Raw genomic sequence first — 72,089 nt, 5'->3', positions numbered from 1 at the left:
CAAACTCCCACTCACACAATATACACACGAGCAATTCCATGGCTACTCTTTTAAGATCTCATATTTTTTTATTGCATGATCTAACAGAGCTATTCCACTCTTTTTGAGTCTGAATCACTCACTGCGAATTTGTGGTGTGTTATCGATTGTTTAGATCACTAATATCTCTGTATCCATTTTTTTACATTTGCACCATGAGAATGTTCTTATTTATACCACAGTATAGGTCTAGAAGAAGAAATGCTGGAGATACTAGGAGGAGGAAGCAAGCCATGTTTCTATTCCCAAAGGAAACTCAACTAAGTTTTCAATCGCTACCATATTTCTTTGAATCTGTCACCGTTGATTTTTAGCCTAGCAGTATTTATGTACCACTAAGAAAGAACAAAAAATGCTGTCAATTGAACTTACCACTAAGAAAGAACAAAAGATGCTGTCAATTGAACTATGACACATGATTTCTCAAAACATCAATTTTAAGATACGTATCAACTTTGGAGATGTTAAAGTGTGAAAAAAAAAATCAACAAAACATGTATGTTCAACTTATATCATTAGAGCTAGTGGTGTGTCATGCCCAACCCAAGCTACATTTCCAAATTATAAAGTAGGCATTATCAGTTATGTGTGTTATTATTTTAGAAGCGTTTTTGTTTGTTTGTTTGTTTTACTACGATTATTGTCATGTGAATCCCGAAAGCACTGAAAGCACAGAACCTGTGAGAGCTGTTTTCATGAGTAGTGGATGGACGCGGTCTAATGCTCAGCATTTGACTTACATTACAGTTTTATTCAGCTTCCATCAGCCCATTTATTTATTTTAAATCCAACATTCTTTCTATGAGAATTTCTTTTAAAATAATAGCCACTCTTTCGTGCCTCCCACAAATAACCATCCTTGCACACTTGCTGCTGACTCGGCATTGGCAGTTAAACACAGTCTGTTTCCCAGGGCTGTCCTGGCTCTCCCATCCAGCAGGGGGGATGCTAAGGCAGCGTGGGCCACAACACTGTAACTCCAACTGGCCTTGGTTGTACAAGCTCATCAATCAGACTGTTGTCAGTCTGATTTAAAAGTACAGTGAGGTTTATACTTTCTGAGAGAAAAATCTAAACGTATGGCCTGCTTCCTTTTTCATTTTATAATAGGAAATTTTGCTCAGTAAATAATATATACATTCAAAGCTGTGAAAGGTGACTTAGGAACCACTGTGACCACCTTCATAATGAACTGTCATGGAATTTTGATGGTTTGCTTACACATCAATCAGTCCAACTTTCCTTTGAAAGCAAGGCATGAGTGATCAAGACAGATGGTCAGGGTTAGAGAACATTCTATATTCCTTTGTTAATTTGTGTAAGATCAAGACAGATGGTCAGGGTTAGAGAACATTCTATATTCCTTTGTTAATTTGTGTAAGATCAAGACAGATGGTCAGGGTTAGAGAACATTCTATATTCCTTTGTTAATTTGTGTAACACTAGCTATTATTTTCTAAGTACTTACTATGTGTCAAGCACTGCTAAAAGGAAATTAATAAGCTCTAGTGACATATTTCTCATAACACATATAAGAGGTAGGTAACACTACCAGGGACATCTCACAAAGAAGGGAACAATGATATGTACTGAGTTGCATCCCCTCAGAATTCATATGTTGAAGTCCTAACCCTCAGTGTGACCATATTTAGAGATAGAGTCTTTAAAGAGGTAATCAAGTTAAAATGAGACCACTAGGGTGGCGCCTAGTCCAATAAACTGGTGTCCTCGTGAGAAAGGATAATTTGGGCCAAGACACAGTCATAAAGGGAGAGCCCTGTGTGAACATGAAGAGAGCCATCTACAACCCAAGGAGAGAGGCCTGGGACAGATGCTTCCCTCACCACCTTCAGAAGGAACCAACCCTGCAGACACCTGGATCCTGGACTTCTAGCCTCCCCAACTGTAAAACAATAAACGTCTATTGTTTAAGCCAAGTTTGTGGTACTTTGTTATGGCAGCCCTAGCGAACTAATCAAACCAAGCTAATGGAGGTTATGCAGTTTGCCAAAGGTCACCCAGAGAATAGGGTCTGTAGCTCACACTTGAACTTCTGTATCTGAGTCTGGAGCCTGGGATCCCCTTAACACCACTCACTACAACCTCTGCTGAGTCAGAATGGACTCTCTTCCCTGGGCTTCATGCTCCACCAAAAAGGATGAGCCCATCAGTGTAAGGCTGGTGGTTCCTATAAAAATTTTAATAATCACACAGCAATTGTTTACCTGCCATGCCATACTACTGGTGAAATACTGGTTACATTATTATTCCCCAGGGAAAAGTGAGGGCCAAATCGACACCTTCCATCTGTCCTACAGTGTGTAGGCCAACACTGGAGCCAGAAACACTTCAGGGACACTGTTTCCAAGTCATCCTCTGGGTCTGATGATTAGGGTCACCATGATCTGCAGCTCAGGTGTACTTCCTGAGGACACTTTAAATCTTCTTAAAGTCCTGATCATGTCATTGAACTGCTCGGAAACTTGGATGACCACCTACTGCCACACGTGCAGAATAAAGTCGCTAATCCTCCAGCTCGTAGGGCGTTGCCCTGGCCTGTGTTTCCAGATCTCATTAGAGTACCCACCCCTTTTGTACCCACACGCAGGCACATCACGGCCCACAGTCATGCCGGCCCACCCCCTTCGTCCAGGACTCCCCGTGCAATCTCTCACACTGGGCTTTTACTCCAGGTATTTCCTTGAGCTGAAATTCCCTTCTTTTCCTTTATTCATCTTTTGACATCCTAGTCACTTGCAGAATCCAGTTCGTACCTCACATTCCCCAAAGACATTTCTTTCATCCCCTCAAATAGAATTATTTCCCCTCTAATTCAAAGTCCCAGGCCTATTTCCCAGTCTTCCTTCAAATGGAGATCGTTATGACTCTGTTATCCCCATGAACTCTTAGGAGACAGAGCCCTTGCCTTTTCCATTTTTGTGTGTCCGCCACAATATCTAGAATGGTCTTCTTTATACGGTAGGTACTCAAGAAGTTTTTGCTGGATTTCATGTAGTCTTCTGGATCATCTCAATGAAGACTTCTAAACGAGCTCCAGAAACTTCACCAACCTTCAGGAACAAAAAGCAAAGCCCTGGAGCCTTGCCCTTGGCTTTCATTTTAAACAGAGCCAGCCCATAAGGGCACAGAAACTTTCTCATGTTTTTCCTGGAAGACTAAGTATGGGCCTATGATCACCAAGTATGCTTTGTGGTCTCAAGTTCATTGTCTACCAACTTAGAAAATTTATTTTGTTCCTAGACTTAACCACTTTGAACTCCAGGAGTCGATAATTCCCAACAATTCTTTCGATTTAGGTCAGGTGACAAAATGACAGCTCAGATAACATGGTGGCCCCAAACAGAAATGACATTCGGTGTCACATTGGAAGCTGCATATGGTCAACGTCTATTTTATTTCTCTAGGTTGCTTTCTACTTAAGACATGTGAAGGGAGCACAAGATAAATCTGCTTCCCAGCTCATAGGCCTCACTGAGGGTGACTGTCCAGTTTAAAACCACTCCAATTACAATTGCAACAACTTCATTAGCAGCATGATCAAAAACTTCAGTTCCTTTTCCCTGGGATATGTTGTTTTTAAACCTGACGGCAATTGTTCAGTTCTCAATGGCAGCTGGGTGTAACTGTTACTTGCATGGAACCTGGAGCCATCTGCCCTCAAACAAATCCTGGCTGTACCACTAACTAGACCGTTGGGATATTTGATAGGACTTAACTTTCTGGCCCTCAGTTTCATTATCTGTAAAATGGGGGCAGAGGACTGTTTTAAAGGAGTGTTGTGACAAACTAACTGAGTCAATAAAGAGAAAGTGCGTTGACTAGTAACCAGGACGTAATCAGTGTTGGATTTAATGTTAACTGTTATGATTTCAAAACGTTCCCTTCACCAAGGAAAGGAAAGAGCAGAGGATATTATTGGCTTCTGTTATGGACGCCATCTCAAACTTCTTTCCTGCTGCTTTTTTTTTTTGTCTTTTCAGAACATGTTGGAAATTATAAGCAAACATGCAAGTGATGCATGTATATTTAGTTTCACATACAACCTCATTCCTGGCATCCTTCCAAGATATCTTACAAGTTATCAATCTCGCCAAGACAGAGTGTGTTTTCTGACCACTTCCCCTTTGCAATTAAGGACTGTGACCACTCGCTTACGCAGACTGAGACCAGCATCCTTAACCCCAAAGGAGGTCAGAAACTCCCAGCTCTTCCCACCGCCGAGGGGGCTAGCTGAGAACCCGACACCGTGTGTTTCAAGGCTGTGGCTACAACTGTGACCATAGGAACTGAGAACACCCACCAACACCCTGTTTCCCCCAGCCCCACTTCCTTCGCTTCAATGCCATTAAGCATGGTTGCAGTGCATTTGTGAATGTTTTGAGTGGAGTTAGGTTTCTGGTGTTTATTATTGAATTGCTAAAGATTTGGAGAGAAGACAAACAGACAAGCAAAGCAAGAGACAGAAACACCCTTGACAGACTAGCACTCTGAGCCGGCCTGGGGTCCACGAAGGTCTGGGCTCTCACCAGAGCCCCAGGATTTGGTCAGTTGCTCTACAAACAAAACCCACCCTAGACACACAGCGAAGATGCTGTATTTGCATAGGAAACCTGCCAGTCTGGCTCTGCAGATAAAAGATCATAGTCAGTGTGGTGGTGAGTTTTCCTGTTTACCATCTACCTTCATGGAAGCACTGAATGCAGGGCCCGCAACGGGTCTGGGAGGGCCACCTCTTCTCCTCTGTGCAGATTGAAAATTGAATCCGGGGTGTTGCCTCTTTGCTCTCTGTATCACCTCTCCTCGATAGCATGTTGACCTAGAGAAGATAAACTCACAGAGACTCCTCTTCTGAGCGTGTGGGAAGGCTTGGGAGTGGGGCTGGCAACTGAAAGGTCAGACTGCACTGTGTTGTCCGCAGGCTTTCCTAGCTGGGCAGGAAGGCTTCCCCATCTGACTTCTTGTCACCTCTTACACATATACTCACTCACCCACATAAACTAAATCCATGTAGGTGGAGGCTGTGTCTATGCTGTTTGCCATCTGTAAGCCCAACATCTACCACATGTGTGCCTGGGTCACATCAGACTCTTAGTGCATATTTGCTGAATAATAAATAAGTGCCTATTAATAGACAAATACATAGCCATCGATATGGTCTGAATTTAAAATATTCAGTCCCACTGTCTTTGTATGTAGGTTTATGTACAGTCATGCTAGTTTTTGGTTCACTGTGTCTGTTTTCTCTTTTTTATTGTTGAAATAGGCATGGCAACCTTCCAAGGACTGGGGAGAGAATACATTTGAGAGCAGCCTGTGATTTCCTGGGAGAATGGACTCCAAAGGCTCTTCCATCATAGCCGAAGAGTCTTGAAGTTTGCAAGCTTCTCCATCTGAGATACATTATATATTCCTTGGGAGTCTAGAATCTTATCACTCCTTTGAGAGGAGCTTAATGTTTAGAGAAACTGAAGTCCCTGGATCCAGTGAGGGGGAAGCTGAATGGCACATTTTAAGATTATGAAAGATTATGCTCTTTAAAGATGATGTTGGCTGCAAGAGTATAATTTATAGCTTAAAAGGCCTTAAAATTTTACCTTTTTGTCTAATAATTCCTCTAGGAATATAGCCTAAAGATACGATGTGGAAATCAGCAAAGGATCCATACCCGGAAGTTCATCACATCATCATTTATGACAGCCAAAAGGTGGAAACAATTTTAAAGTCCAGCAATGGGCAATGGCTAAGTAAATTACGGAATGTAGTCATTAAAGTGGAAAATAGGACACTTAGTTATGGCTGTTTTGATACCATGGATATTTTCTGTCCCCAAAGAACAAACTACTCAATTCGTAAGTTGGAAAAAAAGTGATGTATTTAACATGTGCTCCAACTCCGGAACCCTATTTCTTCCTACTTTGACCCTAACCCCAGGACTTTAGTGATTGGGTGGACTTTAGAGATAGGATAAGTCTATCTGATATACAAATAATTTAAAATCAAAAGCTTAACGAGGGCTTCCCTGGTGGCACAGTGGTTGAGAGTCTGCCTCCCGATTCAAGGGACGCGGGTTCGTAACCCCGGTCCGGGAAGACCCCACATGCCGCGGAGCAGCTGGGCCCGAGAGCCATCGCCGCTGAGCCTGCGCGTCCGGAGCCTGTGCTCCACAACGGGAGAGTCCACAACAATGAGAGGCTCGCGTATCGCAAAAACAAACAAACAAAAAAAAGCTTAACGATTTGTTTTTAGTGTCACCAGATAACTGTAGATGTTAAACATGACAACCAAAAAAAAAGGGTCATACTTTTACTTATTGAGGGTGATATTTATAAAGTGTATTTATTCATGAAGAGGAATACTTATAACAATATCAAGAAAAAAATCAGGACACACATGTGCATGTACAATGCAATTTAAATAATATAAACATATTTATATGAATATATAGGATAGTCACATGCTAAATTATTTACATGGATTTCACCAGTGAGAGATGATGAGTGATTACTTTCTTCTCAATATTTTAATGTATTTTTTCATATAGGTGCATATTGCTTTTTCAATTAAAATTTTATAATAAAAATATTAAAGTGACGGTGTATTGGATTGGGTTAACGACAAAGGAGAACATATTGATAGAAAATGTTTTTAAATACTTGAAATGAGATCCTCCAGGAAAATGTGTGGCTACTTTCTCCTTGAGAGTTATGGAGAAAGGATGACCACTCTTCTTCCGGAAGGGTTAGTGAATCTGAGGGGTGGGCAATCTAGACCACTGATACCTCTTGCGTTCTAAATATCTGTTAAATTATGGAGGCAAAGCAAGGATAGTTTAGTGCTGCAGCATGAAATGAGCATGTTTTTTCTCTTGACCATGGTCTTCTGGCAAGTGCTTTACCAGTGAGATGGCCCGAATATTTGTTCCAAGGGCCCAGTGCTGTTAATAAGTTCCTTATTGTTCACATTCAAGTCCCCTTTCAGTATAAGCCCCTATTACAGATGGTGGAACCCTTGAGGGCTGGAGTTCTTCTACTTCTCCCAAGGCCTCCTATACATTGTGCAGTACTAGGTGCTGGATTAGGTGATGGATTAGATGACAGCTTTAGATGACAAAGCCAGAGCACCCTAAGCTGAAATTTTCTCACCCCGAATTGCCATAACTTATTCGCTACATTTTGGATAAAGGTATCCAGGGGAGGAAAAATAGCTCCCATCTGGGGAGAAGAGTGCCTTGGTGTTTCTTCTGGCTGTGTGTTCAAGATAGTAAAGGAAGATAGAAGGTAACGAGATCATATCCGTACTAAGAAGTTTATGGCCCTATATAGAGCTGGAAGAGGTCCGTATTTATTTTCTGGGGCTGCCATAACAAGGTACCATAGACTAGGTGGCTTAAACAACAGAAATCCATTTTCTCACAGTTCCGGAGGCTAGAAGTCTGAGAGCAAGGTGTCAGTAGGGTTGCTTCCTTCTGAGGGCTGTGAGGGAAGGATCTGTTCCAGGCCTCTCTCCTTGGCTTATAGATGGCCACCTTCTCCCTGTGTCTTCACACCATCTTCCCTTTGTATGTATTTGTATCTAAACTTCCTCTTCCTATAAGGACCCCAGTCATATCAGATTAGGGCCCACCCTAACGATTTCATTTTAACTTAATTACCTCTTTAAAGACCTTATCTCCAAATATGATATTTTGAGATACTGGGGGTTAGGACTTCAAAAAAATATGAATTTTGTGGGGTATACAATTCAACCATAACAAAGCCTGTTCGTTTCTGGCTATGGTAGCCTCTGGCATAGGAGTATTTCTCAATCTTTAGTGTCTATAGGTCTGGGGTCCTCCACTCTTTATACCAGTGGGAGAGGGGTGGAGAAAACCAACGAGGAAACACACTGCATGCAAGGCTCCAGTCTTACAGCAGGTACTGTGTGAACCTCCCACTCAATCCTGGCCTAGATTGGACCTGCTCTCCTTCTAAATGGAGCAGATGCGGAAAAAGCAAAGTTGTATGGTGAATTCAAAATAGTCTGAAACTCTGAAGCTGGGCAGTTTGGCTGTGTGGTGGAGCCATTAATTATAGTGTGTCCTGATCCTGTTTATTTGTCTAAACTCTTCTTGGTGCTGCAGAACTGCCCGCTTGGACATTAAACAGCAAGAAATTGAGAGCCCATGTAGCGAGCGATAATCACCCGCCCTGTGGCTGCAGGTCTGTGGTAGGGAGGTGCAGGAAGGCACACTGCATCTCACTGGTCTGGGGCCCTGCATGACGTGAGTTCACCTGGGTCCCATGGAGAGAGATGTTCCTGAGCACAGCTGTGGGATACCTGGCATGGCCTCCAGGACCAGCTGCCATCTTGTTTATCATCAGCCAAAGGCTTTGCAAGTTAAAGTGATGGGTTGTGAGCAAGGGGGTTGGGTGATGAGGTGAAAGAAATACAAATCCTTTCCTAAATGCCTTTTGTCCCTGTCCCAGACTGTGGTAAAAGAGAGCAAGGACCAGCTGGCCAGCCTTGTTTGTTTAAGCTGTTGACTAATCTCTGAGTTCATGTGCTGAGCTGGCTCATGAAGTTCTTGAACTTTTATTATCTTTGGACTTTTGGCACAGTAAAAATGAAATAAGAAACTGGTGCTTTCTTTTTGAAGCCTATGGGATGGGGTGAATTTAATGTTTGAATTAAGAGATTCAAGGAATTAAAAGAAAATGTGCATAATATTTTTGACAGATACTCTGTGCCAGGCACTGTGCTGGGATGTGGAATTGGAGTCAAGTTGAATTTTCTTCTCAGTCCCATCAAGAAGTCTACTCACTTGGGCTGGCTCTAGAATCATTGGGGCCTAGTGAACCTGAGTTTCTGTGAAATGATGTTTTAAATGCTAAATACTAATAAGCATTTGTAAATCAGAGATAAAGAAAAGTGAATATAGATCTGTGCTTTCCCATATGGTAGCCACCTGTCTCAGTGGCTGGTGAGGGGCTGAAGAAACTCATTTCCTCAGTTGCACTAGCTGCGTTTCAAAGGCTCCATAGCTACACACGCCCAATGGCTACAGTACTGGACAGCACAAACCTAGAACATTCTCACTGTGGCAGAAGACTCTATTGGGCAGCACTGATGTAGATAATGAACAATGAAATATGGGCTCATATGGAATATTTTTCATTTCAAAACATTCTACAAACTGCAGCCTATGACATCTGGAAGGGCCAGTTAAGATTTTGAATTTATATCTCAGGATTGGAAATAACCTTAAAGATTACCTAGATTAACTACCCATCTGATGATTAATCCACTCTATAACATCTCTACCAATTCTCTGTCTATTTTGGGCTCGAAAATTCTGAGAAATAGACATTCACTTTTTAAGGCAGTGGATTTTGCCAGTGAATTCCCCCTAGTCCAAAATGGTTGGTGTAATTCAGTACAAGGCTCTTAGAATGCTAATTTTTTCTTTGAAAACCTTATGGAAGTCCATATTGTTATCAATCCCTTTACAGATGAGTCACAATTTCATTACAAATGTGTATAGGAAGAATAAATGTCAAATATGCAAATGTCAAAAATAAAATGAGGTTATGCAGTTGTCTGCCCTGTGTCTTGTGGTATGCTAATAATAATTTAAAAATTAGGTTTGGATGTATTAACACAGCCAAACAGATGACTTACTACTAATAGTGATCTTACACATTTCTAATGATCTTCTTTCTCAAATACATTTCACCATTGAAAAATGAGTGAATTTTCCAGATAAAAAATTAAGTTTGGGCTTCCCTGGTGGCGCAGTGGTTGAGAGTCTGCCTGCTGATGCAGGGGACATGGGTTCGTTCCCCGGTCCGGGAAGATCCCACATGCCGCGGAGCGGCTGGGCCCGTGAGCCATGGCCGCTGAGCCTGTGCGTCCGGAGCCTGTGCCCCGCAACGGGAGAGGCCACAACAGTGAGAGGCCTGCGTACCGCAAAAAAAAAACCACAAAGTTTACCTTTTACAACACCCACATCATGAGAATGAAAAAAATCAAGCATGATGGAAATATTTCCATAGAATGTCTCTGATTGAGTTAACAGGGCATATTGACACACCCAAATTTTTCTGAAGGTCTTGTACTCAGCCCTGGAGCACTGAGGCTGGTCACCGCACCACCAAGGCTCACTGGCTGTTGAACTCTGCAGTCACTCTGCTGTGCGTTCCTTACTTGTGAGTAATTCTTCCAAATCTTCCACTGCTCTCACCAATCATTTCTAACTGTGGTTGGCTATCCTTTACTATAGGGGAGGTCTTATTGCTTCCATTCTTCTGTTTCTTTTCATGCACACTGGATTTATGTTTAAAGATAAGAACCTGAAACAACTATTCTTCTAAGATTGCTAATTACTGCCACTAAATAAAGTGCATAGTATTTGGGACAGCTCTTTTTCTCAGTGCCCTTCCTCTCACTTCCAGTCCTGACTGATGATGACAGAAAATCTCACTGGCTGATAAATGATGCTGTGTAGTAGTCATAGTAATAATAACAAAAAGAAGATGAAGATGAGGAGGAGGGGGAGGGGGAAGAGGGGGGAGGGGAAAGAGGAGGAGAAGAAGAAGAATGTACACATAGAGCTGATTCACTTCACTGTACAGCAGAAACTAACACAACATTGTAAAGCAACTATACTCCAATTAAAAAATTAAAAAAAAAAGAAAAACAGTAACCTGCATGTATTAAGCTCTCTTCTGAGGACTTTGGATAAGTTGACTCATATTGTATTCATAGCAACTCCATAATGTAAATTTTGCATTCTATATTTTTCAAATAAGTTGACCAAGGCATAGAAACATAGGCTACCCTCCAGTAAGAGTCAGAGCCTGGATTTCATCACTGGACATATGGCCCCGGTGTTCCTGTTTTCAACCATTTAGTTTTAAGATAGATTTTTAAAGTTTTCACTCTGTAATAAAGTATGAATATATGTATATTAAGCAATCAGTTACTTTCATCCTCTATTTTTTTTGAATTTTATTTTATTTTATTTTTATACGGCAGGTTCTTATTAGTTATCTATTTTATACATTAGTGTATATATGTCAATCCCAATCTCCCAATTCATCACACCACCACCCCGCCACTTTCCCCGCTTAGTGTCCATACGTTTGTTCTCTACATCTGTGTCTCTGTTTCTGCTCTGCAAATCGGTTCATCTGTACCATTTTTCTAGGTTCCACATATATGCGTTAATATATATGTTTTTCTCTTTCTGACTTACTTCACTCTGTATGACAGTCTCTAGATCCATCCATGTCTCTACAAATGACCCAGTTTCATTCCTTTTTATGGCTGAGTAATATTCCATCTTCTTTATCCATTCATCTGTCAATGGGCATTTAGGTTGCTTTTATGACCTGGCTATTGTAAATAGTGCTGCAGTGAACATTGGGGTGCATGTGTCTTTTTGAATTATGGTTTTCTCAGGGTATATGCCCAGTAGTGGGATTGCTGGGTCATATGGTAGTTCTATTTTTAGTTCTTTAAGGAACCTCCATACTGTTCTTCATAGTGGCTGTATCAATTTACATTCCCACCAACAGTGCAAGAGGGTCCCCTATTCTCCACACCCTCTCCAGCATTTGTTGTTTGTAGATTTTCTGATGATGCCCATTCTAACTGGTGTGAGGTGATACCTCATTGTAGTTTTGACTTGCGTTTCTCTAATAATGAGTGATGTTGAGCAGCTTTTCAGGTGCTTCTTGGCCACCTGTATGTTTTCTTTGGAGAAATGTCGATTTAGGTCTTCTGCCCATTTTTGGATTGGGCTGTTTGTTTTTTAATATTGAGCTGTGTGAACTGTTTGTATATTATGGAGATAAATCCTTTGTCCATTGATTCATTTGCAAATATTTTCTCCCATTCTGAGGGTTGTCTTTTCGTCTTGTTTGTAGTTTCCTTTGCCTTGCAAAAGTTTTTAAGTTCATTAGGCCCCATTTGTTTATTTTTGCTTTTATTTCCATGACTCTAGGAGGTGGATCAAAAAAGATCTTGCTGTGATTTATGTCAAAGAGTGTTCTTCCTATGTTTTCCTCTAAGAGTTTTATAGTGTCCGGTCTTACATTTATGTCTCTAATCCATTTTGAGTTTATTTTTGTATATGGTGTTAGGGAGTGTTCTAAAATCATTCTTTTACATGTAGCTGTCCAGTTTTCCCAGCACCACTTATTGAAGAGACTGTCTTTTCTCCATTGTATATCCTTGCCTCCTTTGTCGTAACTAATTTGTCCTCTATTTAGCATGAGGACCTTTGGTAAAACCCGTGTACTGTCTTACGAGAGGCAGCTTGGTATAAAAGAAAGAACATAAGATGTATAGCCCAACAGAAATGAGAGGACATTTGTTCAGGCATTCAGTACACAGTAGTTTGAACAAAGTCTCTTCAGTTTTTAGTCTTTTCTTCTACCTTTCCTAGAAGACTAACAGTGCCTTCTTTGCATATGAGTGTGTAATACATGTTTGTTGTGGTGGTTATGATATCTGCCATACTGGTTATTTCTGAAGCGTATTTGCTCAGAAACATCTTATCATACATATTTTTGCATATGCATTTCTGTTTCAATATTTTAAGATTCAGGAGGACTCACTTTATTCAACAACCTTAATTAAGTGCCTGCTGTGTGCCATGCATTTTGCTGGGTGATGAGGCTAAATAATGAATAATACAGATTCCGTGTCCTCAAGGTTCCTATAGTCTATGGGGGAAGTCACTCATATGGAGAAAGTCACTGTAATGAAGAAAGTGATAGGATAAGTGTGAGTAAGGGACAAGAGAGGAAGGGCTCTTAGAAAAATCTACTGTTTAAATTAGGTGGAAAAGCCTAGGAGGAGTTATCACCTGCTCTGAGACTTAAAGGTTGAAGAGTCAACCAAATAAACAGAATTGGCAGGAAACGTCACAGGTGCACCTCAGCCCTTTAAGTGTAAGGTGGAGTGCATCCAACCCGGCCTTCTGCCAGGGTTCCTTCAGTGGATGGCAACACTCACTTGCAGAAGACAGAAACCTGTGGGTATCTTTGACTTAATCTTCTTCCTCTCCATCCACAGCCAGTCAGTCACCAAACCCAAGGCATTCCACTTCCTAAACGGCTCTGGAACCCATCACTTCTCTCTACCACTTTTGCCACCACTGTGGTCATTTCTTGCCTGTAGTTGGCAATGGTCTGGTAACAAGCTCCCAGCCACCAGGCTTGCCCTACCCATCTTTTTCTACTACCCTCCCTCAAACTCATTCTCCACACTGTAGTCAAAGCACATTCTAAATATTATTCTAAATATTTCCTTGAGGGGAAAATAAAAATCTTTCAATTATTCTCCACTGCTCTTGGAATGAAATTCAAATTTTTACCATGACTGACAAAGGCTTGATGATTCAATGTTGCTTATTTTTCTAGTCTCTTTGTTTTATGGTATTGTATCATATACACATGCAACTTACTTTTTTCTTTAACATTACCTTTTAAAAAATATTTTAAATTTATTTTTGGCTGTGTTGGGTCTTCATTGCTGCGCGTGGGCTTTCTCTAGTTGCGGTGAGCGGTGGCTACTCTTCATTGAGGTGTGTGGGCTTCTCATTGTGGTGGCTTCTCTTGTTGCAGAGCAGGGGCTCTAGGCATGCAGGCTTTAGTAGTTGTGGCACGCGGGCTCAGTAGTTGTGGTGCGCGGGCTCAGTAGCTGCAGCACGCGGGCTCAGTCGTTGTATCACCTTTGCCTAACTCTTTCTCACACTCTGATCAAGCTATACTGAACTTCTTAAGTTCTTTGAATACATCTTATTTTGCTTCTAGGCCTCTACATGTGTGTTTTCCCAATAGTTTGGGATAACAATTACTCGTCCCAAAAGTCTCATTTTAAATATGGCTTCCTCCAAAAAGTGTTTTCTGAACTCCCAGATCTAGGTGAGGAACTACTTATGTTCTCCCAGAACACATTTTACTAATTACACTATATGATAAGTGGTTATTTCCTTGTGTAACAGAATGATAAGGTGGGAATAAGATGCTAGGTGGCAAAAATTCCCATATTTTAAAAAAAGTTACTTGCGGAAAAGGAATCTGGAAACCAGGTTAAGGATGTAAATGATTGAAGTTGAAGTAATCAAGAGGTACAATCTTCCAGTTACAAAATTAATAAGTCATGGGGGGACTTCCCTGGTGGCACAGTGGTTAAGAATCCACCTGTCAATGCAGGGGACATGGGTTCAATCCCTGATCCAGGAAGATCCCACATGCAATGGAGCAACTAAGCCCATGTGCCACAACTACTGAGCCTGAGCTCTAGAGCCCATGAGCCACAACTACTGACCCCGCAGGCCACAACTACTGAAGCCCGTGCGCCTAGAGCCCGTGCTCCACAACAAGAGAAGCCACCGCAATGAGAAGCCCGTGCACCACAATGAAGAGTAGCCCCTGCTCGCCACAACTAGGGAAAGCCCGTGGGCAGCAACAAAGACCCAATGCAGCCAAAAATAAATAAATAAATAAATAAATTTATAAAAGAAAATAAGTCATGGAAGTGAAATATACAGTATGGTGACTATAGTTGACAATACTGTATTAAACATTTAAAACTTGCTAAGACAGTAGATCTTAAAAGTTCTCATCACAAGAAAAACTTTTTTGTAACTACATTTGGTGATAGATTTCAACTAGACTTATCGTGGTGATCATTTTGCAATATCTACAAATATTGAATCATTGTGTTGTACACCTGAAACTAATATCAGGTTATATGTCAATTATACTTCAATTAAAATTAAAATAAATAAATTAAGGAGATAGTTTGTTTAGAGAAACTACAAGAAGGGCTTTGAAAGAACCAGTTAGGATGCTTGCTATTTGTTCTGAAGCTTGAGATGACAAAGAGACCAGGATTTGGCCTATGTCTAAGAAGACCAAAGGGAAGTGGTATGTCTAAAGCTGCCTGTCTGGTGGCAGGGCTAAGATGAAGCTGCACTGGGAGCAAAATATGCTTTCATGGACAAAAGGGCAGAACTGTGTACCCAGGGACATGATGTGGGCAACCAAGGGGGAGACAATCTGAGGATAATATTTAACGGGACTCCAACCAAAAGGGCTTGTAGCCAGAGACAGGTTACAGAAACCGAGGCGGGAATTATAAATAATTAGCCAGAGGACAGGGCACTTCAGTCAGACGTTTTGGGTGGGAAAGTCTTCATGGGAACATGAAAATGCCCCAGGAAAAGATTAGCTCTGACCATTGACCCACCAAGCGCAAAGAGCACCAATCCAGGCTATAACTGTGCCCCTTCCTTGGCCACTCTTTACTCCACCCAACCCACAGCTGCACCCCTGCTGTAAATTTTCCAGACTCATTTTTCTAAACTGTGGGCGGAAAGAGAATTTAACTTTAAATGAATCAACGTTGTTATTATTAAACTGAATTCCTCCTTTTAATGACTAAACCAAGGGTATTCTCATGACTAAAAGTGTCCAGAAGACATTTTATTATTTAAGTGTGAACAAAAAAATTATGAGACTTGCCTGAGATTTCCAACTAAAAGGAAAAGAAAAAATATGAGTTACTGTTTCTAAGAATATAGATGTTAGCAGTGTGATTATGGTGTGTCTAGGTGTGAATTTCTTTGTATCTGCCTGTTTGGGGGTTCCTGGCTTTCTGAATCCATGGGTTAATGTTTTTAATCAGTTTGGAAAATTCTCACAATAATCTCATTATATGTTGCTCCTTCCCTATCCTTTCTTTCCTTTCTGGAACTCTAATTACACATATGTTAGATCATTTGATAATGTTCCACATATTTCTAATGATATATTCTGTTATTTTCTAATTAGTTTCCTCTGTGTGCCTCAGTTTGGAACTTTTCTGTTGAACTGCCTTTGAATTCATTGATCTCATTTTGTATTCAGTCTGCTATTACAAAAATCTAATGAATTCTTAATTTCAGGTGTCTTATTTTTATTTTATCTTCTAGAATATCCATTTGATTATTTTTAAACCATTCCATTTCTCTGCTGAAATAGTCTATCTTTTCATTTATTTTCCTTATCTTTTCCTCTATGTTCCTTATTATACTTATAATAGTTTTTTTTTTTTTCCTGTAGGCCGGCCTCTCACTGCTGTGGCCTCTCCCGTTGCGGAGCACAGGCTCTGGACGCGCAGGCTCAGCAGCCATGGCCCACGGGCCCAGCCGCTCCGCGGCATGTGGGATCTTCCCGGACCGGGGCACGAACCCATGTCCCCTGCATCGGCAGGTGGACTCTCAACCACTGCGCCACCAGGGAAGCCCTATAATAGTTATTTTTAAATCCTTGCCTACTATTTCCAATATTTGGGTCATCTGCTGATCTGCCTCTATTGGATGTATTTTTTCCTCATGATTATGAACCACACATTTAACTTCTATCATGTCATGTGATTTTAAAATCTGCACACCAGACACTGTGTACTAAAGAACTGACATAGATATTATTTTGCAGCTAAGGTGAGGAAGACTACAATCCAATCAGAAATTGGGCTAGGCTGTAGCTTTAATTAGTTTCAGCACAACTCTTGTTTCAAATATCTTGGAGGCTATATTTGCTTAGTGCTTATTGTAAACCTTTCTCTCCAGTAATATTCTCTCACATACACTGTGAGACTTTTGGGAGGTCCCTCTCTACCGTCTCAATCTAGTCCCCCAGGCTTGTAAGCTGCCCAGTACTCAGAAAAAGTCCTGTGAAGGAGAAAACAAGTAGTTGGAGAAAACTACCTAGGCATTTGGAGTTCCTCCAGATTTTAATGTGTCATGTCTTTTCCGGTAGAATCTCTCTGCCTGTAGCAAACTTGACCCTACACTTGCATGTGTTTGCTTGGAAAATGTTCTCGGGGAGGAAAGTGGCTAGTGATATTTTCTCCCCTAGGAAAGATTTTTCATATAGAATTCAGTCCCTTTAAGTTTCCCTGCATCATTTTCATCTCTGCAGCTTGTTGATAACTTTTTTAAAGATAATTTTTATAAAGTTTATCTGGCTTTGTCTAGTTGGTTATGGTTATGATGCCAGCAATGGCCTGAGATCTTCTACCTAATAAATAAATAAAAGCAGAGTTTACTGAATGGTTTTAAAGTCCCATTGCAGGGACAGGAAATAGTGCACATCGTTTTCTTTTTGCATTTATTAGGTTTTTGTTCTTTCAGTGTAAGTGCAACATTCGTCTTAGAGTGTAAGCTCTGTGGTGACAACTATGTACCTTACTCGCATCATACCTCCTATGCTCACCACGGTGCCAGACTCATGGCTGGTGTTCAGTCACTGTTTGTTGCATGAATAAGTGTCAACATGAACAAAGACATAGGGGTTTGAAATAAATAGCACAGAGTATAGGGAAATTATAAATTATTCTTTATGTTCTAAAATTAGAACTTTAAGTACAAGGAGCGAGTGATGGAAGATGAGGCTAAAGATACAGATGGGAAAAAATTAAGAAGGGGTTTGCAGCTCGGATTTTATCTTAAGTAATCACAGGCCACTGATCAGTTTCAAATGGGAAAATGATACAGCCAGTTGCACATGATACATAGATTCTTCTAGAAACAGGTTTAAGTAGGAGGAGGTTGGTGGCAAAAAGGACAAGAGGGAAGCTGTTTCAGTACTATAGGCAAGAAATGATGAAAGGCTGATTTAGAGGCAAAGAGGAGGGAACAAGCATTTTGGGAAGCTGGCATCAAATACCTTTGTCACCCTCTCACTCCCATCTCAAAGAATAAAGTATGTAGTATGTGGGGATGGGAGGTTTACCTGAGGCTTCATGTCCTGAGGATTCAGTAGAGAAATAGAAAAGCACAGGCTAATTTCTGGACAAAATTACTGATAGCAACGAGTAGACCTAAGCATTAACAGACTCTGGAAAATCTGAAAAAACAATCCCATAGCTTCCTGAGAGGCTCTGGACAGGTGATCCGCATGCATCCTGAGAGACACTGGGAATTACTTGAAATTCCCAGGCCTGGGAGAATCCCACTGGCCCTCCTTAAGCCAGCCGCCTGGTAAGGTGAGGAAACACCTTCCTTACCGGTCACTTCCTGTGTGTCCACCATTGCCGAAGACACCTCCAGTAACCTGATATACACAGGTCAAAAGGTCAAATGTCACTGAAAGGATCTCAGAAGCTTGAAAGAGGAACCTAGCCCAAGTAAACAAAACAGCTGCCTGTCAGAGGAGGTTGAGTAAAGGAGTAGAGGTGAATTTAAAAATGATGGTAAGGAGAATTCTTAAGGAGACACCAGAAAGTATTGCAAAAGATCAATCGGAGAGGAAAAAAACAGATTTCTTAAAAGAAAATTTAATTCTGCATTTAAAAATCCAACAGATGGGGCTTCCCTGGTGGCGCAGTGGTTGAGAGTCCCCCTGCCAATGCGGGGAACGCGGGTTCGTGCCCCGGTCCCGGAAGATCCCACATGCCGCGGAGCGGCTGGGCCCGTGAGCCATGGCCGCTGAGACTGCGCGTCCGGAGCCTGTGCTCTGCAGCGGGAGAGGCCACAACAGTGAGAGGCCCACGTATCGCAAAAAAAAAAAAAAAAAATCCAACAGATGACTTGAAGAATGGAATTGAAACTGCTGAAAAAGGAAATAAAGATCTAGAATATCAAATAAAAGAATATATTCGTGATGAAAAGCAAAAATAAAATAGATGGAAATTACAAGTTAAACTGTAGGGATCATGAGAGACACATTGGAGAGACCCAATATAATGAAAACAGGAATTTCAAAGCAGGGGAAAGAAGAAGAAAGAAGAAATAATAATTATTTCCTGAGCAAAAGTGAAGAGGAAAAAGATTCAGAAAACATTTAGGAGATAAATACAGTAAGGCCCTTTAATATCATGAATCCCATTTGATTATGTTTTTAGAAACAACTACAATCTCTCTGATTAATTTCTGTATTTCCCAAAAGTTTATTTAAAAGGTCTAATACTTCAGATGATTTCATTTTAAGAATAACTCTGAGATAAGGTTAATGAATTAAAAAAACCTATCAAACACAAACAACAAAGTCCTACTGTATAGCACAGGGAACTATACTCAATATTTTGTGATAAGCCATAATGGAAAAGAATATGAAAAAGAATATATATATATAAAAAACTCAGTCACTTTGATGTACAGAAGAAATTAACACATTATAAATCAACTATACTTCAATTAAAAAAAAAACCTATCAAACACAGTTGCTTCCTAGAAAGCTGGAGGTTAAAATTACTTTAGATAGTTCCAGCATTGCGCACAGAAGAGACATACAGCTGTGGACTTCCTTCAAACATGATCAAGATTTTTTTTCACCTCCACCTCCCATTCAGGATTCCCTGGAGTCTCAGGGAACAGAGACTCCTTTAGGGATAAGGCAGTATATTTCATGATGACTGCAAACATAAAGCCTTAATTCAACTGTCTATTGACACAGGTCAATGTTAAGTTGATTAGTTAATTTGTTAGCACAAGGGAATGTGATGAGAACAGGTTGCTTATAAAAGGTAATGGAAATGGTGGGTTAGACTTTTAGGGAGCTCAGACCCAGATGGGAGATTTCAATGGGTTCTCAGTGAACATAAACAGCTTGGACCTGAGATCAGAAGAGGCAGGGACACCCAGGGTAGGAAGAGCATGTCCAAAATAAAACTCATTGTTCTTTGCCCCCAATCTACCTACACCTGATTTCTCTCTTGTGTTCTCCCTCTATAAGATCCACAATGACTTGGGAGTTCCCTGGTTGCCTAGTGGTTAGGATTCTGGGCTTTCACCACCATGGCCCAGGTTTAATCCCTGGTCCATGCGGCACAGCAAACAACAACAACAACAAAAAGATTCACAATGACTTCATCCTCTGAAGCATCACTAAAACTTTGTGTATTCTTTATCTAGATTCACAGCACCATCATCTACCCTGTCATCCAAGCCAATACTCCTGCGAGCCACCTCTCATGTCCAGTCATCAAGTTCTATCTGTTTTATCTCTTAACCTATTTAAAAATGTCTCCAAGACCTTTTGACCAAGTGTTTGCCACATCTAACAGAACTAGGCTGGACTATGCAGAGTGTGCCAATGTATGTCTCCGTCCAACAGATCAGTGGTTCTCAAAGTGTGGTCCTCAGACCTCTGAGGTCCCTGAGACCCATTCAGGGGATCCTCAAGATCTGAGCTACCTTTATAGTAATACTAAGATCATAACTTGCTTTTCTACTTTGTAGGCATTTGCACTAATGTATAAAATGCTGGAGCCATAGCGTAAATCAGTACAGTTGACGTGAAAACTGTGTTAGTAGTCATGTATTCTTCACTGCTACGCACTTCAGAGTTCTTTTTAAAAAAATATCTTTGATGGAGTAAAAACTATTACTTTTATTAAGTCTTAATACTTGAATATACATTTTTTTATATTACATGGGACAAAATGGGATGTATGCATTGAAGCACTTCTGCTACATAACTAAGAAGGATTGTCATGAGAAAAAGCATTCAAGTCGTTCAAGTTGCAAAGATGAATTAATGACAAACATTTATGCTTTTCAGACTTGGGTATTTGTTCATTTGAAAAATGAACAAAGTGAGTCTGTCAGTTCAAGAAAAGCAATTGGCAGTATTTGTTGCCAATACAATTCAAGTTTTCAAGGACAAATTAGAACTTTGAAAAACTCCTATTTGCCTCTGTGAACTTAACAGCTTCCCAATACTAAAGACTTTCCTGATAAAATCAGTGGTGATATTAGTGAATGCAGGTTTTTGATATTGTATAATGAAATATGTCAACACTTAGAAAATCTGTGGAACTCAGTGAATGAATATTTTCCAAATGACCAGTGCTACAAATCATCCTTGGGTAAGAGAACCATTCAAATAAAAATATAGATCGATGGATATTATTGTAACAGAGGAGGAAAACTCCACGGATGGTTTTAGATTCCACAGTGCAAATAATGGCTAAGAAGTGACCACTTGTTGAGTTCTGGTGTAGTAGAAAAGGAAAACACCACAATTATCAGAAAAGGCAATTAAAATATTCTTCCTTTTTCTAACTATATGTTGGTGTGAGGCTGTATTTTCTTCATACACTTTGAGAAAAATAATGTATCACATCAGAGTGAGTACAGAAGCAGACAGAAGAATACAGCTGTCTTTTATTAAAGAGATTTGCAAACATAAACAATGCAATCCTATTCACTTATATTTTTATTTTTAAAATGATCTATGTTTCATAAATAATGTTAATGTTGTTACCGCAAATGAGCAAACGTTTCTCTGTTTGAATTTTTAATATGGTAAGTCTTGACAGCTACAACTCACATTAAAAAAAAGCTTTTGGAAGTTTCCATTGTAAGAGAGTAAACAGATTCTGAGGCTAAAAAGTTTCAGAGCTGCTAGGGTTCAGATAATTACATAAAATCTGAAAGTCACTCAGGTTCAAATTTTCTTAAGTTCTATAAGCTTGATAATAAAATTCTACAATATTAGCCTTAAAAAATACATATATCTATTTCTCCTTATTGTCTGGGCATGTTATGCCCTTAAGTTTGCTGTAAGTTTTCCTAGTCAGATTAGGTTATCAGTATAATTAGAGAGTGATGTTATTTGGGGTAATTTTCTATTTAACACTCAGTGTTCTCCCCAGTTCAGCCCTCTGTTATTGGAATGTCAGAGATGTTTATTTTCTTTTTCTTTTTACTTACTCATTCATTTTACAGAGCTTCATGAAGCACTGTGTTAAGGCAGTAGGAATACAAAGGTCATGACTTCCCTCAGGGAGCTTACAGTCTAGTAGGTGAGACACAGAAGCAAAGTAAAGATCATAAAAAGAAGTTTCAGAACTATGGTGAACATGTGCACATCATGTAATAAAGAATCAGATAGAAATAGTAGGGCGTGACAGACAGCCTGGGGGTGGTGGGCTATCAGGAAAAGCTTCCTAAGGACAAGGGACCTTAACTGAATGTTTGAAGATAAGGCAATCATCAGGTGAAAAAGTCAGGGTGATCAATCCTGGTAGAAGACACTGAATGACCAAAGGTATAAAGGCAAGAAATGGGAGGGTGCAAACAGTCCTGTGTTGCTGGGGCATAAAGTGTAAGGCTGCAGGGGGAAAAAGCGAGGCAATGAAGCAATAGGAACCAGAAGTTGATCTGAAACATGGTAAGGAGCTTGAGAGTCACCTGCTGGGCCAGTGGTGTTTAAGAGGGCCTCCATGAAGCCCTGGTGAGGACAGAAAACTGCAGTCTGTGGAAATGCTTTGGATGGCCAGCATGATGCTTTAGAATGGCTCTGTACTGTATAGCACAGGGAACCCTGCTCAGTACTCTGTGATAACCTAAATGGCAAAAGAATTTGAAAAAGAATAGATACACGGATATGTGTAACAGAATCACTCTGCTGTGCACCTGAAACTAACACAACATGGTTAATCAACGATACTCCAATATAAGATAAAAATTAAAAAAATAAAAATTAAATAAAATGGATCTGAGTGCTTTTTTCCAATCTGACAGTCTTCAGTATCCTCTATGGTCCTGTTCTGGTCTCTGCTCTTCCTGTTCATTCAGTCCTTGTAGGTTCCCCGGGCTACTGACTATTTTCTGACATTCAGGCCATTTGTACTGCACTGTCCATTCGTGTTCTACAGATGTTTCTCATCTGGTTTTTACCAAATTTTGTTTCTTAAACCCTTGATATGTGAACCTCCCATCCTGTCAAAAAAAAAAAAAAAGATGAAAACTTTTTGAAAAACAGAGAATACCAAACCCCTTTTCTGGAGATTTACAAAATACATTTGTACATTCATGTCACTGATACGATCCGCATTCAACAAAAAACAACTAATTTTGTTTAACGCAGGATTTTCCAAGCGAAGCCGACCACGGGACCACCCCTTTTATTAAGCGAATGTCGAGTTACTTAGGGAGTGAAATGTTGACAAATTAATTAATTAATTAATAGGCCAGAAAGTTTCATTACCTTTGAAGAAGCAACAAGTGGACTGACAGTGGAGTTTCCAATCCAGCCTGTGGATGCGGGAACACAGAGGGATGACACCTTTAGGATAGGAAAGGAAAATAACTGCCTTGCAGGAGGAATGTCGCATGAAGAACTCTGTAGGAATGTAATAGACGGTCCTATCCATGAAGCGACTAGGTCAAACACAACTGAACAGATTCATTGATTTGAGGCAACTTCTTCTAAAGGAATAAGTTGCCAAGGAATAAAAGACATGTATAAAACATTGAAAAAGAATGGAAAGGGCTATACAGTAAAGTAACTGTGGGTTTAGTTGTTATAACACATTTTTAAAAATCTTTGATCCTAGTAGAGGTTTATAAAAAGGATGAAATATAGAATTGTTTCCCAAAAGAAGAAAAAGGAGAAGGAAGAGAAAGAGAGGGAAAACCACCATTACTTCCCTAAGTTAACCAACAAAAAGGAAGAAGAGGCCCAGACTGCATGGAATAGAAGATCAACATTTGTTGTTTCTCTATTGGAGTTTGAAAATTGTTTTTTTCCCTCTTTCCTCATCAGACTTGAGATACACACACAAATGAATGCTAAAAGCATCTTTGAATTTGAACAAATCATTTCATTTGGGTGTTTAGTTTTTACCCATCCTAGTTGCCCTTCCTCAACACGTGCTGAGTTCTAAGTGTTTAATTGCGAACACGAGTTTTAGTAACTCAGAGATGTACCATTTGTGAAAAAATCTTCCCTAGGAAATGCCCTTTCGAGAACTATGCAGAAAGAGGACACAAAATTCAAACGTAGTAACAAAAAGTGAAAACATCCTAAGTTTTTATAGGTGTTTCAATTGGCCAGTACCTCTGCTCTTTCCTGCTGAAGCTGTATCAGAATCTGTGAGCAATCTTCGTATTCTCATTTTCTTACCAAGGGGCACAATTCTGAAGACAGACTTTTAAAAAAAGTTGTCCTTAGCGAGGAAACCAACATTTAATTACACCTCAGCTTTGTGTAACATCTTTCTTTCCTGACTGACAGCTGGATGAGTGCTCCTGGGTGGCCCGTCCCTGGGTGTGTACCTCTCTTATTTTTAGGACACTGAAGGAGAGGAACTACCAAGCAGTAGGAATGGCATGTGACTCAACTCTCTTCATATATATGGTTCTATACGTAAAGTTACTGGGTCCTACCCCTCTCTCTGTACCAAATTTCTTTTTTTAAGTCACAGTTGGTGCCTATCGGCTCTCTGCTGCCACATTCAAAATCTGCCTCATTTAAAGCCACTTTGAGGGTGCAGAAACAGGGGTTTGGGAAGTGGGTTCTGGTTTCCTAAGCCTGCCAAAATACATATTTCGGAACCTATATTTGGAAACATGCTAGAGGCTGCACCCTCAGGATCTCTGAGGGTGTTCCTTGCTAAAAAAAAAAAAAAATGTGAGGCGGGTGGTGGGAGGAGGAGAGGCAAATAGGAAGGGCCTTCAGACATCACCAAGTCCAATTTTCTAAATCCTATAGGGGAAACTGAGGCTCGGGGATGCCAACTGCCCCAGGAATGTCTGCGATGTCACCTTTGTCCTTGACCAAGGCATTCATCTGCATCTCCCCCAGCCCACCTCTTGGACCTCCAGAAAGGCCGCTGAGGATGGGCAAGTGGCCTCTGGAACCGCTAGAACAACCCACAGCCTCCTCCTCCGAGGGCCCCGATGGGGAGGGAGGAGGCCTTTCAGGGAGAGAGTAAGGGAGGGAGGGCGAAAGGAAGGAAGGGGAGCCAGGGGTGGGAGTGGAAGAGGCAGGCTCGGCCGGGGCTGATTGGCTCCCGGGGCCAGCCCTCCCGAAGCGGTTTATAAGAGTTGGGGCGGCCGGCACCCTCCTCGCTCGCCCGCGCGCCCCAGGAGCAGCGCCCGGCTCTGAGCGCCCCTACGTCGAGGCCCGCCTGGCCGCGCGCCGGCTCTGCGCTGCCTTTGCACTTGGCCGCCGGCAGAACAGCCCCGGAGGGAGGCGAGCGCCGGAGCGAGGCGGGCCGAGCGCCATGCGCCGCGCCAGCCGAGACTACACCAAGTACCTGCGCGCCTCCGAGGAGATGGGCAGCGGCGGCTCCGGCGCCCCGCACGAGGGCGCCCTGCACGCCCCGCCGCCGCCGCCCGCGCAGCCCGCCCCGCACCATTCCGCCGCCGCCTCCCGCTCCACGTTCGTGGCCCTGCTGGGGCTGGGGCTGGGCCAGGTCGCGTGCAGCGTCGCCCTGTTCCTTTACTTCCGAGCGCAGGTGAGTGCTCGCCTCCCAGGGGCGCGCGGGCGGGGCGCACCCGCCTTCATCCTCCAGCACTTTGCAGGCGATGGAGTCTAGTCCCCCGGCTTGACTCCCCAGAGTTTGCATATCTGGGGAAGGGAAAGTGACCCTAAAAAGGGAGCGTCCGGCTGGGGGACAGCCAGGCGCGGGGCCCGGCGCGCCGGCCTCTGGTCCTCGCGCACGCACCCGGCCCCCTGCGCGCCGAAGCTGAGCTCGCCCGGCCTGGTGCGTTTGAATTTCCCCCGGCGAGACCGCATTGGCCGCTCACCTCTTCGGGAAACGACTGCACACTTTTCTCTGCTTCCACCTCCCACTTGAAGCAAAGAATGAACTTAGGTCCACTCAGGAAAAACAATTGAGCGCCTACCGTTGGGAATCGACCCTTTCCTTCCCACCCACCCCCGGGAGGATTTGGGGTCCTGGGGTTGGTTTGTTTTGCACCGCGCAGTGCGTGCGCTGCCGGCAGCCGCTGGAGCCCCGGGGGGCGATGCCAAAGTCGCCAGATGGACCGAAAGACTTAGCGCGGCCAGAGAAGCCTGGTCTTAGGACCCGGGCTCCGCTCGCGCGGAGTGAGAGAAGAAAGAAGGGCCCTCGTGCCTTCCCACTAAGTGGGTGGAGGAAGGAAGCAAAGTGTGTGTGGAGGTGTTCTGTCCCCCGGCACAGCCTAGCGACAATCTAGCAAGTAACCACATTTTCAAAGGTGAGGAAGCCGGTTAGGAACGGCAGAGAGATAGTAGAAAGGAAGGGGTAAATCTGTAACCTTATGCTTACTGGTGGTTTATGCTCTTGTGTTTTCTTGGAAATTGCAGTGCATTTGGTTGGATTCATTCAAGTATTCTTGTCTGGTGCTGTGAACTCTTTCTCAAAGGAAGTGGGGGGCTGACTGTGCATTTTTTTTTTTTTTTTTTATGGGAAAAGAGACTTGGGTTTGGACTTCATTGGGTTTCAGATTCAAAGGTGATTACTAAACCAAATTGAACGCATCAGAACAAGGCATTGCCTGGGCTGTATGGGATTTGGACGTGTGCCAGGGTCTTGAACTCCATTACTTGTAATCATAGGCTTTTTGTTAAATATTCAGTATCCACTAATTTGCATTTTATAGAACTAGTTTATCTACTAAAAGGTAGACATACTATGTGCAGTGCTTTAGAAAATTTGTATTTGTATGTTAATAAAAATAATCTTTTCCTATTGAGAGGAAGTTTTTCTAAAAATACAACTTTCAAGTGGTTTACTTGCAATATAGATTACACAAATCTATATGAAAGTGATGAAACATTTTTCGTTCATTGGAGTGCTGCAGCCAAGAATGAGTGATTTATCCATTTTCTCATCCAGCATGTGGTCCTGTCCCCCTCCTCCCCCTGCCCCGCCCCACCATTTAATGTCTGTATATTGAGTGCCCGCACTGCACATGACACTCTTAAATGGTACGGAATATGAATTAAGAATCGTTTATTCAACATACGATGTCCACATACTGTGTGCATTGCATGATGCCAGGTAATGAAGGGACCTATAAACAAAAGACTTTAAATTCCTAGTCCAATAAGAGAGAAGCATTCAGAAAAGGGACAGAAGATTCAGTCGTTCTCTTTTATCTTTTCTAACAATTTGGGGTTACGGCATCTTCGTAGCAGTGGTAGTGAAGTGAGTATTCAGCACTGAAAGAGCAGTAGGGAATGAATGAGTTCTAGGGACCAGAAACAGCTTAGATTGGCAGGAACCATGGAAATCGGCGTGACCATTTAGGAAAGAATGACCTGTTGGGCTGTTGAAGAAAGTGTTCAGCTTCTTTGTAGGGATTCTCAATATTCATGGCCTGGTGGGCTGAGGATTCTAGCTTTCTGATGATCATCTAGCAATCTTGATGTCACATGGATAGAAAATTTTCAGATGGAGAATTTAATGTCATCGAATTTCTGGGTACAGTTTTCCTAAATGCCGTGAAGATTGGGCTTCTCCAAGACTTATGCAAATATATATTAACCATTACTCTGAACCCAACTGTGTATTACATTTTTAAAAGGTCATCTCCTTCAGTTAAGAAGTAATATTAGGAGGAATGTTTTCATAGGAGGATACTCCACTAGATGTGGTTACGTTTTGCTGAGTACAGTATCTACAGTTAATACTGAAAGGGGCCCTAATCATTTAGAGATACATTCGGAAGTAGTTACAAATGAAATAAGATGTTTGGAATTCGTTGCAAAATAATAGGTGGGGAGCCTGGGGAACAGGGAAGTGGTTGCTTATAGATGAAACAAGATTGGCCATGCACTGGTAATTGCTGAAGCTCGGTGATGGGTACCTGGAGGTTCTACAAGTCTACAATTCTTTCCACTTTTACATATGCTGGAAGCCTTCTTTCAAAGTTCTAGTTGAGAGAGTAGATTCAGTTTGACCTGACACTGATTTAACATTTTCACTTATATCAGCTTCCTTGGATTAGAACTTGGTACCAAATAGATAGTTTTTTGATTTCCACTAAATTTGTGGGGCAACTACTTGGGGCTTCTGAATGTGTTTGAACTAGAATGAAATCATCTAATATCAGGTAATACGTTTGCAGTTAACAGTTAAAAAAAAAAAAGAAAAGAAAAGGAGCCAGTTTTATTGTTTTTGTTTAAAGATGGGAGGGGAGAGCCACGCAAATCCTCAAGAAAAAACAATTCAATTTAGTCTTAAATGCATTTAGAAAAATGCCCCCAAATAATGTAAAAATTATAGTGACAAAAAATTTTCCCCTGCTCCACTCATGTGTGAATAGCTGAATGTGAATCAGCCTCCTGAATGTTTGTAGATTGCTTGTGCCTAGATTAAGAAGAAAAAAAAAAAGTACTAGATCCAGTGTAGATTAGCTTTTCCCCTACCAACCTTGCCAAAGAAAAAATAGCATATGGCTTGTGCTATATATTTACCACATAGTATTCATACTTTGGTTTACAAAGAAAAAAAAAAACCCTTACAAAAAGTTGCTTTTAAAATTTATGTGCCCTTTTTTTTTTAAGCATCCATATAACCATATTCAAAGTTTAGAGCTTCGCTACAAGATAAGCTTTTCAGGAAACTCAATCTCTGTCCCCTTTTAACCCCTTCCGCCAAACCCCCAAAATGCACACCAACCTCCCTGGGCTGTTTGTTACCCAAACAGGAGAACCGGAAATCTGATGTGGAGGTGTGTAGGCTGCCTGCTTGAAAAAAAACAGAAAACAAAGTAGCACAAATGTCTAGCATCCTGCCTCATTTAACCCTACAGATGATTAAGTTTCAAGGAAGTTTTTTTTTTTTTTAAAGACTGAGTTCCTTTCACATGAACTACATTGTCTGATCACTGTATTTTTGAAGTCCAGTTTAAATCAGATATTCAAGATTCACTTAATATTTTTAGTCATTTCTAGGTACAATGAATTCATTTACTGTTTACTGTGATTTTTTTTTTTTTTTTTACTGTGAATTTTGGATGAGTTTCTTCGTTCCTCTGTCGAGTGTAAGTTCCTTGAAGGTCAGGACTGCCCATTTCGCTCACTACCTTCTTTACAGCATCCAGCCTAGGGCTTTGCATGTTGAATTTACTGAAAACGCTTTTCAAATGATTTGCAGCACTAGAAATATACCTTCTTCTAATTTTTAATGTGTAAATGATCTCGTTAGTAGCTAAAATAGACTAAAAAGTGCAATTTTTCCATCATATAAATTTTCTATCCAGACTGCTGTGTCAGGGGATGGGTTGTTAGGGGAGAGGTTACATTTGTCCAGCCGCTCGGTGAGTAATGTGGACGGTCCACTCAGTCCGACGCCCTGCCCTGCAGCTCCTGCAGTGCTGAGACCACAGGAGCAGAGGCCATCATTTGCCTGTGTGTGTTGCTGGCCCTGCACCCCTGCACCTCTACGCCACCCTTTCTCCTGGTCTCCATCTTCAGGAAAGGAGAGCTGCAAGGGCACTGGAATAAGAAAGACATTTGCTTGCAGGTTAAAAATAAATTTCTAAGACACATGCAACCCTATGTTCATAGCAGCACTATTCACATTAGCCAAGACATGGAAACAACCTAAATGTCCATTGACAGATGAATGGATAAAGAAGATGTGGTACATATACACAGTGGAATATTACTCAGCCATAAAAAAGAATGAAATAATGCTATTTGCAGTAACATGGATGGACCTAGAGATTATCATACTAAGTGAAGTGAGTCAGAGAAAAAAATACCATATGATATCACTTATATGTGGAATCTAAAATATGACACAGATGAACTTATTTACGAAACAGAAATAGACTCAGACATAGAGAACAGACTTGTGGTTGCCAAGAGGGTGGGCAGAGTTGGAGAGGGATGGAGTGGGAGTTTGGGATTAGCAGATGCAAACTGTTATATATATGTATAACTGAATCACTTTTCTGTACACCAGAAACTAATACAACATTGTAAATCAACTATACTTCAATAAAATAAATTTTTAAAAATAATAAAAATAAAATTCTAACATATGACCCTTAAATAAACAAAATAAGTGAGTATATCAAAATTAATTATTCCATACTTTCATTTTGGAAAACAATTGGTGACATTTTATATATGTTTTAGCGCTAATGTGACTTTCTGAAACAGTGGTTCTCACCTGCACATTAGAAACACTTGGGAAGAGGGACTCAGTTGACCCCTCCCCTTAGGGATATTGATTAAATTGGCCAAGGGTGGGACCTGGGCATGGACATATTTTTAAGAGAGAAGAGACAAAAATCTTTGCATTATATTTCTTTGCATTAAACCCTTAGCCATTATTGACCATTTCAGTAATTTTGTATTAATACTAATTGGTATTACTTGTGAAAAAATTTTAAGATTGGTGTGAAAGAAATTTGGAGACATTTTAATAGCAGACAATCGATATTTGTATCTTTGGTATTTGAAAGCATTACTTCTCAAACTTTAACGTGCATCAGAATCACCTGGGATCCAGTTAGAATGCAGATTCACAGGCACTGCCTGGGGTGGCGCCTGAGCGTCTGCATTTCTAACAAATTCTGGGTGAGCCTGTAACGCTGCAAGTGATTGGACTCTAGTTTCCATAGCAAGGGTCGCCAGTACTGCTGCTTCTGTTGATGACACTTAGCTTGTCAGCGGGACTGGAGCTTAACCAATGTTAGGGTACCCAGGCATTTCCCCACTAACATCACACTGTTCCTTTAGCTCAGCGGCTTTCTGGTGGTGAGCCAGCTGAGGCCTTTTGCAGGATTCTTCTTCCTTGAGGTCTGAACCCAACGACTCTTCATATCAGTTGTCCAGGCGTCTCTGTTTTTTTGTGAAACTTACTGGTATAAGTGAGCTTTTTAAAAAAAGTATGGAATTGAACACTTGCCTTATATAAAATCTCAGGTATTCTGATTCATACTAATTATTTTAAAGAAATAAAAAGTAAACTTGGATTGCAAATAGTTTTGCTTCCCGAGTCACACCGTGCAAAAGTGGAATGATAAAATTTGTATTAGCAGGTGCACGTTTGTTGAAAGGCTGTTATTTCATTTTGAGAATCTCAGGTATGGATAGGGTACCTTCTTAGCTTCCTTCTGACAGCTGGTTAATAAACCTGCACATCTTGCTGATGACTTTCAAAAAGATGATTAAACCAGCGAACGAGAGACTTGATATTAATTGACTGGGCTTTGGATATTGGAAACTTACATAATTTTCCCTGTTTTTCATCTAGCCTGTACCTAGTCATAAGCAAATGCACATGAAGCACCTTGAATTTTTTGAAAGAAGAGGACAATAAATTAAACCACTTAAAAATTAAACCAATTAAAACAGGTAGCTAATTACCTCTACTATGTACTTGGCAGTTGAAACCACTACAAAGGCTTGTAGGAGCCCCAGGAGGAGCTGGCAGACAATTTTAAGAAAAGAGTAATACTTGAAGAAATGCTTACGTTGGCACCTGTTTTAACCAGGGGACCAGCTAATAACGTAATGGGGATATTTTGGGTGGGACTATCTAGTACACTACAAGAATTTTAGCATCCCCTCAGCATGGGTCCATAGAGCTTGCTCACACCATGAGCCCTCCTCATCCCAGCTCACTCAAATACCACCACACACATTCTCAGGCCCCCTCTGACAGACATACCACTCCAGGTTAAGAAAACTGATGAGAGGTTCAACGAAAAGGGAAATAATGCTTCTGGCTTCAGATTTTCTTTGGGGCTAGGAAGTGGATTTCTCCCTCCCTTCTTCAGCTGATTAAAACACACATTGGGGCTTCCCTGGTGGCGCAGTGGTTGGGAGTCCGCCTGCCGATGCAGGGGACACGGGTTCGTGCCCCGGTCCGGGAAGATCCCATATGCTGCGGAGCGGCTGGGCCCGTGAGCCATGGCCGCTGAGCCTGCGCGTCCGGAGCCTGTGCTCCGCAACGGGAGAGGCCACAGCAGTGAGAGGCCCGCGTACCACAAAACAAACCCCAAAAAACCCACACATTGATTAAGGGAAAAGGCCAGGCAAACATGGCAGCTGAACATGATGTTAATTTCATGTGATTTATATAGGTTTCATGCTTTGAACATCCAAGTGGGCTTCATAATCCCACATAGCGTGCTGCATGGGGTGGGGGGGGACTTAAAGATAAAAGGCTGTCTCTCCCTGTACTGAACACATGTAATTTCTTTGATTCCCCTCCCCTCAGTGAGCACTTTTACAATGTCAGACGATTTTGATAATTTCCCCATGAATCACATGTGTACAGGTGTGTTGTGGATGGTAGTCAGCTACTCATAAAAATGAATTAGAAGTCAATTTTTTCACCAACTCGATGGTAATTGTATTAACTATTAGTTGTTGGGGACATAATGACTCTTGCAAGAATGAATTCTTTTGTCCTTAAGTCACACTTTATTAAATAACAGAATGATCAGTGATAACCACGCTGACGTCCTCACATTTTTCCCCCCTCAGATGGATCCTAATAGAATATCAGAAGATGACACTCACTGCATTAATAGAATTTTCAAACTCCATGAAAACACGGATTTGCAAGACACAACTCTGGAGAGCCAAGACTCAAAATTAGTACCTGATTCGTGTAAGAGAATTAAACAGGCCTTTCAAGCAGCTGTGCAAAAGGTGAGTCCACATTGAGATAAGTCAAGGGCCCTCACTGACTCTCCTAATATTGAAAATTAAAACTGGCTAAATGCTGTTGACTTTGTTGTTTTTTATTTTAATAATCTGTAAAAGAGCTAAAGAGAATTTTTTGCGGGATTAGCAGAATTCTTTTGAAGTTGGTAGTGGTTAGTTTTGGTGACCAGCAACATTCATGCAAATATTCTTTTCTTTCCTTCCTTTCTCTCTCTTTCTTTCTTCCTTCCTTCCTTTTCTTCCTTTCCTTCTTTCTTTTTCTTTCTTCCTTCCTTCCTTCCTCCCTCCCTCCCTCTCTCTCCCTTTCTTTCTTTGTTTCTTTCTTCCTTCCTTCCTTTCTTTCTTTCTTTCTTTCTTTCTTACTTTCTTTTCTTTCTTTCTTTCTTTTCTTTCTTTCTTTCTTTTCTTCTCTTATTTTGGAGGAGGGATTTACATTCACACTTGGAAAGAGGACAAACATGGTTTGTGGTAGTCATTGGGTCAGTTTGCTAGTTTGAATTCCCAGCCTTAGAAGACATTCCTTTAGCTCACAGGATTCTCTGTTGGCTACTTCCTTTATATCTGGTTTTGCAATGGTAGGAACCTCTATTCCACATCTGTGGATCCAGGTCTCTGTTGAGAATAACTATAGCTGGTCCACTGTTGTCATCCGAAGTGAGAGGGTAAAGCGCATAGAGCAAGAATTGGTGTGGTGGGTGAGATGGAAATTCTCTGTCCATTTTTCATTCTCCGGGAGAGCTGGGTGAGAAGGGAGGAGATGGGGACAGAGAAGACGGAGGACTTCTCTACACCGACAGCCTCAATTGAGAAACCCTGTAATAACTGCCTGTTTTACTTTCCTGGATAAAGTCACTTGAGAATTCTGCAGCCTCACAATTATTTTACTTCTCCCCAAGAACCGGGTAGAATCCCGTGACTCCAGTGCATGCACATCTGTATACATTGCATACTTGCGGGCACATCTGCATGGATTCTTGCATCCACTCATACATCCCAACGTCTAGTTTGCAACTCCCTGGGCTATCTCTGATCATCTTAGAGTAAATACCAAAGTTCGCAAATGCCTTAAATCTAAACTAAAATTGAATTAGTTTCTTTTTTAAAGTTTCACAAATAGTAATAGCATTTTTTAAAAACAGGCTATGTATTGGACATAGAAGTAGGGCGATAAAGCTGTCTTGTATAACCCTTAAAACTGATATTTGGGGGGCTTCCCTGGTGGCGCAGTGGTTGAGAGTCCGCCTGCCGATGCAGGGGACACGGGTTTGTGCCCCGGTCCGGGAAGATCCCACATGCCGCGGAGCGGCTGGGCCCGTGAGCCATGGCCGATGAGCCTGTGCGTCCGGAGCCTGTGCTCCACAACGGCAGAGGCCACAACAGTGAGAGGCCCGCGTACAGCAAAAAAAAAAAAAAAAAAAAACTGATATTTGCTATATTTCAAGAAATCTAAGATACCACGAATTTTCAGCTTACTTTATCTCGTGCATCACAAAGAAAGAAAAAAACTTTAACTGGAGAATTAAACATGATCATTATAGATTCTTGTTGCATCAGTTTCAGAGATTCTGAAATATAAAAAAAATACATCATAGAATCAAAGAAGTACATATCGTTCTAATATCTATAAGAGCTATTGCTTAAAAATATTACATTTTCGTTATAGTGTGTAGGTGCTTAGCTTTACGCAGTAGATGCATATTTTAAAATATGCATTTAAATTTGATCTTTTTATCTTACTTTGTAACTTTTGAGCTATAGCAACAGCAATTCCACTAGTCTAATTCATTTTTTAAAGTTCTATAACATTTTCTTTTTTTGCAAAAAATTAAACTACTAAAAATAAGAGAAAAATGAGTAACTTCTGATTTTTTACTATGGAAAGAAATTGGAAATTGAATGGCTACTATACTGTATTTACCTCTGCTCACATCATCTTAATTCATATATATTTTGTGGGAAAAATCGTGGCATGTGAAGTCAGATAGACTTATGATTAAATAAATGTGATCTTGGAAAATACTTAACATTTCTTCGCTTTGGCTTCCTTATCTTTAAAAAGTGGAGCTCACAGTCCCTCTGTAGCAGGACTGTGGCTCATTTGAAATAAAAGATATAAAGGACCTAAGCACAGTACTGGAAATATAGTATGCACTCATTAAATGTTTGTATATTACTTTTATCACCATTATGACTAATTCATTGTCATTGTTGATGATTTAATCAAAGACATATTTTAAAAGTTTAGATAGAGCAGGTTTGATCATTTTTCTGAACATGCAATAGGACAAAACAATAGAACACTGAAGCAAGTTGCAGAAAACCACTGGGACATTTTTATCACCATCAGCAATAAACATGTTGATTATATACTATCCTTAGGAAACTTCTAGGTCTATTTAAGATGTATAATTAATTAATTTAATGCATACAGTAAGAAATTAAACAGCCTATTCTTAAGGCATTTTAAGCTGTATGTTGAAGGATCGTGTATTAGTGGAGGAGAGAAAGACATAACATTTGCAAGACCCTCAATTTAAAATTATCGTCAAAAATCCTGACCTACCTTGGGAAAAAGAGGATCTACTGAGCTATATATTGTGAAATCTAATACTCAATTTGCTATTCTTTTCTTATTGAAGTATACTTGATTTACAATATTGTGTTAGTTTCAGGTATACAGCAAAGTGATTCAGTTTTTTTTCAGATTATATTCCATTATAGGTTATTACAAAATGTTGGATATAATTCCCTGGGCTGTACAGTAAATCCTTGTTGCTTATTCTATTTTATGTATAGTAGTTTGTATCTGTTAATCCCATACTCCTAATTTGTCCCTCCTTCCCTCCCTCTCTCCCTCTGGTAACCACAAGTTTGTTTTCTGTCTGTGAGTCTGTTTCTGTTTTTGCATATATACATTCTTCTGTATTGTTTTTTACATTTCACATGTAAGTGACCTATTAAAAAAAAGAATGAAATATTGCCATTTGCAGCAACGCGGATGGACCTAAAGAATATTATACTTAGTGAAGTTAAGTCAGACAGAGAAAGACAAATTCTAATTCATTTTTTATTGTTTTTGTTTTATGTTTCATTTTCAGTAGTCAGTTTTTTATCTCACCTCCTAAATACTGAGTGGTCTATCTATAAACATTGACATGTACCAGAGGTAATCTCTTAGTTCAAAGCTGAACCTCTAATTAAGGTAATTCTGGTTAGGCAAATGATTGTCTCCTAATTTTCTGTTTAAATCAACCCATATTGTATATCCTTACAATGAAAAAGAGATAAACTTTTAATTTCAATGGTGTTCTGGTTCTTAAAAATTATACTTTGGGTTTCCTCTGGAAGAATAAGTATGCAAGATTAGCCAAGATAATTTGGAAAATAAGTAATATTAAGAAGAACAGGGGCTTCCCTGGTGGCGTAGTGGTTGAGAGTCCGCCCGCCAATGCCGGGGACACGGTTTCGTGCCCTTGTCCGGGAAGATCCCACGTGCTGCGGAGCAGCTGGGCCCGTGAGCCATGGCCGCTGAGCCTGCGCGTCCGGAGCCTGTGCTCCGCAACGGGAGAGGCCACAACAGTGAGAGGCCTGCGTACCGCAAAAAAAAAAAACAACAAAAAAGAAGAACAGATACCATTAACATTTACCTATGAGAATGCAAGGATGGTTCATCTTCACAGGTCAAAGGAGAAAAATGTTATCATCTCATAGACACTGAGAAGTGATTGACAAAATTTTGCACTTATTTCTGATGTTTAAAATCCATTAGAAAACAGAACGGGATGGATTCTTGATGTTATCCTAAAAAGCTCAAACTAAAAGTTAGCTAATGATGAAAAACGGGAGCATTTCTCTTAATATCGGGAATACACCAAAGATGCCCACTGTCCCCATGTCATTTAACATTGTTCAGAATGTGCCAGCAAGTGTAATTACACATGAGAATGAAATAAAATATATAGAAGGTAGAATCTGCATGTGATATGACTGTGTACTTGGGAAAATTCAAAAGAACTGAAAAGCTACAAGCAAAGTAAATCAGTTTGTAAAAGTTAATAGGTAGGGACTTCCCTAGTGGCACGGTGGTTAAGAACCCGCCTGCCAGTGTAGGGGACACAGGTCCGGGAAGGTCCCTCATGCCGCAGAGCAACTAAGCCTGTGCTCCACAACTACTGAGCCCGCGAGCCACAACTACTGAAGCCCGCGCACCTAGAGCCCGTGCTCCGCAACAAGAGAAGCCACTGCAATGAGACGCCCATGCACAGCAACGAAGAGTAGCCCCAGCTTGCCGCAACTAGAGGAAGCCCGCGCGCAGCAACAAAGACCCAACGCAGCCAAAAATAAATAAATAAATTTATTTATTTATTTAAAAAAATAGTTAATAGGTAATAATCACTAGCTGCCCCCATTTCAAACAATAATTAGAAAACATGAATGAAAGATTTCATTCATAATTTTTTAAAAGCCTGAAAAATTAGCTTAACAAGGAACATACAAAGCTGGAAAACTCTATAGAGGCATTTAAAATAGGATTGGGTAATGTAAAGACGGAACTATGCAAAGCCGTACTCCATGAACGAGAACATACACCTTGGAGTAGACCTCATTTTATGTGTGTGAATGTATGTGTGTGTATAATTTAATATAATAGGAAATTATTTTGAATGAGTGAGTGTAATTTGGGTTATTCAAAAATGGGACTAGGACAGTTTGTTTGCTGTTTTTTTTTAAAGTGATAGCCTTATCTCACGTCCTAAGTGAAAACAAATGCCAGATGGAGAGACATGGCCAATAGCTGCTCCCTGGCAGTCCTACACTTCTGTTCCCTCGGTGAACTTTCTGCTGCTAACTCCCCCATCAGAACTTACTTGTTCATTGTCCCATTTCCTTTGAGCTTTCTGACTGTCTAGAGGGTACGATAAGCCAATTTGTACTTAAAGATGTTGATGAACAATAATGAAAGAATTTTCACTATTTTAGGAGCTTGTGGACAGGGTGCCTCATTCCACATGAGTAACACTAATTATGAGAGATTCAGTGCCTGGGAAGCCAGAAGGAGAAAGACTTGTGGGCAGACAAGAATAGTCAACTGCTCTTATTAAAGACACACAGTTGGTTTTTTTTTTTTTAGATTTTTTTGATGTGGACCATTTTTCAAGTTTTTACTGAGTTTGTTACAATGTTGTTCTGTTTTATGTTTTGGTTTTTTGGCCGTGAGGCATGTGGGATCTTAGCTCCCCGACCAGGGAATGAACCCGCACTATCTGCACTGGAAGGCGAAGTCTTAATCACTGGACCACCAGGGAATTCCCAAGACACACAGCTTTAATTATACTAACAGACTAGTGTGACTCACAGAATGAGTAGAACTTTATTTCATTAATTTAATATTTGCTTTTGTTGTGCTATACGATTGTTACTCATGGGTAACAATATTACACACAGGTAATTCTTTTTAAGGAATAAGAAGTTGTCATAATATACCATTGTGTGTTTGGAGGTAGAAGATGCCATTTCTTCCCCCAGACAAGAGACTCTTTAGGAAGGAGACACACGTTATTCATCTTATCATTAGACTCAAGCAGTTTTATTCAGTGCACACACTGTGCTAGGCACTTTGCTATAACTTGTCCTTTAACCAAGGACTTACCCTTCTCTTACCTTGGCCAAATAATGATTTGCCAAATGTGTTATCCTTTGATGAGGCTTATTGGTTAAGGTGACAGTCTACACATCTTGTCAAAATAATCAAATTTGTCATTTCTCTTGCTGATGCTAAAAATAGGATGGATGTATCAGACATTCATAAGTAGGTTTGTATCTTAGCTTCAGTTCTAATATAGATATTGGGTGAACCCTTAAAACACAATCACTTTTGTGGCTGCAATCATTACTGAGAGATCTCCACATCCCATGGTAACAAATGCTAGACATAAGCACAGTATCACATTCTATGTGTGCAAAAAGTGCTGTTTACCCAGCCCGTCTTTGGTCAGACAAGTAATGCTGTTCTTTCTGCCTTTTTTGTTTGTGGCTGGGTTTTCTTGGCTCTTTTTCCCTTCAGCACAGAACTCTGAAAGCCTCTTAGTGATCCAACCCTACCAACCACAATTTACAAAGTCTCTCATAACAGTCTATGACAATAAAGAAAACACTAGTACAAATACGGTGTCCGATTTATAAAGCAATTCTTGCTCCAGCTTTGGCCGCCTCTCTGGCCTCTGCCAGCCTGAGGAGCAGTGCGGGGGGCTCAGGCCTGAGTAGCACTTGGTCTTCAGACCTCCCGACCAGGCTCAGTGGAAAGCCATCTGTTTATACATATTTATACATCCTGAGCCCTGGGATGTGACTCTACTGGATGTTAGGATGCCTGCTTGTTGATTTCACATTGGGTACCTGTTTGTGAAAGACTTCCTGAAACTTACTTTGAAATGTATCTGAAAGGGTGATAGGGAGGAGAGAGATCAATATACAAATCACACCAATCCCCTTGCTCTCCAACGTGGGGTGTTCAGTGCCTTCAAGGGGACCTCCCTAGGATGCTGGAAGGAAGCAAGGTGATTTACATGTATCTGTATATTTGAATATTGGCTTCAAAATATTTTTGTGAATATTTTATAAGGTAGCTACTATACAGGAACGTTTTTATTTAATACTTAGATAAATAAATATGTGCGTTTGGGAGCATTAAAAATTCTTCCCTGAAGAAGCTGCACAATCAGAAATGCCTAGAGATCTTGGAACGAACCTGCAGTTAGTTCCATCAGGACGAGAACTGCAGCCACTTTGCTCACATCTGAATATATCACAGCTAATTTAGACCCAAGATTGAAGGAAAAGAACAAGTAAATGACTGATGACTTCTTGAACTCTGTAAACTCATATTTTTAAATAAACATGAGTCATTGACCAACTCACAAAGCCACTCAGAATGTTATAAGCCCGGTTCACATCTACTGGATGTCTCACCAATGTTATAATTGATAATTATTAATATTAGAGCCTGAAGCAATAATGCCTCCATATAATCATACTACAGGTTAATTTTTGTTGAAATTTCTGTTCATCTGGACTTCTTGCTTTAATCATGTTTTCCCCCAGGTCTATTTGCCTCTTCATAGCTTATAAACTATATAGAGGCAGGTTTACAATGTGAACCAAAAACACAGCTCTGGCTTCTTATATGTTTTTGTAAAACTCTCTTATTTCATCCCAGACTATGAAAAGCCAATGGTGATGATGACTACCAGGAAGCTATGTTGTTAGCATATTCTTGACTAACCATTTCCTGGAGTCAGTAAGTCTCTGAGCCTCCAAAGATTTACTGGAAAATGGGGAGTAAGACCAGAGCCATAATCACTGAACCATTAATTCTTACCTGGAATTCTTATTTTATTCCCTGGGAATCAGTGCCTAGTTGGCCTTATCTCCTGCAGGATTCCCAATACAAATGAAACTATCTCCTGGTACTAAGAATGATGTACCCAAGATTCACAGCCCTTTGATCCTCAGTCATATATTCACTGTTATTTCATGTAGTCTGTGCTGCCCTAACAAAGAGACTCATCACTCATTGGACAAAATAAGATAGAAGATTTTTCTCTCGTGTGCAATAATCTGGAGGTGGCAGTTCAGGGCTGGCAGGAAGGCACCTCCATCCTCAACAGGTACCTTCCATCTCTGGATCCAAATTGGTTTCTCCATACATTGTCATCTCCAGACAGAGGAAAGGGAGAAAGAAAAAGTCAAGGCGGTACCTGGAAGTTGAGGCGTCAGTCATTTCTAGTAGCATCTTATTGGCTGGAACTTATTCATAAAATGACACATGGATGTCATGTCAAAGTAGGCTACACATTGTAGTCTCTAGCGGGGCAACCATTTGCACCAAAGCTTGAGGAAAGGGGTTGCCTATAACTAACTGGAGAGAGGAGAGGATGGATTCTAGGGGGACAATAAGTGGTCTCCAGTACTCATTAAACCCTATTAAGGCAGGAAAGTGCGTTCACTATATGAACAAGAGGTAATTCTGTATATATACACGTCTATGAAAAATTGGAACAGTCAAGATTTTATTTTCTAAAAGTTAAAGTACTTTAAGATTATTTAGATTCCAGAAGAGAGAGAAATTTGAAGGTAGATTTAATAGCATGCATCTTTCTGATGAACTTTCAAAGGTTCATTTAGTCATATGCATCTGTGATCTGTGAATAGACCTTGATTCTCACTTGTCCAGTTTTTAGTAGGTTTTGTGGATTCAAGAACATTAATTTAAAACCAGAAAGTTCATCAGATTGAGTGGTTGTTTTTTTCATCTGTAAAGCTGATTGCTTAGAATTCCAATGTCAATTATTACAGGAAGCCTATTCCCATTTTTAAAACTAAAGTACATAAGAAATCAATTAAAAGTTGAGTAGATCTTAACTGTTTATGAAATTGTAATCACTGGAGTTGTAACATAGCCATTATTTCTCATTTGCTTTTTAGTTAATACACACACAGCAGAAACAAGGGGAAAAATTAAACCCCGTTCATTATCTCTTTGCTTTTGTATATAAGAGTATGTGTCCCAAGAAAGTTTCTTGTAAACCCACAAGGCAACTTGGGGTTTGGGGGCACTGATGTTCCCAAATCAAGATGTTAGTCATGTAGTGGTTTTCCAATGGGATTTCATCTCTGCCATAACAGTTTTGGGAACTGCAATTCAATCAACCCCAATCATATCTAGCATTTATAAAAGCTGCCTTCATGGGAAAGCCAAAGTATGACCCACAGAATTTTCCTGCAAAACCAAGGCCACCTACTGCCTTTTGCCCAACAACGGGCCATTGGCCATGATGCGCTCAATCTCAGGGGAGACCCAGGGCAAAAGGTAGGAGGGTCTGCACGAGGGAAATAACCAGGGAGTGATGTTGTGAGAGGTGGGCTTAACTTCGTGCTAGAAGTACTCCAGGGTGGAAGGAAAGATATCCTGGCTTGACATTTTTAAAGAAACAGAGAAGAAGAAGGACGTTCCTGAAAGAGGAGCATCTCGTTATGTGGCATGGGGATCTTGAGCTAAGATTTGAGCTAAGATCTGAGCTCAGAAGTCAGTAAGACTGAGGGTCCTCAGTTGGAGGGGACTTGGTAAAGGATGGTTGGATTGCTCCACCAGGAGTGGCTCGTCCTAGGAGAAGTACAGCCTGTGGAACTGGAGAGAATGGCGTGCCCTAGAGCAGCGTTTTCCAAACCTGCTTGATCTTAAGAATCACTTGGGGACCTTATTTACAAAAGAAAGAAAAAGGTTCCCAGATCTGTTACGAAGATTCTGATTCGGTTGTTTAGGAGTAGACTTTGTGATGTGGGAAATCCTTTTTTAGAAGGGCTGAGGGCTGGCCCATCTTTACAAGAAGGCTTCAGGGTGAATACTGACCAAAGAGGTGTTTTAAGCATCCTAAGAAGAGTTGAGGGCCACTGGAGGACAGGGGAGCCATTGATGAATGAATGACTATATTTAAGAGGTAGGATTCAGCCTGTGTCGTGTGGAGAAGACGGGTCTTGGAAGTTGCAGAGAACAGTCTGTATCTGAGATGACCTGACAATAAATGTTTGCTTGAACTTTCTGAGATTCAGGGTCTGGAGAGGTCCATTCTCTCGTAGCTTCCTCATCACGAGGGTGCTACCCCAGTCCTTAGTCATTGCCCTTTGAGAACACTAGGTGGGAATAGCAGCAGTAGCAGCAGTAAAAATAATCTTGATAATTATAAACTGTAAGGCTTATCTTCATCAGAAAGTTGAGGTGAACTCAGAATCTCTTCTCCTCGGTGCCTGTACCTGCTTCTCATCTGATCTACCCTTTTGTGGTGAATTACTATGATATTATCTCCATCACCCCGAATCAGAAGCCAGAAGATGGTCTTAGACACTTACTCATTGGCTTTTCACCTCACCCCCGTCCTGGGAATTCTACCTCCTTACTAAACCTTCACATACTTTACTCTGTGTCACTGCTGTTGTCACCTGAACACAGGTGTCACCGACACCATTGTCATTTTGCATCTGGACCACTGCAAGTGGTCCTACTGAGTAGGTCCTACCCCATCCTACTCACATTACCTCCAGTCCATCCTCTCCACAGCTGAGTGACTTCTCAAATTCAGATCTTACTTTTCTACTTAAGGAAATCCTTTGGTGGACCCCCTATAGTCATCAGGATAAAGTCTGAGCTGCCGAACACACAACACAAAGCCTTTAGTGTTCTGGAACTCTCCTTCCAACGCCAGCCTCTCCAGGCTCATTACCTTGTGGTTCCATCTCCTCACCCCACCTCAGCTTGTGCTCAGTGGACCCACCTCAGGAAGGTGCTAGAAGTTCCCTAACCTGGCTGTGCCCTTCCCCACCCCACCCCCGCCCCCCTGCTACAGCCATAAACACAGTGAAGGCAGAGAGGATATCCGTCCAGGACACGCAGCATCTTAGCATCCTGCAGAGCATCTGGCCCTAGCAGCCATCAGTGAGCTTTGTGGGATGGATGGGTGGATGAAACGGATGGATGAATTATGGGTCTTTGCGCATGTTCTTTATGTGCCATTCCAGGCTCTTCTTTGTGTACAGTTTTCTAATTGTCTTTCAAAATTTAGCTCAGGCATTACTTCCCAAAGAGTCCCCCAATGATGCCCACCTGCCCACCTTTGGGGTTAGGGGCCCCTTTTGTGCACATCTAGGGCTTCTTGTATTCACCCCATCATAGCATTGACCCCAGGAGCCGGGTGTGGGTCTGACTCACCCAGATGTGAGCTTTCCAAGGACAGAGACTATGTGATGTTCGGTTTCTCCAGCCAATGACAGGTACAGTGAGTAGGCGCTCAGTTAATGTTTAAAGAACACGTTTAATGAACACATGAGTGATCTGTGCTCATCCCTGCTCTTGGTGTCATCAGTTGGCTGGTTGTTTAATATTGTCGGAAGCTATAGCCACATTACCAGTGCCTGGAAGATTCTCATCAAGGGGTGGAGGTCGCTCCCAAGTGTGGTGTTTTTCCTGCTTCTTCAAGAGGGAGCGTCTTCCCTCTTTGGGGCATGAACACCATATAGGGACTTTGAGTCTGGAGGACCTTCACAGCCATCCTGCCCCTTCCCTCCCTGGCCTCACTGGTCCACGGTGGCTGGCCTGGTACCTCTGTTCCCCTTTATCCATTTGTAGCAGTCAGAAATACTGGGGAAGAGTCGATGTGAGAGTAAGCTTTCTACAGAGGAGATAGGGCTTTGTGAATGTCAGAAGTTCTGCCAATGTGAGGTGGCATAATTATGTTTCAAGTGGCAGAAGAGAGCAGAGACGTGGTAAATAGCACGGTTAGCCCAAGATTCCCCACTGCAGTTACCCTGCCAAGCCCTTAGATGAAACTTTATAAATGAGTACGCTAGCTCAGAACACTGTAAAATCGGGCTCTTTATGAAGACTAATATTGCTGTCATAGGGCTGCTTTATGAAAACCCGAAGGGACCTTTACCTAGAGCAGAAACTTCCTCATTTAAACCATGAAGGTTAAACAATAAAAACTAATTTTCTATTCCCAGCATAGCCATCGCCCTGCCGGGAAAGCATCACTCTGCTTTAGGAAAACAAGGGTACCGTATTCTTTAGCCCTTCGGTGGGTAGAGTACATTACGTGTGTGCAAAGACAAGTCTTTTCCAATCAGCAGACTTCTTTCTGGTAGAAATGAGCCCTCGCTGACTGTACTCGGGGTGGAAGGAGGAGGCCAGTCCACATTTTTCTTGGTAAAGCTCTTTCTTGAGAATTTCCAGAGATGGTCGTGGGTTGGTGGCTGATTCAGTGAGGAGACAAAGAGATGAGGGGGCTCAGAGCGGGGTGCATGAGGGCGGGGGAGATAGAATCCTGTGGAGAGGACTTTGGCTTTGAGAGAATTTTTTAAATCAGTAGTTCATAGTAAGAAATAAAGAATTTTAGGGACGAGAGGGTAAAGTTACAAATTCAAGTCTCTCACCTTCAGGATTAGGGGGGCTTATGCCTTATCTACTGTCTCCCCAGCCCCGACACTTGCTGGACCCTGGGCCCCTCCTAGCTCCCCCTCCCCTCCCCTCCCCCTCCCCTGTGGGGATTGGCTGGGAGCTGCCCTTCCCCCTTCCCAATGCTCCTGCCCTCTCCCTGCTGGTGCCCGGTGCCCTGTAGGGCTCTGCTCCGGGGGATCTGGGCTGAGAAGCACAGGCTCCACTCTAGCTGAATGACATGTATTTAGGCGACAGAACCTTAATGTCTCCTGCTCTTAAAGTTCTTTGCTTTGAGGTGTTTTCAAACTGTCACCATTGACTCTTCATGACAGGCTGGGGGGGCCTCCAGCTCCATCCAGGTGCATACAAAGTGTTCCCGCATGTCCCGTGGACTGGAAGTTCCACGTGAGCTTTCGGAGAGCAGGCAAGCGAAGCTAAGGCATCAGTTCTAATCCTGTCTCTTTAGTTGCTCCACAACACCTGGTGGCTATTGTTTCGGTGCCTTGTGAGCCAAGAATGCCAAGGGAAAAAAAAATCTTTACAATTAAAGATGAGCTATCGATAAGACAGCAAGACATTTCTCCAGGGGAGCAGTTGTACGCCAAGTCTGCATGGATGGGAGGGCAGGAGACCTGCAGACAGAAATAACTCTAAGTAGTTCTGTGTGGCTTGAGTGTCCAGAGTGTCCTCAGGGGTGATGGAGTTTGGGGGTGCAGGGGAGGAATAGCTGGAGAGTCTGGAATGGTAACCAGCCTGGTCGTGCAGGGCCTTATAAGCCCAGGTAAGGAACGTAGACTTGTTCCTGAAGTCTGCAGGCAGCCCCTGGTGGGTTTTCAGAAGAGAAGGGACTTCACTGACAGAGGAATGGATAAAGGAGATGTGGTATATATACACAGTGGAATATTACTCAGCCATAAAAAAGAATGAAATAATGCCATTTGCAGAACATGGATGGACCTAGAGATTGTCATACTAAGTAGTATTTGTAGTATTGTCATACTACAAATGAACTTATTTACGAAACAGAAATAGACTCACAGACATGGAAAACAAACGTACGGTTACCAAAGGGGGAGTAGGGGGAGGGATAAATTAGGAGTTTGGGATTAAAATATACATACTACTATATATAAAATAGATAACCAACAAGGCCTTACCGTATAGCAGAGGGAACTATATTCAATATCTTGTAATAACCTATAAGAATTTTTAAAAACCTTTCAAAAAAGAAGAGAAGGGGCTTGCTCGCATGCGGACTTTCTGATGCTCACTCTAGCAGCAATGGACCAGTTGGAGGAGATCAGGAGATCAGGAGAGGAGGTAGGAGGTTATTATTGGAATCCTAATGAGAAATGATGAAAGCTTGAAGGAAGGCAGTGGTCCTCTGGCTGGAGAGGAGAGGATGGATTTCTGAGCTATTTACAAGGTGGAAGTCTGCAGGATTTCTCTGCAAGATTAGGAAACTGCCTATTCATTTTCAGAAGCAACCCACATGTGGCATTTATGTGCTAACTCAGCTGATGAAAACACTATTCTTGTAACTAGGTTGGAGAAGAATTACAGGAAGGGTATCATTCAGATGTTAAAATGAATGCATCACATATGTTAACAGTGTAGGAACCCTGTATTATATCTGGCAAACGGGGTGTTAAATCCTTGTTCAACCAGCCAGATGTCCCTGCAGCTGCTACTGGGATTGCAGGGGGAGCCAGCCACCTGAGACCCCAGGTAGGAGCTGGTGCCAGTGGTTTCTGGAAGCATCTGGCTAGACAAATTGTTTCTCCTGTGCTGATTGACAGGTCCCACACGGATCACACAATTCACATCACAATGAACAGGTGGGATTTTCAGTCTGATAAGGCCAGACTCCAGGAACTTGACCTTTTTGCAGGGAATCTTTACAGCTGGGAGTGTCCTCAGTGCAAATTTAAATCTATTTATACATATGATTTTGTAAGACCAAAAAAAACCCACTTCAGTCAAACAAACTGAGGCCAATTTAATAACATTCGCTCTTGAATTGCTATGCTGTCAAAGTCTTGTTTGGGGCAGTTATCCAGCTGAGTTTGCAAAGGCTGGCTTAAGCGTTTGCTGTAAATGTTTATTTTTTATTTTTTTGGCGGTACGCGGGCCTCTCACTGTCGTGGCCTCTCCCGTTGCGGAGCACAGGCTCCGGATGCGCAGGCTCAGCGGCCATGGCTTACGGGCCCAGCCGCTCCGCGGCATGTGGGATCTTCCCGGACCGGGGCACGAACCCGCGTCCCCTGCATCGGCAGGCGGACTCTCAACCACTGCGCCACCAGGGAAGCCCTGCTGTAAATGTTTAAATTAACCTGGAGCTAAATTCCCATAATTACTCAAAAGAAGTTGAAAGTACTGATAGGTGTTTATATTTATTCTTACGGAGTACAATCTCTCCTAAGTGGCTTTGATATATCAAGACTGAGCCAGTTCTGGGATGTCTCCCTCCTCCCTCTTTTGAAAAAAGTTCCCAGAATATATATATATATTTAAATGTTGAGCCTTCTTTTAATTTATTTATTTTTACTTTTGGCTGTGTTGGGTCTTCGCTTCTGTGCGAGGGCTTTCTCTAGTTGTGGCAAGCGGGGGCCACTCTTCATCGCGGTACGCGGGCCTCTCACTGTCGTGGCCTCTCTTGTTGCGGAGCACAGGCTCCAGACGCGCAGGCTCAGTAGTTGTGGCTCACGGGCCTAGTTGCTCCGCGGCATGTGGGATCTTCCCAGACCAGGGCTCGAACCCGTGTCCCCTGCATTAGCAGGCAGATTCTCAACCACTGCGCCACCAGGGAAGCCCCAAAAATATTTTTTAAAGATGTCCAAGGGAGCCTGTGCCAGCAGTCTCCCTGTCACACTCCTGGGAATTGTACTTCTGGGATGTTGAATTCAGGAGAAGTTAAAGAGCAGCAGTCCTAGAGACCACAGTTACACAATCATATTGATCTTTTGTGTACTTTCTTTCTTGGAGGAGAAATTGTGAAATCCCAACATTTTTTCTATGAGTGAAATAAGAAGTCGAAATTTTTTAAAAAAAAGGAAAGAAAAATCATACCGGTTGTTTTCTTGTCTGTTCAGATGTACTCGGACAGCAAAGACGAAAAGTCAGCGCAGTCTAAATAGGAAGATACCACAAGGAGCAGATTTTCAAATGTTGTGAAACTTCCGCATCTGTCTTGTTTTTAGACTTTGGAGTTGGGGGCAAAACGGCAGTTTCAAATCTGCGAGGTCTGGCTGTGGGAGCCCAGGCTTGGCAATGTTAGACAGTGTCCACTAGGTGGCAGTATGTCAGAGGATTTCTTCTATCCTTGAACTGGCAGCGATTGCTTTGGCTGTCTACCAGTAGGTCGGTTTTCCTTTTTGTCCTGTTTTGAAGGGTTAAATGAAGCTCTCATAATTTAGGCGCAAATTATGCTTATTTAAGAAATGCATAAATTCGCTGAAAAGCCTACTTGTTACAGTGTGACCATAAATAAGTTCCTTCATTCATGGGATTTTTCTTAGTAACTTACAGGTGATCCTAATGGTCATGAGTAGGTTTTGGGAATCAGGGGGTGGTTCTCTTTGTCCTTGCATGTGACAGATGTTAAACATGCTTTATTCTGAGAAGGTAGATCGCTGATCTTCCTGGGGAGCAGGGCATTGGGTTCTCTTTAGTAGCTTTCAGCCAAGAGAATATCGCACGGAGGGCTGTCTGCCCAGCTTTCTCACCCTGGAAACTGTTTCTGGCTTCTGTTGGAGGCTCTTTGCTGGGAGGTGTATCAGAACCGCCTATACTTCTTTATGCAAAGCTGTGGGCATTCTGAGAGTGTAGACAACATGTGAGTGCACTGAACGTGCATCCAGAGAGTTAACTTTTTTTTTCTAATTTACAGCTGGATATAAAATAAGATAAAACACATATAACATTTTTTAAAAGATCTCTTTCATGTGAATAATTTGTTCAGAGGAAAGGAGTTAGGATGTTCTTTGTAGTGTCTTCCCCAAATTATTAATAGATGAATCAGAACTTTCTGCATTCAAAGAAACCAGAAGCAATGTCTGAATGATTCAATTTGGGACTAAAGAACTCTGCAAATTTTAAAACACTCTAATTAATGGGACAAAAGAAGAGGACTACTGTGGATGAAAATAAACGTAAGTGCAAAGCTTAGGAAGTAAATGGAATTGTCTGTTGGGGTGAAGTTTGGGTATTCCTTTAGAAGACTTTCTTATAATTTTGAAAATTAAAAATATTAGGGGGCCATTCAAGAGAAAACCGTGCTTGGTATGTACGTAGCAAAGTATCTGAGCTTTGAGAAAAATGACCAAACGAGTGGCCCTGCTCTGTGGAGTGGCCTTGCTGGAGTCACATTTGGAGACGTGAGGCCCCCACGTCCAGGGCCCTCATGGCTTACCAGTCATGGCAGGTTCTGAGCCTGCTGTTTTCTGAAGCCCCCTCCCCAAGAATTCTGAGACCATATTTCCTGATGTTGAGGTTCCTTTTTGTCAGATCCCTGGTCAAGGTGGGTCTCCTTTCAGAGTTTCTACTTCAGGGAGGGGACCACCCTCTAAGAATTTCCTGACAGGTATAGAGAGGGAAAAAAAATTCCTTCCCTCTCCCCACTTAGGTTCACCAGTCGGGACCCTGTAAATTAGACTGACAAGAGATAAATAATAGAAGAAAAGCATACCAATTTATTTAATGTAAGTTTTATGTGACGCAGGAAATGCGTCATTAGGAAATGAAGACCCACAGGAATAGTTAAGCTGAGTGGTTTCTATACCCAGTTTGGTGAAGGGTGGCAAGGTGTAGAAAAATGAGACAGGACAGGACAGGACAGGGTCTGAGCTCAGGATGGTAAACTGGGGGAAACGGAGCAAGGCCTGTTGCTTCAGATTCCTCTAGGCGTCCTCCCGTCTTAAGAGATGAAGATGCTCCTTTCTTCCCAGTGGTAAGGCACTTCTCCCGTGAGGGTCTGTGACCTGCTTCAGGGGAGAAGGACAAAGCCAGGTAGTCCTTCCTGCCTCTGCCATTTCCCAGAATCCTTTAGCTTAAAGTATTCCACTTGCCAAAGCACCATATTTGGGGGTAGCATGTCCTGAACCCCATCCCAGGCCACTGATACTTTCCTGCCAGCTTCCAGGAGTAGACTCGTTGACCACATCTTGTGAAGGGGGGTGGGCTGATAGCTCTAGACGAGGACTGGGAAGGTGTAGGCTCAAGCCCCAGAGCTATTAGGGGCATCCTTATTCTCCCTTGGCCTCCATTTTCCAGTCTGAAAAGTGAGCTTAGTACTAGTTACCCAGCCTCTGATTCTAACGTGAATCCAACGGGGTAACACAAGGGGAGATAGTTGGCTTTTTGCTGGCTGCACATGTAAGGGATGATTTAATTTTCAACACTTGGAATATATATAAATCGTGAGGATATAATAAATCTAGGACTAAATAGAGCTGTCGCCAAGCAACCATTCACGGACATGCTCAATTAGTAATAATGTTTCTCAACGCCTGCTGCATATTAGAATCACCTGGGGAGGTTCTTGTAAAAAGCTACCAAGTCAATATCAGACTAATTGAGTTAGACTGGCTGGAGTTGGGCCAGGGTACCCTAAAACTGTAGTCTTCGCAGAATGTTATGTTCCTGGTTGATATCTGTGCACATAACAATGATCTTGAGTTCAAAAGATTGGGGTGGGGTAGGGATATAAGAACAGATACTGAGACTACATTTTTTGTAGCCTGAGCTATAGACACATCACGTACTTTGTTTTTCATGTGGAAACTTCCCTATAGGGTTTCATGAGAGGAATTGCAATTCTTGGATACCCAACAATACATAACATGAAAGCAGCATTACCTCATCGGCCTTTAGCTCAAGTTTTAATTCATCTTGGGTCATGACACACTTTTTTTTTTTTAAGCAGACATTGAAAGTGTTTCTGAATGGCACTGGTTATTGAATTTTCTTGAAAAGTTTCCGTGACAGCTCTGACCTAGCACCTGCTGATTAAATGGGCAGGAGAAGTTCATTCCCAGGTAGGAGAGAACAAACTCTCCCTGCCCACTTAATCAGTGACTTTTGTCTGCTGCTCCTTTGGCCTGGTCTCAAGCTTCAAGAAAATCTCAGATTTGCTCATCTCTGAAATCTTTTGGGATGTGAGAGGGATTGCTCTTCTCAAATGGAGGCCCCAGGTCAGCAACACCAGCTCGTCTGTTAGAAATGCAAATTCTCAGGTCCCGCCCCAGACCAAGCAGATCAGAAACACTGTGTTTCAACAAGCCCTCTGGGAGATTGTGCTGCGTGTTCAAGGTTGAGAACCACGGAGCTAGCAAAATGGATCTTACCTTGTCTTTCTCAATAATGTGTGCTTTTCTCGATAGAAAAGCACCAAGCAGGCATTTGTAGGCATATGTCATACTTTGCTTTGCTTCCTTCTTCCCTCTCCCCTCTTCCTTCTGAGGATGAGGCAGATCGGGGCTAGAGGGAAAATGAGGGGTAGCTTTAAATCTCTGAAATACTGTCATCCAGGTACCTATTTTTGGTTTTTTTTTGCGGTACGCGGGCCTCTCACTGTTGTGGCCTCTCCCGCCGCGGAGCACAGGCTCCAGACGCGCAGGCTCAGCGGCCATGGCCCATGGGCCCAGCCGCTCCGCGGCATGTGGGATCTTCCCGGACAGGGGCACGAACCCATGTCCCCTGCATTGGCAGGCAGACTCTCAACCACTGCACCACCAGGGAAGCCCCAGGTTCCTATTTGTTCCAATCTTTAAAGAGATAGTAATCAGATAAAGTTACATTATATATACATATATAAGTATATAAAGAGATATACAATGTCTAAAGATATATTGTATCATAAATGTATAAAGCTATATACAATGTTTAGTAAACATTGTGTGTGTATATATCTCCATTATAAATGTTAAAAAGATATATACAATCAATAAAGATACACTATATATATATTATATATGTAATGTATTATGTATTTATAAAGGTAAAAGATACACTGTGTATATATAAATGTATAAAGGTATACACAGTGTATAATAGGTACATTGTGCATATATAAATCCCTGTTGTGAATGCAGGGAAGACTAAACTAGGAAATTCCAGAAATCAGGGTACCATTGGGAATCCAAAGATCATGAGAAAAGACTTGGGAGATTGGCAGTCAGCAGGGGAGAGAAATAAATCTTGGATGGAGTGGGGAGAGGAACAAAGCCTGGTAAGGGCCACTGCACTGCACAACCTAAAAGAGCCAGCCATCATTTGCCTGGAATTTCCTGCAGAGATGCTCCCAGGGCTGTGCAGGGCAGTGCCCTGGGTCAAAGGCAAGGGCAGGAAGTAGCCTTGGATGAGGCTGTAAAGTTTCCTTCTAAAAGTCAGTCATGCTGTGACTTCTTTAGGATGTTAGAATAGGTAACTGAAGACAGCTGTGCTATCCTCCAAGGGTCTTTAAAAATAGAATTGAGGGGCTTCCCTGGTGGCGCAGTGGTTAACGGGGCTTCCCTGGTGGCGCAGTGGTTCAGAGTCCGCCTGCCGATGCAGGGGATACGGGTTCGTGTCCCGGTCTGGGAGGATCCCACATGCCGCGGAGCGGCTGGGCCCGTGAGCCATGGCCGCTGAGCCTGCGCGTCCGGAGCCTGTGCTCCGCAACAGGAGAGGCCACAACAGTGAGAGGCCCGCGTACCGCAAAAGGAAAAAAAAAAAAAAAAAAAAATAGAATTGATTCTCTTCTCTCTTGGGGGTCTTGAAGGCAGAGAGAAGAATCAATGTAATTTTACCACTAGAACCCTTCCAAGTGTTAACAGTTAAGTTTTGTTATAGCCTCTACCTATCTAACTATCAGCTATCTCAAAGCCCTTCTCTCCAGACATTCCAAGAACTTAAGCTATCTGGCTTATCTCTCAAACATCATGAGGGGGTGGGGTAGTTAGCATGGACGGTCACCCCAATAACAGAGAAATGAGGAATCTCTCCAGAGTGTTTCTAGTAGTATTTAGATGTATGGAGTTACCATACATCTGCTGAGTGCCTACATGCATCATCTCATTGAGTCTTCACAGCCACCGATGATAAAGGTGCTGTTAATATCCTCAGTATTTGTAGGTGACTGAGAAGGGGTTTGAACTGAAGTCAAAGCCTGAAGTTCCCTCCACATCACTTTACTATTTAATGGTAGCTAAGGTCTTGATTCAGGTGGGCCTGCAGTTACTTATTGGACCCTTCATTGTCAGGGCTCAAATTGAGGTATGCAATTACCTACGTTCTTTATGTACTTGAGTTCTTTCTTTTACTGGCTTGCACTTCTAAACCTCTATTTGTGGCAATATTTTAAGCTAATGATTGGTAATCTAAAAAGCTCTTAGACTTCCATGTGGTACTTTAAATACACTGTGACTTTTTAAAATAAAAGATTAACCACTGGAAACCAAGCATCTTTCTCTTTCTTATGGGCTGAGCTTCAACATTTAACAGGAATTCACTAATGAAACAGACATAAAAAGAGACTCTCTAAAAATTTAAGAGGGTCATATATTCTGTGGTAATTGTTATGTTCCTAGTTAACTTCATCTCCATTTGTGTACCTGCTACAAATGTTTAACTATGTTCAGTGATTCCGTGTTTTATAATTTACATTGTCTTTTATTTCCTCTTATTGTCCAAAGTATTTTATTGGATGGTATGTGTGTAGTCTACTTTTTAAGCACATCAACATAATTCTTTGGGGTGAACTTCCCTTTATAGCTACTTAGAACATCAAGAAATTTTACTGCCTGTGTACTTCCGGCATATTTTGAAGGAAAGAGGATTAATTTATTGTATGTCCGACAGTCCTGAATTCTTAACTGCTTTATCAAAAGAGTGTATAAATAAAATTCTTTTTTCTTTTTATTGCAGGAAATGCAACATATTGTTAAATCACAACACATCAGAGCAGAAAAAGGTAAGCATGGATCTGTATAAATATTTGAAAACCCCTAGGGTGACTCCTCTTTGAGCTAACATGGCTTCTCTCATCTCCAGCCATGGTGGAAGGTTCATGGTTAGATCTGGCCAGAAGGAACAAGCCTGAGACTCAGCCCTTTGCCCATCTCACGATTAATGCCATTGACATCCCATCAGGTAAGTTCCATTTATATCCAGCCTGAAAAATATTTCAAGAGTAAGTCAGAAAGAGAAAAACAAATACCGTATGCTAACACTATATATATGGAATTAAAAAAAAAATAGTTCCGATGAACCTAGCGGCAGGACAGGAATAAACACGCAGACATAGAGAATGGACTTGAGGACACAGGGAGGGGGAAGGGTAAGCTGAGACGAAGTGAGAGAGTGGCATGGGCATATATACACTACCAAATGTAAAATAGATAGCTAGCGGGAAGCAGCTGCATCGCATAGGGAGATCAGCTCCGTGCTTTGTGTCCACCTAGAGGGGTGGGATAGGAGGGGTGGGAGGGAGGGAGACGCAAGAGGGAGGGGATATGGGGATATATGTATACATATAGCTGATCCACTTTGTTATACAGCAGAAACTAACACAACATTGTAAAGCAATTATACTCTAATAAAGATGTTTTAAAAAAGTCATTTATCAGCCCATCTGAATACTCAGACCTATTCTTAGCCTGTTAGCAAAATTTTGAGAGCCCTTAACTTCTAGACCAGAAGAAAGATCATCTATTTCCACATCATGGAAACAGTGATTCTCGATCGTGCCGGAATGGACATCATCACTATATTCATTTTCAGATCATCAGAGTGAGTTTATTTTAAAAGACTGCTAGTTGAGGTTGCATAACTGGGAAGGATAATCCCGTGTTATACTCATCTCTATTTTTCCAAGCAAAAGTTGACACATCCCCATTGCTGGCCTGTGAGGTGCATGAATTCCTGCAGGTAGTCATATCCTCAGCCATCTCCTGCAGAGTTCCAGGCAGGAGCTCAACAGAGTGATATTTAAGAGGCAATAGCCCTCTAGAAAATGAGACATACTCGTTCTCCAGGGACTTATCGTTTTTTTCTGGCTAAGAATTTAGCTCAATAGACTGGAGACCTCATTATCTTTTGGAAGTGAGGAAACCCAGAGCTCTATGTCTACATCTACCTAATGTACCAGTGATTTCCATCATATAATCCCCACTGGTTACTTCACATCGGGTTAGGTGAGCATCAGAAAGGTCACAAAGAACATTATGATGGAGTGACAATGGAATATTATTGTTATTATTCTTACACCATTTATACACACACTTTGTATCAGGCATTTTGCTCTGTATTCATTATCTCTAAACCTTACTACAACCCTGCAAGGTAGTGATTATCATTCAGATTTTGCAAACAGGGAAACCATGGTCCACCTAGTGTTAAGTTATCTGATCGAGGTTACAACGTGGCAGGATTAGAAGTTGAATTCCACTCTAGCTGATTCGCAAGTCCATGCTTTTTATACTATAGGTTATTACATAAGTATCTTGTGGCCTGTTGCCTTTGTCAGAGGGGAATAAATTCAGAGCGCTTGTGTTCCTCTTTTCATGAAAGAAGTAGATTAATGTGGTTTTAATAGCAGGGCGTCTCAAGTCTGCCGGCCTGGGTTTGAGGTCCCACCGTACTACCTGGCTGGGTGACCTTGTGCAAATTATTGGAATCCTTTGTGTGTCAGCTTCTTCATGGGGATGGTAACAGTTTGTACATCATGGGGCAGCTATAAAGATTTAATGAGGTTGTATACTAAAATGCTTATATGGAAGTGGGCCTATAGTAAGAACTTAGTGAATGTAATTTGTCATTATTTAAAGTTTAATTAAATCATTTTATATATTCTATTTCTTGTTTTACAAAAATGATTCAAGGCAAGTTCTTCTTAGAGTTAAAAAAAATCCAAGTTTTAATAAGCAGTTTTGAAGCTACTAATATAGTATGGGCCACAAAGGAATTTTTCCTGACTACAGACATAGAAAGGAGAAACCAACTCTTTGATTTTTAGATTTTCCTAAACTATCTATACTGTCCCAGATATTGGCTTCATAAACAAATTCTCCTCTCTCTCTCTCTCTTTCTGTGTGTGTGTGTGTATGTGTGTGCCTTATGGTGGAACTACACTAATTTTCTGAGTGGAAAACTATTTTGCATGTTAGCAAAGGCAATCAAATTAATACTGATCTGTCAGCTGTGCGTGCGGTAGTCTGCATTTATCTTTTCAGTTCATTTTAAATGGCATATGATAAATACGGCATTAGACCGTGTGCCAAAGTCTATTTGGCAATAGCAAGCATGCTTTAGTTACATAGCTCTCCCTCCAGGCACCTTGCATCAAATCATTGCCAAAAAGAAGGCAAAACTCCTGGTTATTTTATGATGGTTATTGAGCTTGAGACAGAGTGAAATGAGTGAGTGTATGCTTCTGTTTAAGAAAATAGAATTTGCTCCTCTGGCTTGACCAATGACTCCTTGAGTCCATTTATCTCCCAGTCTGGATACTTCAGAGGAAGACGGCTTTAATTTTGCATGTTCATTCGGGGCCTCTGTTCCATACTTATTTGTACTTATTTACACATAAGAAAGAAATCAGAATCTGCCTTATACTGACTGTATTTCAAAGCTTCTCGAATAAAATGCATTGGGGAGTATTTTGTGAGGTCAGGATTCATGGCTTTCTTAAGGGCAGCTCAGGCTAAGTATCTGGAGAGACTTCTCTAATGTCTAATAGCAGTGACCCTAGGGGCTGGGGCAGCTGAAGGTCGTCTAGTGATGGAAGCCCAGGCTTGCTGTGTGAGGTCCTCCAACCTGATAGGGGGGCTGTTCTCATCTTTTCTCCCACTATCGCTATTCATGAGCTCTCCAGTTCACACGGACGGCTCTTCTCCCTTTTCCTCTGCGTGCTGTGTGCATTCCGTTCTTTGCTCGAACAGTTTCCTTCGATCACAATCCTCTCCCTTTTCTCAGCCCGTCCACATTTGACCCAAGCCCTCCCTGCCCTCTGTCACTGGGCTGAGTTCACGTGGTCGCCACTAATTTCTGCAGCTTCCACTTGGCAGGTACTTTAACTGAACTTCAGCCATGGGCTGTGTGACCTGCAGAAATGAAAATGTTATAGTTTTCATTTGGTGTGCCCATTTCTTCTTTTCTCCTCTACAAAGTGCCTTGAGGGTATACTGCTTGATGCATTTCTTAACTGTGGATAGAGTGAATGCCCGTAGAAAGCACCATTCAGATATCTACTAAATGACGAAATTGATCAGCGAATGGATAAATATAGGCATGTTTAGAAGGATATAAGGACACTCCTTCCACTTGACTTGAGCTAACAACAGGAGTGGTATGCGGTCAGGGTTTCTGTGTTCTCCTCTCTCTTTCATATCCTTCCCTGCCTTTCCTGGACTGTATCTCTGAGCCCTTGGTCTAACGCTAGCTGATCACCTGTCGAGAGGGTAGACGTCACCTTAGTCTTTCTGCTGCTATCTGTTAAGGGCCGTCATAGGAGATAAACTATAAGACCGATAATTGATTGCATGAAGGATTGAATACAAGAGTAGGGGAAGAAGGAGGTAACCATGGGATGGTTTGAGATAGGAAACACCTTGAGTTTTTTGTAGCTCTGTCAATGGTCTAGGTGGCTGTTTACCAGCCTGGAGAAGTTACTTTGCTAGTGTTCATGAGGATGTGATGCATAGAGTCTTACAGTCTCATTTTGACTCACTTGGGACCATGGAATGATATTTACATTTGGGATGCTTTAATTTAGGATGATCAGAGGTAGGACCTCAGATGAAAAAGGGCAGGGCGCTGTGCTGGGTTCTGGAGGCAGCAGTGCCTGTGATGGCTTCTCAGGCGTGCTGGGGCGCCCTCTTGTGGATACGATATGCAGTTCAGGAAATCTGTCCTGTCCCTGAGCACAGGGATTGAAACCATTGGCTTCTTTGCCTTTGCAGGCATGTCTAAGGATGGGGGGTTGCCCCATCATAGCTTGGACCCCGCTGCATTTTTTTTCTTCCACTTACCCTACCATCTAGTTGGTTCTGGAACAGCCTGGTATTGAGGTCCCCAGACCATATCCCAGCTGCCCAGTAGCCCTCCGGGGACAATAGAACATTATCCTTTTCGTGGCTCTCCAGAGTAAGATGCAGGTGTTCAAGTTTTCCCAGGATTCAGGCCAGTCTTGAAAGTTAGCCAGTGTGGGTTTCTGGTTCTACAAAGATCTCCCAAGGACCCACTCTAGCCAAAGTGTTGTCAGCTCTGATGGATCCGTGGAATCCAGTTTAAGTCTAAATTCTGTGGGGGATTTCTCTTGGGTGACAGGCGGCAAAGAACTTCTCCCTGGCTGCAGAAACTACTCCCCACCCCATTCTGAGACTCCTCAGCTCTGTTTTGCCTTGTTGAAATCCTAGCAGATGACAAGCTTAACTTAGCATAAGTGTTTACAAAATCCTCTGGAGGAAAACTCTGGACTTTCCACAGTATAACAGCTTTTTTCCCACTAGCTGACATCTTTTCCAGTTGGCTAATAGGTATCCGTATAAATATAAATATTTGATTACTGAGGTTTATCATGGAGGTAGTCCCAATTTGTAAAGACCTAGTAAAGTACACTAAAGACCTGAAATATTCAGAGCGTTGGACACTTTGCTGACTTAGAAGATTTTCTAGAAACTTCTGCTGCTCCAGAAACAGTGACATGAAGATCGCTTGTCACATTTCAGGTGTGAGAAGGAGCTAAAGGAGAGGTCTGGTCTAATAATTAGAAGAGATTTTACCATCCTTTGGGCACAAAGGATTGCATGAAGTTGTGAAGCTGGGGAGTACAATGCCAAGGATATGTTCTTTGTGAACTTCTCTGGGGGTAGCTTTTCAGTCATGTGACCTTGGGAGGCATTTGGGCTATTGGAGGAGGGGAAAATCAATGGTGATGAGAATATAGAGTTTAAGAGTTTGACTTTTTGGTCCAAGTTGCTGTGACCCAGATTTTCAGCTCCTTCTATATACCTCTCTCCATGAATTAAAAGAGAAAGTGGGGTCACGTGGAGTGTGGATATTCTCTTCCTGTACTTGTTTCTTGCTTTCTTGTTTCAACTGCCGCTGGCTGATTCTCTTCCTTCAACCTTGAATGACCTTTATGTTTCTGTTGGCTGAATTCCTCCTTTAAGTTATCAGGCTCAGTAGCACAGCAAAATCGTTCTTGAGCCCTCTGGGAGGAAGTAATCGCTTTCCTTTGAATTCCCATTGCAATATCCACACCTTTCTTATCAGGGCCCGAGCCTTGCTTCCTGTCTGAACGTATATCATACTTATCCCTTGGGTACTATAGGCTCCTTGAGGGCAGGAAAAGTGAGATTTTGTATTTGTCCCCTCTCAGGTGCCTAGCAGAGAGCACAAGTACTTCTTAATGTACTGGTACTCCCCTTTTAGAAAATAAATTCTGAGAAATTACTCTCCCACTGGAACAATGACTGTTACAGTAGGTCTTTCTCCAACCTCATAGAATTGGGAGGATGTCCTTCTCCTTGAAGGGGTGGGTTTTAAATCACGTGCCTCTCTTTTCCTCAGGTTCCCATAAAGTGAGTCTGTCCTGCTGGTACCATGACCGAGGTTGGGCCAAGATCTCCAACATGACTTTCAGCAACGGAAAACTAATAGTTAACCAAGATGGCTTTTATTACCTGTATGCCAACATCTGCTTTCGACATCATGAAACTTCGGGAAACCTCACTGCGAATTATCTTCAGCTAATGGTGTACGTCACCAAGACCAGCATCAAAATCCCGAGTTCTCATACCCTCATGAAAGGAGGAAGCACCAAATACTGGTCGGGGAACTCTGAATTCCATTTCTACTCCATAAACGTTGGGGGATTTTTTAAGCTACGGTCTGGTGAGGAAATAAGCATTGAGGTATCCAACCCTTCACTACTGGATCCAGATCAAGATGCAACGTACTTTGGGGCTTTTAAAGTTCGAGATATAGATTGAGCCCCATTTGATGAAGCGTTTTCACGTGTTTCCTAGGATGTATAGAAAACTTTACAAACAAGCCAAGAAAGATATATGTAGCTGTGTGAGACTACTAAGAGCTATGACCCACAGGGTACGAGAAGACCCATGCCTTTGACTCTGTAGGGAGCGAATGTATTTACAGCCAATGGGAGATGTTGGACTCAAGGTGTGTTACGATCTAAGGGTTTTCTTACACAGTGGTTTTTAAATTTTGTAATGAATTCCTAGAATTAAAGCAGATTGGAGCAATTATGGTTGCCTTTTTGAAAAACTGCCTTTGGGCTATGGGAGGGGTTAATTCTCTTTCTCTAATCCGTGGTTGGGTGCCACGATGCAGCTGAAGTGGAAAGGGGGTCATCTAATTGCAAACTGATGACCATCTGAAGGGTTAAATTCTTTTGAATTGTTACATCATGCTGGAACCTGCAAATAAATACTTTTTTCTAATGAGGAGAAAAAAATATATGTATTTTTATATAATATCTAAAGTTATATTTCAGATGTAATGTTTTCTGTGCAAAGTATTGTAAATTATATTTGTGCTATAGTATTTGATTCAAAATATTTAAAAATGTCTTGCTGTTGACATATTTAATGTTTTAAATGTACAGACATATTTAACTGGTGCACTTTGTAAATCCCCTGGGGAAAACTTGCAGCTAAGGGGAAAAATGTTGTTTGCTAATATCAACTGTATGATACTTCTTCATTCTTTTTAACTTAATAGATTTTTCAGACTTCTCAAGTCTATTTCCAAAAAATTTAAATGGATGCCTTGAATAATAAGCAGAATGTTGGCCACCAGGTACCTTTCAAATTTAGAAGCTAATTGACTTTAGAAAGCTGACATTGCCAAAAAGGATACATAATGGGCTACTGGGATCTGTCAACAGTATTTATATAATTATCGAACAGGTGTTTTTTTCTACAGGTGCTGCAAATTGTAAATTTTTTTCATGGAAAAGTTATCAGTGGCTTATAGCAAAAAAAAATTCCATTTTTAATTTAGTGGAAGTTATTTTATACTATACAATAAAAACATTGCCTTAGAATGTTATTTTTTTTTTTTTGGTATGAAAATAAATTTATAGGAAAACCTGCCTTGTGATTTTGTGCTTCTCTTTTACGTCTGTCTTGCTCTGTGATCCTTTCTCTCCAATATGGTAATGTGGCTTCTATCTTTCCAAAGGTTACCGGGAGAAATGCAGATTTAATTAAAAATTAGGAACCGATTCAATTAAATTGCTGAACCTTGGAATTTGAAAAATAATTTACAAGGGATTTGTATGCAAGAATGTAGCTGATAGAACACAGAGGCTTCACCACTCAAAAAAGAAAAGTTTGTTATGCCTATATCGTGAGAAAAAATAGTCCTTTGCACAAGTTCATAAGGCCCTGCAGAACAATCATTTGACCTGGAGGAAACCCTGAACGTTGTATCTCTTACTAGTGAAGAAGCATTAATAGTGGCTGGACGCTTGTCCTCATGGAAATCTATGTGAGGGAGCCATCTAGCCCATGTTGATTACTCCACACGAGACAGAAGGAAATGAACAGCTTGGGAAGACACAGGAAGCTATAATTCAAGACACTTGCCACTTGTGGATAAATGTTTCTTGATGGTTGGAACAGGATAAAAGGAGAAAAATGGCAGAGGTTACAAAGAAAAAAATGGTCAATTCTTTTTGGGGGTGGGACTTGATCATTGACCAAAATACACCTGTTGTTTTCAAACTATCAGTAAATCTGAGGTGGATTCGTACAAAATGTCTGTTACATATCCCAATTGCTGGTCCCAAATATTCTTTGTTCAAGGAAAAATTAACTTTGACGGGCCACTGGAGAATTTCTCTACTCTCCACTGACACAAAATCTTGTTACATAGAGAGCCTTATTAGCTACCCTGGCTTCTAGAATATGACTCTATCATTTCCAAAGGTGAATAACATTCATTCATTCATTTGCTTGTTTGCTGCACATTATTTATTGAGCATCAACTATGTGCTAGGCACTGTACTGGGCACTGGGGATACTACGGCACTCCTCTTGCCCTGCAGGAAACTTCATTTCAGTGGGGAGCCAGCCTTCTAAGAGTGTGGTCATCTCCAAGTCTTGGGCATCTACAGAATGCTGTAGGAACAGAAAGGAGGCCATTGAACCCAATAATGGGGATCACAGAAGGTCTAGAAATGAAATCAAAACCGGATAGGAGGTGGGCTGAATATCCCTTCCCACGTTTAACTCAGAGGCAACTAACTTGCAGTCTCTCAAAAATGAGCTAAAACACAAGGCCTAGGGATGGAAAAAACCTGGAATCTAGTAAGAAAATACATGGTGGTACTTTGTTGCTGAGCACAGGGTTTCTCTAGTTGCAGTGAATGGGGGCTACTCTTCATTGCAGTGCGTGGGCTTCTCATTGCGGTGGCTCCTCTTGTGCCTGAGCACGGGCTCTAGGCACATGGGCTTCAATAGTTGTGGCACATGGGCTCAGTTGCTCCGTGACATGTGAGATCTTCCTGGACCAGGGATCGAACCCATGTCCCCTGCATTGTCAGGTAGATTCTTAACCACTGTGCCACCAGGGAAGTCCCAGAAAACCTTTCTTATCTGTGCTTCACAATAAAATCCTTTGAAATTTGTTAATATTCATAGCCTTTAAATTATTTTTAAATTATTTTTAAAAAGCCATAATATGACATAATCTTGTTTCTATAGGGGGCTTAGGGAGATTTCTGTGGTTATTGGTACCCCTGGAAGGAATGAGTCATTTAATGTCCTGGGTCTACCAGAATACAGGTCCTGACCCAGAAGTGGTAGACCAATTTAGTCCACTTAAATAAATCTTGAACAGATATTTTAAAATATTATTTTTAAGAGAGAAGAGTGATGAATATGTAAAGGCAGAGAAGGGAGCTGCTGGTGGCAATATTAAGCCTCCTTTTGGCTGTCCTGAACAGTTCAGATCTGGCCCAAACTTGCATATCACTCAGTAAAAGGACTCCTGAAGTTCATCAGAACCCCCGTAAATAGCACAGCAGCTCCCTTTCATTAGAGGAAGACACCCCTTAGGAGCCAGATCTCTACGGATGCCCCAGGGGACAAACATGAATTCCTTCCTGGCACACAGAGCAGTAAATATACTCTTTTCATCTCTATCTTCTTACATTTCAAGTGCCCCAGCCATGAGCCCCTCCAGCCCACCCAATTTGGCTCTGTAAAATGTACACTGCAGTCACCAGTCTTTCAAAAAAAAAAAAAAAATTCCCTTCTTATCCCAGAAAAGGGCTTATGAACTATAGTACATCCAGTTGTCAAAAATCAAGTCTATTCATGCATTTTCATGCACTTTTCTTTGCCTTGATCAATGATTAAGAAATACCTGCATTTGTTTCTTCTCTTTTACCAAATCCATGCCAGCATTAGTCCCATGGTTAAAAATTGCGAATCAGGCAGTAGTAAGACATGCTTCTTTTCAGGTTTTGAGAGCCTCCTATATATTGAACACTATGCTAGGCTATTTCCATACATAATATATTATAATCCTCACTACAATTCAATGTAATGACTGTTATGATCCCATTTTATAGACTCGTAAATAATAAGTGACATCTGGAGTGCGTGTGTGTGTGTGTGTGTGTGTGGTATGTGTGTCTATTCTAGTGATTCTGCTTCTCTCCTTTAACCTTGACTGATATACATACTCTCCAAGTCAACTAACGTGAGTATCCAGTCTACTAATTCATTCATTTAACCAAGAGTTATTTAGCACTGTTCTTTGTGTTTTAACCAAATCTAAGACTCAGTTGTCTCTTGTCTCCTACCACTTTTGATTGTCTCCTAAGTCGTGGTCATGCCTTCCAAGAGGGGTGTGAGCTGCTTCAGTACCAGGGAGGCTGTTCTCTGTGCTTCTCTTGTACTCCCAAATGTGCCAAGCAGATAAGGGAGGGGGGCAGGTGAAAAGAACTTGATACAGGCTTGTTGAGTACATGACTGATGAATTCACCTGTGTCCTCTGTCAATCGTAAGCGTCCACAGCCGAACTTGTGTGTGTAGCTCTTAACAGCCCCTTGAATTTTGGCCCCAACTTCCCGCTGAGGCTACACAGAATGGGGTGAGTGGTGGGAGGGGGAATAGAACCAATGGGGCCACGTTTATGCGTTTTTTTCAGGCCTTACATCAAATACCATGGCAAGGAGATACGACAGAGTGGAAAGCAGAGCAAATTTCATGTTTTGAGATCAGAGAGCTGGTCTTGTCCCTGCAATAACTGTCTCAAATTTTGGATCAGACACTTAATCTTTCTGTAGCTTACCTTCTATATTCACAAGATTAAAATATTTGGGTTGGCCAAAAAGTGCCTTAGGTTTTTTAGTAAAAATAAAAGACACATTTTTCATTTTCACCAAGAACTTTATTGAACAACATATTCACCCTTTTGTTCCACTACCTTCTGCCATTTTTCAGACAACTTCATAATCCCATCTTCCCAAAACTTTTTATCTTTTTGAGCAAAGAACTGTTCCAGATGCCTTTTACAGTCTTCCAGGGAACTGACATTTTTTCCACTAAGAGAATTTTGTAAAGACCGAAACAAATGGAAATCCGAAGGTGCAACGTCTGGTGAATACAGCGGATGAATGAAGACTTCCCAGCCAAGCTGTAACAGTGTTTGCCTGGTCATCAAAGAAACGTGCGGTCTTGCGTTATCCTGGTGGAAGGTTCCGTGTTTTCTGTTGACTAATTCTGGATGCTTTTCATCAAGTGCTGCTTTCAGTTGGTCTGACCGGGAGCAGTACTTGTTGGAATTAATCGTTTGGTTTTCTGGAAGGAGCTCATATTGAGGACTCCCTTCCAATCCCACCATATACACAACATCACCTTCTTTGGATGAAGACTGGCCTTTGATGTGATTGGTGGTGGTTCATTTCGCTTGCCCCATGATCTCTTCCGTTCCACATTATTGTACAGTATCCAGTTTTCATCGCGTGTCACCATTTGTTTTAAAAACGGAACGTTTTCATTACGTTTAAGTAGAGAATCGCATGAGGAAATATGGTCAAGAAGGTTTTCTTTGCTTAACTTATGTGGAACCCAAGCATCAAAGCGAATGACATAACCAAGCTGGTGCAAATGATTTTTCACGCTCGATTTGGATATTTTGAGTATGTCAGCTATCTCCCGCGTGGTATAACATTGACTGTTCTCAATTAATGTCTCAATTTGACCTCTATCAACTTCAACTGGTCTACCCGACCGTAGAGCATCGTCCAGCGAGAAATCTCCAGCACAAAATTTAGCAAACCACTTTGACACATTCAATCAGTCACAGCACTTTCTCCATACACTGCACAAATCTTTTTGTGCGTTTCAGTTGCGTTTTTACCTTTCTTGAAGTAATAAACCATAATATGCTGAAAATGTTGTTTTTTTCTTTCATCTTCAATATTAAAAGGGCTACACAGATTTCACCAATTTTGATGTCTTTTTAAAATGCATGCTGATATGACAGCTGTCACATACCATCTAACAAAATTGTTTCAAATTAAGTTAAAAATAACTAAGTGCTTCTAGAGCCATCTTACAGAACAAACCGAAACAACCTTTTGGCCAACGAATAATAATAGCGACTTCACCTGCCTTGCGTTTTTGAGAGTTCAAGTAAAACAAATGTGCAAACGTGTCAAAGGGAATAAATTATACTATGGGCTGAATCGTGTCATAATCCTTGAAGGCAGTCTGACCCGTTACTCAATTGGACCTGATTGGCATCTAGGAGCTGTCCTGAAGTCCAGCTCATTCTCACCCCCTTTGGTACCATCTCCCAACCAGAAATCATTTCTGGGGAAGATTTTAGGGGTCCATGGGATCAATTCATGTGCTGGTCTCTATGTTGACCCGGATCTTCAAATGAATTCTATTCTGATTTGACATTTCAAGTGGTTTTTCTCCTGTTGAGCTCTGGTTTCACACTCCAGAGGCTGAGCTCATCTCTTTCCAACTTTCCTTTTTCTAAAGGAAAGAAGAGAAAGGAGGAAAGGCAGAAAGGGAGTGCATTTTCATCACAGTTACAATGGATCACTTTCTCTTTCCTGCAGGCGAAGTAAAAATGTCCTTGAAGTAGCAATGAATCAGAGTCTCAGGACCAAATCCATCTTCTTCTCCCCGTCCACCGAGCACTTCTATACTTCTCGCTCTCAGCCTGGGAGAGCTGATCAGCCTTGTGGTAAAAATGAGGGGAGTCCATGGAGATGGCATCTGAGATAATTCTTCATTTCTTAAAAAAATGATTCTTTAGGGACCTCCCTGGCAGTCCAGTGGTTAAGACTCTGTGCTTCCACTGCAGGGGGTGCAGGTTCAATCCCTGGTCGTGGAACTAAGATCCTGCATGGTGTGCGTGGCATGGACAAATTAAAAAAAATAATAAAGCATTTAAAGACCACCTCCATCTAAAATCCTCACAGCCTAGAGTGTCTAGCACTTAATAAGGACTCAGTAAAATACAGAACAAAATTTGAGCCAATTTTTAGAAAAATAAAAAGTCCTAGAGAGGATCTCCGAGAGATATGTGTGTTACAGTAGAAGGAAAATTCCCCAATAAAAAGAATGGCTCATAAGGAGAAGCATTTCAGACAGCAAAGTTGGTTAGAAAAGAGATATTTTGGGGGGGTGTACATATGTGTGTTGCGTCCACGTGTATTTGGAAAGTATAACTCAGGATGCTTTTATCTGTAAGTAAGAGAGTCACCCTCAAAGTGACTTAAACAAACAATGGGGGAATTAGGAAATTTTTTTTTTTGCATAACAAGAAATCCAGCGGACGATCAGGCTACAGGTATAATATGTCAAGGCTCCAGGTCCGCTTCTTACTGTTCCCTTTGATCTGTTCTCCTTCACGTGTTGGCTTCACCCTCTTGGTGTTAGCAAAATAGTCGCAGCAGTTCCAGGCATCAAATCCGGATACAACAATGTTCAGAGGAAAAAATAATAAGCACGGCTAGCCCAGTCTCAGCCAGTGCCCTTGAGGGGCTCCCAGCAGTGAAGGGAGTAAGTTTTGCAATTCCCACAAACCGGTTTCTAGCTAGAAGCCAGATGAGAGCCGAGGAAGCTGTATGCACAGCTTCTGGAAAGCCATATTGATAAGGATTTTTTATACCACTCCTGTGTACAGAAGGCAAACTGGAGGATTTCTCTGCAGCAAAACCCCATTGAGCACTAATCCACTCACAGCTGTGTGACCTTCACCTGAACCTTTCCCTCCATGCTCACTCGGCTTAAAAGTAATGCTTTGGGGTTGGATTTCCAGCACGCACACATTTTTTCTGAAATCTGAAATACCCCTTAAATGTCCTGCTCTAGCCAATACACGAAGGATGTAATATGGAAGCTTGCTGTTCTTTTAACGTGAGCCCTTCCTGGCTTGCTAGAGGCTGGTTGTTCCAAACTTGTTTGGCTGCTCAGAACATGAGATCAGTAGTCATTCTGAGTTCTGAGATGACTGAACAATTGCTTTGGATCAACTGCACGACTGGCCCAAATGACTGCAAAAATTGGTCGTTCAGATGATGGAGAAACATGTTTCAGCTGAACAACAGTGGAATTTGTGTCAGCCAGCTGATGCGGCCAAAGCCCAGTCTGCTCTTCCTACCCGACCCCCACCTCTGCTGGCTCCCAACCCCCCTTCACAGTCCTCTCTTGACAGGATGATTTTCTAAAACACAGTCACAGTCATGACACTCACTGGAGCCGTACATCATTTCTCAATGCCAACAGACTAAGTGCAAAACGTCTACTGGCATCAACCTCTTTTTGCAAGCTTTTCTCCTGAAATCTCTGTCCCCTGGCCTCTACGGGCTATGCTCCAGTCACACCAAAATACCACCTGTTGGGAATTCCCTGGCGGTCCAGTGGTTAGGACTCTGCGCTCTCACTGCTGAGGGCTCGTGTTCAATTCCTGGTCGGGGAACTAAGATCCCACAAGCTGCGTGGTGTGGCCAAGAAACAAAAAAACCAAAAAGACAAAATACCACCTATTACCTCATTGGCCACACATGCCCTTCACACCTCTGAGACTGCGCCCGCTGCTCTGGGTGGCCTTTCCCCCTCTCTGCCTCATATCTGTCCCTTATCCTTGAATGTACAGCTCCAACATCACCTTCTGCATGAAACTTTCTTTATTCTCATGACCGTCAGCCAGCCAGTTGATCCTTCCTCTGGGCCCCTGTGGTGCTTTGGTTTAGTGCTCAAAGGTTAAATTGTAACTATTTACTTACTGTTTGTTCCCCTCACTAGAGCAGGGACTTTTTTTTTTTTTTCATCTTTGTGGGCATGGTACTCAGCCCGATGACCAGAAACTAGGGGCTGCCCAAGGAATATTTAATGAGGAAAGGAAGGGAGGGAGGAAGGAAGGAAGGAAAGGAGCGAGGGAGGGAGGAAGTAAGGGAGGGAGGAAAGGAGGAAGGAAAGGAGGGAGGGAGGGAGGAAGTAAGGGAGGGAGGGAGGGAGGGAGGAAGGAAGGGAGAGAGGGAGGGAGGGAGGAAGGGAGGGAGGGAGGGAGGAAGGAAGGAAGGGGGAGGGAGGAAGGGAGGAAGGAAGGGAGGGAGGGAGGGAGGGAGGAAGGAAGGAAGGGACGGAGGGAGGGAGGGAGGGAGGGAAGGAGGGAGCAGGAATGAAGGAAGCTGGTCAACCTGCTGTCCTAAATCCTAGTACTCCTCATTCCCCTCTCAAGTCTTATCTCTGGCCAAGAATACACATGAAGACTGAAGGTAATGAAAAGATCTGAAGGTAGCATCTGGAGGGTGTCTAGCTGCCCCAGGCAGCTCTTCAATAGCCAGCCTAAACAGCGCGAGCAACAGCCTTCTCTCCGTGGAACAGATGCTCCTCACTCAGCAAATGTTATACTGAGAGTCTTTTCTGTGCCAGTCATGTGCCAAGTGCCATTAAGAAAAGAAAAGAATTAGACATGGCCTTCAGTGGTCTACAATTTAGTTATCTCAGTCTTCTCTTCTGGGTACCTCAGATTTCATCATCCTCTTGTCTCACCTCATAAACTTTCCCTGCTCTTTAGTTCCCTGTTGTTTCTAAACCTTGGATGTCATGCACAAGGTCCCGAGAATGCCCCTATTTTCACATCTCACTGAACCTGAATGCAGAAGTCAGATGATGAGCCTCTTTTTTGTTTCTCTGGGCTTTCCTTTGCAAATCTGCTTTTCTCTCTCCTCTCTTTCTACGACTCCAATTTCATGTATATTAGACCTTTCACTCTTTCCATGTGCATCCCACACTCTCTTCTTCACTTTCCATCATTTTTTTTAAAAATATGGAACACTTCACGAATTTGCGTGTCATCCTCGCACAGGGGCCATGCTAATCTTCTCTGTATCGTTCCAATTTTAGTATATGTGCTGCCGAAGTGAGCACACTTTCCATCAGTTTTGATCTCCATGCTTCAGTCTGGGTATTTTCTACTGATCTGTTTTCCAGCTCACTAATCCTAGCCTTTACTGTGTCTTATTGCTGCTAATTCCTTTTAATGTATAGATTTTAATTATTGTATTCTTTAGTTCTAGAATTTCTATTTTTATATAAATTTATTTTATTTTATTTTATTTATTTTTGGCTGCGTTGGGTCTTCGTTGCTGCGTGTGGGCTTTCTCTAGTTGCTGTGAGCGGGGGCTACTCTTCATTGTGGTGCGTGGGCTTCTGACTGCGGTGGCTTCTCTTGTTGCAGAGTGCGGGCTCAAGGCGAGTGGGCCTCAGTAATTGCAGCGTGTGGGCTCAGTAGTTGCAGAATGCGGGCTCTAGAGCGCAGGCTCAGTAGTTGCTGTGCACGGGCTTAGTTGCTCCACAGCATGTAGGATCTTCCTGGACCAGGGCTCGAACCCGTGTTCCCTGCATTGGCAGGCAGATTTTTAACCACTGCACCACCAGGGAAGTCCCAGTTCTAGAATTTCTATTTGATTTTTTTCATAAGTAGTTTTTCGCTGAACTTCTCCCTTTTGTCATCTACTTTTAAACTGATTAATCTGTGTGATATGTTTGATAACTTCAATATTTGTGTCTTTGTTCTAATTATTATTGCTACATAACAAACCACCCCAAAACTTAATGGTTGCATAAAGCAACCACTTGGCTGGAATCATTTAGAGACGTCTTCCCTCATGGCTGGCAGCGGATGCTGTTGGCTAGAGGTGCTTCCTCCCACGGCTGCCTCAGGGTGGTTGAATTTCCTACATGGTGTCACTTTAGAAGCTAAATAGAGATTATGGGGACGAGGGGGTGGGAAAGTAAGAGTGTGGGGAGAACAGTCAGAAGGTTATGGCTGCAGGGTCAGATTTCAGCATCCAAAATACTGATGTTCAAAGATGGTAAGGACACACGGGCACACACCTCATTCCACCCCCATGCCAAGCTGCCGAAAAAAAGTGAAAGATTGTATTGTAACAATAATTATATATTATCACATTATGATAATTAACATTTATTGAGAGATTACCAGGTACCATGAAGCCTAACATCCCCACAAAATAATTGTCACCAACAGATGAATGGATAAAGAAGATGTGGCACATATATACAATGGAATATTACTCAGCCATAAAAAGAAACGAAATTGAGTTATTTGTAGTGAGGTGGATGGACCTAGAGTCTGTCTTACAGAGTGAAGTAAGTCAGAAAGAGAAAAACAAATGCTGTATGCTAACACATATATATAATATATATATTGCACACATATATATGGAATCTAAAAATAAACAAACAAAAATGGTCATGAAGAACCTAGGGGCAAGACGGGAATAAAGACGCAGACCTACTAGAGAATGGACTTGAGGATACGGGGAGGGGGAAGGGTAAGCTGGGACAAAGTGAAAGAGTGGCATGGACATATATACACTACCAAATGTAAAATAGATAGCTAGTGGGAAGCAGCCGCATAGCACAGGGGGATCAGCTCCGTGCTGTGTGACCGCCTAGAGGGGTGGGATAGGGAGGGTGGGAGGGAGACTCAAGAGGGAGGGGATATGGGGATATATGTATAACTGATTCACTTTGTTATAAAGCAGAAATTAACACACCATTGTAAAGCAATTATACTCCAATAAAGATGTTAAAAAAATTGCTATTATTATCCTCACTGTATAGATTTGGAAATGAGGCAAGAAAGGTCAGCAACTTGGCCAAGGGCACACAGTAAGTGGCAGAGCCCAACTTCAAATCCAGGCAGTTATATTCCATAGGCCACTAGGCAACATGGTATTATACACAGTACAGTGGGCCAGGTACACACTGTCTTCCATTTTCTATCCACATCCATTCTAAACACCAGGCAACAGCAGTTACTGAGAGCTCAGTGCAGCCATTACCTTTAGACCGGAGAGGTCGGGCAGGAATTGGGCTTCACCATCGTTTATTAGGTCCTCTAATCAAGGCCCCCAGTGACCACAGTGGGGGGAGGCTGGATCTGGAATTTGGATTTAGTCACAAGATCCAGCTCTAGTCTAGGCTCTGCCATTTGCTAGTTCTGTGACCCTGAACAAGCCATGTGACCTCTCAGTGTAAAGCTTCCTCATTACTAAGATGAAGATACTAAGGCTGTAAATGATGACTATTACCTTCATGACTATGGAACTGGAGGAGAGAAAGAAAGAGTGAACAGGCACACCCCCACTGCTGGGAGAGGCGCGGAGAGTGGCAGCAACCAGCCAGAGGAAGACAGCATTCCGACATAGGCCCCTCTGAGCACGATACTGAATTAGTAAACAATGCGGTGGAGTGTGTGAGAAGAAGGTGCACGAGGGGACAGGACACAATGACAATGGGGAAGTTAATCTCCTCTCTCCCTTCCCTGTGTTTGCTGGGGGCAAAGGCCAAGGGCGGAGAGTGAGCTTCTCCTCCTCCCAATACCCCCCTGACCTGGTCGCCATAGGATGGGAGTACAGTTGTCTCTGGGGAGGATGGAGAGCAGTTGGGAGTGGGGAGGGGATGGGAACAGGGACGGGAGAGGCAGTGGCAGGTGGGACTGCCAGCGAGCTGACACTCCAAGATCCCAGCTCATGCTCCATTGTTCTATCAGACTTCAGTTGTAAAGCAAGTAATTAAAAGATAAAATTACTAAGAACTTTAAGCCAGTGCTGGCAGAGTCTTAAACCCCTAGGTTGCAGGGCCGCGAAGACCACACTGGTCTTGGGCTCTGCGCAGCCGCACTTGGGTTCTAGACTCTGCAGCAAAGCCAGGTGGGCTTGGTGGAGGAGGTGGGGTCGGTTCTGCCTGGAGGTCTTCTAAAGGCAACGTCAAATCACAAGTGTTGAAACACAAAGCGTTGTTTTATTAGGTTCCCTGCCTCAGATATACAGGCTCAGTCTCCTCCGTCCTCCTTTTAGGGAGACCAAGGATGGTCTTTGTTTGCCTTAGTTTTTGCTGACTACCATCTATTGGGAGGAGGGTTTGGACACTGATGTTCTAGGGCTGAAGTGGTTATACTAAGTGAAAATAAACACTAATAAATCCTGCCTTCCGCACTGGGGTTGCATGCTGGCTTTAGGGAGCCATTTACATCCATCTATTTTTTTCTTACAGAGGCTTACAGTGGAGAAGTAACATTATTCACATGTCACAGTTTGACATGCATTTTATTAGACGTAGGACTGCTGTAAAACATCACCC

The 72,089-nt window shown here is 42.0% G+C and overlaps 1 protein-coding gene and 1 non-coding gene across 2 annotated transcripts; one reads left to right on the top strand and one right to left on the bottom strand.

Annotated features, from left to right (window-relative positions):
- The first annotated feature begins 25,050 nt into the window (after positions 1–25,050).
- TNFSF11 (TNF superfamily member 11) lies at positions 25,051–59,405 on the top strand. The gene is made up of 5 exons (XM_059995975.1): positions 25,051–25,284; positions 32,265–32,432; positions 53,338–53,383; positions 53,464–53,562; positions 58,984–59,405. Exons 1-5 carry the CDS (start codon positions 25,051–25,053, stop codon positions 59,403–59,405), a joined length of 969 nt encoding a protein of 322 aa, XP_059851958.1.
- A 9,334-nt stretch (positions 59,406–68,739) lies between these two features.
- Positions 68,740–68,846, bottom strand: LOC132413973 (U6 spliceosomal RNA). The gene has a single exon (XR_009516857.1). It is a non-coding gene; the product is annotated as a U6 spliceosomal RNA (small nuclear RNA).
- Between the last annotated feature and the right edge of the window lie 3,243 nt (positions 68,847–72,089).

The sequence above is a fragment of the Delphinus delphis genome, chromosome 18 (genome assembly GCF_949987515.2).
Source record: "Delphinus delphis chromosome 18, mDelDel1.2, whole genome shotgun sequence".
NCBI classification, from domain to species: Eukaryota; Metazoa; Chordata; class Mammalia; order Artiodactyla; family Delphinidae; genus Delphinus; species Delphinus delphis.
This window is presented reverse-complemented; position numbering and strand designations above follow the sequence as displayed.

Bases quoted from the DNA above. Each gene is read 5' to 3' on its own strand.
- TNFSF11 (XM_059995975.1), top strand. From the start codon at position 25,051: ATGCGCCGCGCCAGCCGAGACTACACCAAGTACCTGCGCGCCTCCGAG. The intron at 32,433-53,337 runs GTGAGTCCACAT...TTTTTATTGCAG, and splicing joins TTCAAGCAGCTGTGCAAAAG to GAAATGCAACATATTGTTAA. The intron at 53,563-58,983 runs GTAAGTTCCATT...TCTTTTCCTCAG, and splicing joins TGCCATTGACATCCCATCAG to GTTCCCATAAAGTGAGTCTG.